This window comes from Dunckerocampus dactyliophorus, chromosome 6, assembly GCF_027744805.1.
Source record: "Dunckerocampus dactyliophorus isolate RoL2022-P2 chromosome 6, RoL_Ddac_1.1, whole genome shotgun sequence".
Lineage (NCBI taxonomy): Eukaryota > Metazoa > Chordata > Actinopteri > Syngnathiformes > Syngnathidae > Dunckerocampus > Dunckerocampus dactyliophorus.
Window position 1 is genome coordinate 15,986,386 of NC_072824.1, and position 72,089 is coordinate 16,058,474.

The 72,089-nt window shown below is 40.6% G+C and overlaps 2 protein-coding genes and 1 long non-coding RNA gene across 3 annotated transcripts in view; 1 reads left to right on the forward strand and 2 right to left on the reverse strand.

Moving 5' to 3' along the window:
- Positions 1-18,087: 18,087 nt before the first annotated feature.
- On the reverse strand, positions 18,088-23,134 carry LOC129182867 (uncharacterized). The gene is made up of 4 exons (XR_008570715.1): positions 23,040-23,134; positions 22,702-22,817; positions 19,920-19,973; positions 18,088-19,663 (listed from the first exon to the last, which is right to left on the reverse strand). It is a non-coding gene; the product is annotated as an uncharacterized LOC129182867 (long non-coding RNA).
- A 6,428-nt stretch (positions 23,135-29,562) lies between these two features.
- Positions 29,563-49,892, reverse strand: ugt8 (UDP glycosyltransferase 8). Its single transcript, XM_054779622.1, has 6 exons — positions 49,709-49,892; positions 43,992-44,824; positions 41,869-42,011; positions 37,541-37,617; positions 36,673-36,892; positions 29,563-34,723 (listed from the first exon to the last, which is right to left on the reverse strand). Exons 2-6 carry the CDS (start codon positions 44,820-44,822, stop codon positions 34,348-34,350), a joined length of 1,647 nt encoding a protein of 548 aa, XP_054635597.1. The 5' UTR covers positions 44,823-44,824; positions 49,709-49,892; the 3' UTR covers positions 29,563-34,347.
- Positions 49,893-66,785: 16,893 nt separating this feature from the next.
- The window catches only part of spock3 (SPARC (osteonectin), cwcv and kazal like domains proteoglycan 3), a 22,756-nt gene continuing 17,452 nt past the window's right edge, over positions 66,786-72,089 (forward strand). The window contains exons 1-2 of the mRNA XM_054778579.1: positions 66,786-66,935; positions 67,070-67,192. Coding sequence (XP_054634554.1) covers positions 67,070-67,192 — 123 coding nt within the window. The 5' untranslated portion in view covers positions 66,786-66,935. The remainder of the gene's footprint in view (positions 66,936-67,069; positions 67,193-72,089) is intronic.

Sequence of the window (72,089 nt, forward strand, 5' to 3'; positions counted from 1 at the left end):
TTATTGGGCTATTTACTGCATCATAGTCAGACACGGAAACCAGGCTGTCTCAAGGGAAAGCCACGTCTTTCTGCTTCATAATTTGTCTCCATTAGGTACAAGTGATAGGTTCTGATTAATGGGCACATTGGCAATAAACACACACACACAAATTTATTGACGGAAACTCTTATCAGCCAATCAAGCTTCTCTTGCAGTCATGATGGTGTATAATTACCGGTTTATACTGTACAATATATTTATACATGTTGTTGCAATTAATGTAATTCATTGACGGCATGGGTTAAATTTGTTTTTGGTTTTACATCTTGTTGGCGTTTTGATGCTGTACAACAGTGCAAAGTACACCCACAATAATAAACTTTGATCATGTTTAAGGCTTTTTAAGTGTCCCGGGCTAATTTTGTTCTGAAATTTGTCATTGACAGAAACGTGTTATCGGTATATGAAGATTTCCAACGCCAATTATTCATCAACATTATCAATTAACAGGTGCCAGGACACATACTGCTAATTTAAGTTAATTGGAATTAATCAAATTCATTTGAATAACAAATAATTAGGGCTGTCAAAGTTAAGGCATTAATAACAGAAATTTCCTTTAGACCCACTATTTTTTTTTTTTTACAACCTAGTAACGTGCACCCACATGAAAGTTTGAGAATACGTAGCGGCACTGCAGCCGATGCTGAGCCACAAGCTGGAACAAACACCGACTAGAAATTGACAAAGAAAAGGCCACTCAAACTGGCAAGCCTAGCCTCAAAGCCCCGGCAGATGGCTCTCCCAACAAGTCCAAAGCCACTTGCCGAGCCATCACACGAGCAAGGCAAGTCCCAAATACCACCTGCTGGACCCAGCCGGAGAAACCGCTGGAGCACTGCAGGTATTTTTTGTTGTCATTATGATTATCACTGCTGTCATTTACACAGTGGTACCTTGGCATACGAGTGTTCCCTCTGCTAAAATTTGGGTTACAAGCTGCTAGTTACCGGCAGGCATATCCGAAGACAGCTATTTGGAGGGCTTGTGTCACCTTAGTATGCAGGGACAAAGGCGGAAGTGAGCGAGCACACATACACAGTGCTCAATGAGATGGCAGTCAAGGCTCGCGGGGGAATTTATTAACGTTATTTATTAGCGTTTGTGATTCAACTGCTGTGTTTGTCAAAGAGGACAGAATCAAACTTCCAAGACCCATGATGTCATACTTCCACACTGCTGAAGTCACCAGACCAAGAAAAGTGTGATAAAGTGTGTGTAAAAAGTCTGTCTGTGGTTCTGCAGACTGCTACACCCCAGTTTTACCTTCGACCTGTGCTAGCTCTCCTGCGATTCTTTCAAAGTAGTATACACTCTATCCTATCTGTCTGCTTCCACCTTCCATCCCCTCCTAGGCCATCAGCAGCAGATCCAGATAAGTCCCTCGCAGTCCCTCTTTTCATTATATCACCAAAAATAGATTGGAGTCAAGAGCATTTTCGCACTGGGAGCCCAGCAGACAAGCTTCTCCACTCTGTGCGACACAACCCCTTGACGCACAGCCATTTCATTTCCGATCGTGTCCAGCTCCCCTTTTCGATCCATAAGCGTTCTCCCCAGTCAACATGAATGTACAATCACGTATGTGGCGTGTGCACACTTGCATACGGTGACACAGATGGACAACTGTGTATCATTTCCCCTGTGACTTTGAGTGGCACAGTTGAGTAGGGACATTGAACCAGATGCTCTTTAATCCTGTAACGAGAAAAGCAGGCAAACACACATGCAGGCACACACACAATAATCTGGTAGACACAATGCTGCTCTTTTAATCCGGATGCCTGGGCCTCATTATGATGACACCAAGATTCCTTCTCCTATTGTGGAACTTATCATCTCACACACACACGCACACACATGCAGACACACAAATTGCTTTTTTGTTCTAACAAGAGGAGGGACAGACAAGCTGGTGAGCAGATGTGCGCACACACAAGTCAGCCAGAGTCGTACTCTGGATTAAGTTTGGCAAAGAAAATAGGGCATGTTTTACACCGTCATGCACCAGCCTGATGAATAGGACAAATATTTGTCCGTGTGTGAGTGGGTATACAGCAAGCACACAAAAAAATCAGGTAACCAGGCAACTGATTTAGATGTAAATATTTTAAGATACTATTGTTTTTGTTCAAAAACAAGTGTTGCACACACAGAAGGCATCGCGTCTGCACACCATTTCTAAGATGCAAAAATACTTTGTTGCGTCTTTTCTCGCATCCACAAATAGACAACGGCTGTTTTTGCGATTGGAACGGCTGAGACGTGGAACTGGTGCGTGTTGCTCAGTGACGGTGCCGGAGAGATAATAACTAGGCGGTGGGCAAAAAAAACAATCAATAGCACTTCTCCTCGCTCGCTCTGTCACCGGAGGCCTGTACGGCAAAGCTAGGTTAAATTAACCATAAATTTAAAAATACTTAAAAAAAATACAAAATCCAAATAAATATTAATAAATAAGTACAACTAAAATGAACCCTTATGTGCTGTTCATATTTTGTACCCTCGCAGTATGGTCAAGACTCTTCTGCCTTGTATTTAGCAAACATCACCTGCTTATACTGTTTTTTGAATTTGCTCATCTCGGTACATTGTTTGAGTTCCTTACTCAATCCATTCCATAATTTAATTCCGCATACTGAAATGCTGTGGGTTTTCAGCGTTGTTTCAAGTTTAATTTTCCCTAAGATCATATTTCTCCTCTCTGATAGAGGTATGGCATTTTTGGGTAGCAAGTTATTGTTAACTTTATGCATTATTTTAGCAGTTTGAAAATGTACTAAATCAGCTCATTTTAAGAGCTGTGATTTTAAAAATAAAGGGTTTGTATGTTCTCTATACGCGGCTTTATGGATTATCCTCACCGATCTTTTTTGCAATACGTTAAGTGAGTGAAGATTACTTTATAATTATTGCCCCATATCTCCACACAATAAGTTAGATATGGTAATACCAAAGAACAGTAAAGAGTGTGGAGTGATTTTTGACCTTTTTAATTAATTCTTGTGTGCTTTCCCCAGAAAAAAATGCAGTGGTATCATCCGCGAATAATACCAACTTTAAGTCCTTTGTCACTTTACAAATGTCGTTGACATACAATCTAAACAGTTTTGGTCCCAATATTGACCCCTGAGGTACGCCACACGTGATATTTAAACTTGCAGATGTATATTTTCCTAGCTTTACAAATTGCTTCCTGTTTGCTAGGTAGCTTTTAACCCAATTCAAAACTAAAACACATGTCTTCTGTGTGTTTTTAAGATATAAAACCAGATACAAGAGACAGCTCATTAGTGCACATAATGGGACACACCTTCACCGCCTACAAAGGCTGCAATGAAAGCGCCTCCAAAAACAAATATACATTCATGATAACATGTAATACTGAAACTATTTTGCCGTATTTTGGTCCTTTTAAGCATTACGATGGGAATCTAAATTACTGAAGTGTACTGTGACGTTCGCATTTTATATCGTCAGTCATGAAACTCTAAACATCGTAGTGAAGCCGTTTTGCTGTGAATTATAACCACCCTAGTAACCAACAATTCCCATGGTGAGATATGTTTATTGTATTCAGCATACAGTATATATGGTCAGGAAGTGAGCTAAATAAAAGATGTAAACAACATGGCCATATGTGGACAGCACACCGGATTATCAAAGTTGATTCAACTTTTGGACTCTAACGTGTCCTATCTATTTTTTTTTTTTTTTACCATCACTCTCTATTTGTTTTCAGCAGACTATTACTATACTACAGTTACAATTTTTATTGTATTTACAATGAGTTAATAGTTGAACCCCAACAATTATACATATGTGTCATTCCTGCAGGAGATGCTGAGCCAATTGAAGCCAGCCCTCCGCTACACCACACAGCACTCCAGGACTATTCAAAAGCTGCATTCCAAAGTCAAATGCAACAAAATGTCATTCTGGGCTTTCTTAAAAAACAATCTGAGAGAGAACGTCAACAACAGGAGGGGGGTGAGGCCAAAATAGGGAGGTTTTTAAACCTTGGAATAATGCTTCATAAAGGTTTATACATCTGTGATGTTCATAAAGTTTGTTATATTTTTATTTCTATTTCAAAGGTATATTTTATAGTATACATTTTTATAAATGTTGTTACGGTGCTGGTGGTAAGCTGTTATTTATTAGAGATGTTTGTTGTTTTGCAATAAATGTCACAGTTTGTAAAAATGTGTTTCTTTTATTCAACAAAAGGTGTTCTAGGGTAGGCTATATAACATTGAAGTAATGTAGAAATGTATGCACCTTACTTTATGGTAGGACACATTTATTATGAACAATTTAATTGTCTCATCTGCCTACCGCACAGCCAGAAAGCGGTGAAGGGCGATGACGTAATGAGAATCAAGTGGTGTCCCATTTCTTAGTGGCTATGGGGTAGAATTGGGATCCAGCCTTAGCCCTTCCCCTTCATCTTACCTCTTCCCCTACCCCTTAAAACCTAGGGCCAAGGGGAAGAAGCCAATAAGAAATGGAACACCACTTGATTCTCATGACATCAATCACAAGCTATAGGGGAACTCACAACAAGCTTGTCAACCCATTGGAAATCTCAGCAGGTCGTTACTCAATATAACAGTCTGACTAACAGTGTCATCATCGATATAATGTTAAAATCATCATACATCATACTCTGAGGTGGTTTTGAGGTAGCCTGGGAATGCTTCGGTGTCCCCTTGATGGAGCTACCAGGGGGACACTGACTCCAGGGGAACACCGAAATGTTCCCTGGCCAGGTGTGAGACATAATCCATCCAGCATGTCCTAGGTCTGTCCCTGTGCCTCCTCCTGGCTGAGAATGGCTGGAACACCTCACCAGGAAAGCATCTTGACTAAATGCCTGAGCCATCTCACCTGGCTCGGGCACTGCGAAGCAGCAATGGCTCTACTCTGAGCTCCTGCCCAGGCGGCCAAGCTCCTCGCCCTATCTCTTAGGATGGGTTCAGCCACCCTACAGAAGAAGCTATCCGCAATCTCGTTCTTTCAGTCACTACCCAAACCTCAGGACCATATCGACCGGTAAATAGAGAGCTTTGCCTTCCGACTCAGCTCTCTCTTCACCACGACAGTGTGATAGCGCAACATTACTGCAAACGCTGCGCTGGTCCGCCTGTCGATCTCACGTTCCAACCTCCCTCACAAGACAAGACCCCGAGGTACTTAAACTCTTCCATCTAGGGCAAGAGCTCACTCTCAACCCGAAAGGTGAAAGCCACCCTTTTCTGGGTGAGAACCATGGCCTCAGATTGAGAGGTGTTGAGTCTCATCCCAGAAGCTTTACACTCAGCTGTAAACTGCCCCAATAAACGCTGAAAGTCACAGCCTGATGAGGCAATCAGGACCACATCATCTGCAAATAGCAGAGATGAGAACATAAGGCCCCCAATCTGGACCCCCTCAACGCCTTGGCTACACCTAGAAATTCTGTCCATATAAATAATGAACAGAATTGGTGACAGGGAGAGGCGTTCACCAGGAATAGCTTCAACTTACCGCTGGCAATGCAGGCCAGGCTCCTGGTCCAGTTGGATCGAATGGCATGTAGTTGGTGGCCACCAACCTCGTACTCCTGGAGCACCCTCCAGGAGACCATGGGGGACACTGTCAAATACCTTTACCAATTCCACAAAGCACATGTGGACTGGTTGGGCAAAGTCCCATGCACCATCCAGTACCCAGTAGAGCTGATCTAGTATTCCGTAACCAGGATTAAAACCGCATTGCACCTCCTGTAGCTGAGGTTCGGCTAATGGGATCTACACACGAGAGGCGATTTCGCCTCTAGTCCATTCATTTTCAATGGAACCTACTTCCTTGCACCGTACACCTTAAAGCAACCAATCACTCTTTTGAGGACAGCTAGGTAAAGATTTTGGCCAAAGAAACTGATGGTTTGAAAGAGGAGTAAAGGAAGCTATTCTTGTCAAACAACAGAACCCATCATTGAATCGGAATGGTGGTTTGAGGTTTAATTTGGACCCTGTGTTCAGCAGGTTACTGAGACCAAAACCCACAGCTCTTAGTCTTACAAATGAGGTGAAGCCAGGGCCGATCCAGAACAATAGATGCTAACGAGCCAGGATCAGAGTCGTTCATACCCAACTCAGGGAGCGACACTTCCCTTTTATCGGAGGTGCTAATAGCAGGAGAGGATTATACCACTACTCCGCCCAGGCTTAGTGTAAGGAACCAATAGAAGGAGGGTGTTGGCACACCAATTCCGCCCACTCTTACTGTATTTAAGGCCTAAGCTACCAGCACTTATTAGTTCACTGACGAAGCTCTTCGGATGAGGAGCGAAACGTCCGACACCTTCTTCGCAGAAGTACAGATGACGTCTCAAGAAGCCTTTCCCTCGATATATTGTGATATGAACAAAAAAGGAGCTGCATAGCAACTTGGCGCCATAGTAAAGATATCAGGTAAGTTTACACAGACGTTTATGCAGGAGTGTGCTGTTGTATGTGTCTTGACTTTTGAATCTAATGGCTTGTTGCTTTTCTCATCAGCCCACCCTTTCCTATTGATTAGCACTCCTTCTCTTTCTTTAGATCTCCACCCAGTTGGCTGCATATGAAAACAGAGGCTAGTCTACATTCACTGGCCATTTTTATTGAGGTATTTGTGATATACTGTGAGATATTGTTAAATGAATACCTCCCTATGGGTGGACATCCATCACTAAACAGGAATTGTACAAATGATGCTCTGTCCTTATAACAAATGTGTCCTTGTGCATCCCAGCAGACTTGTTCCTTCTGACGTCTCCCGGCTGCTTCATTGGGAGACGTATCGCCATATGTCTCCCGAGTCCAAAACAAGGTAGAGTGAGGAGATGCCAATAAATCTATGGAAACTATTAGCTGTCTACCTCATCATTTAGAGACATATTTCTACACACGCAATTTGCGCCACACTCTAAATCCTGCAAGCCTTCCATTGTGCTCCATGTTCTTTGAAGCATCATTCTTCTCGAGCTAGATTTGAGATAATCTGTTTGTACTCTTAACACGTTTTTTTACAATCTACACCCACCATTTAAACCCATCCTTGTGGTGTGCAATCCAACCAAATACCTGACGCTAACACATTACTGTGGGCCTCAAATTTAAGTGTAAACAAATGCAATCAGGTAACCAAGTCCTCACAGTTCTATATGTCGACTAGATTCTCTCCTCTTTGATATAATAATCTCCATCCCTCTAAATCTTAATACCTTTCCCTCTAGCCAGCCCTAACACACACACACATTCACATTCTCCTCTATCACCTCACTTCCTCACTAACTCCCATCTCCATACCTCCATCTTTTCATTTTGCCAGTGTGCTTACCTCTTTATCCCCTCTCTGGATCCCTCCATCCCTTGAGGAGAGAGATGCTATCTGTCGCCTCCCACCTTCCCTTCCATCCCTGTCTGTCCTCCTGACCCATGTGAAGGACAAAGCGGCTCAAACCGGCAACTTGATGCTTAAGCCTAATCTCCCTTTCTTCTATCGAGCTAACCATCTATCAATCTATAACTATTTTTGTGTTAAACCTTAAATGACACGTTATGAATTTTTTTTCCAGAGAATTCAACGGTTCCTAGGCGTCTAAATACTATTTCTCTACCCCAAGAATAAAGAATTACAGCACACTTAAAAAAAAAACTCTCTAAACAGCCCTGTTCAGAGGAGCCTGCAAATAGAGCCCCAGCAATGAGTGACACTGTGCATCCAGCAGAACTGCAACGCTCTTATTTTTTCACTTCGTGTCGTCTCTCGCGAGAAAAGATAATGGCTGATCTCTGCCCCAGCATGACCAACAATATTCTTTGACTCAATACAATACTTTGACTTCTTTGACTCAATACTCTGTGAGTCAAGTCCCTAATCCAATAAAAGATCCCATGGGTACGACTAATCATTTGACATGGTTATAGATCAGTTTGTGGTGTGTTTTATAATATATGCCTTTTTTTTTTTTAAACAAACTCTCTTAGGGCCCATTTTTTTCTGTTTTAATTTTTTAAAATTCATTTTTTATCAGCATAGAGTGTCTGCTATTTGGGTTAGTGAATAAAATGGAAAAATCCTTACATTTATTGATGCAATACATCATTGGCTCATGTTGTCCAGTAATTGAGAAATGGATGTAGCTTAGCTAACTTTTCCAATGGGATGTCAGCCTCAGCACATATTGATACAAAATCTTCAACACACTGTAATGCCCGTGCTCGTGGTTAAGGAAGATGTCGTCTCAGGTGGAATTCCAATCACGTTATTAATGTAAGATATTTTAATGACACCCTTATTTTGTTTACACAATTACACAAATGTGACAAAGAGTGCTCTCATTTTGAAGACCGGCATTTGTTGTGTGTGTTGAGAATGGCAATTGACGCTTGATACGCGGGAGGTGTGAGAATAAACGTGCCTCTTGTCTTTTTTCATTCAGAACCTGCACGTCGTCAATGGGAAATGTAAAAATAATCCTTCCATTGAAGCAGTAAAACACAACACAAATATACTCATCTCATCTCACCTGATTCGCGCGCACGCGCACACACACAGCTGCACTAGCTAAACTAGTCGAACCGCGCTAGCTTCCATTCACGTTCCGTGGAGGGGTTTCCAAGGTTTCTCGCCGCCGTTTCGACATGTTTAGTAGTGTTTGTGCGGCCCCTATTATAAGCCATCAGAGCGGCACTTCCCGTGCGAGCTCCCTACACCGTGACGCTGCAGTCCGGGAACAGTGAAAGGGAACTGCAAAGCACAAGACTTGTGCTCCAGTGCTCAGGTAAAAAAATGCTGACAGCAAACTAGCATCTTGTTGAGTCTTCGTAGTGAAATTGAGAGCCAGTAGTATCCGCTCTTCCGTCTGTCCCATTGCAGTGGCTTGTGAGTGACGCTGAGACTAGCGGCTAGCGAGGCGTCGTGTTACTCCGCCAGAAAAGCATAGTTTTTCGTGTTAGCTGCTACAATAACAATATTGCTGTAGCTTGGTTAATATCCAGGTCAGTTAAGTAAATGGAACACTGTTGCCGTTTTTTTTAGGGTTTTTTGTTAGGGCTTTAGCATCATAACAGGTATACCTCCCATAACGTGCATTGTTAGCTGGCTCATACTACCTTGTTTTCTCTCGTTAGAAGGCACAGAAAACGGAACGAAATATCCATCCATCCATCCATTTTCTGTGCCGCTTATCCTCAAGAAAGAAATATGTGTTCATGTTTCAAATAAGGATTGTGAATGATGTGCAAAATTCCAAAAAAGTGCAGTTTTCCTTTAAAATCCCGAAGCTTTACAAGCCGGATCAGAAGGGTAGTAAAGCCCGTTAATGTTATTAGTAAGATGGTCTGTAATAAGATGCTTTTACAGGACGTTTTTATGCTTTTATAAACCAATATTGTACTGCTTTGTTTTTCCCCATTATGTTTACAAGCACAGTTGTTGGGTGAAAGCCATAGAAGTTGTACTTTTAATGGTTTCATCAATTCATTAGTGCAACTTATTTTTCCTGACTGTACCTAAACCTTTACTAAGGTTGAACTTTTGTGTTTTTGGGACCAGTAGTGTCACTTTTTGCAATCAGCAGTGTGTGCTTTGGCGAAGAAAGAGGGAGTAGATGGCAATGCCGGGTCGTCATTCAGCTGATGTGAAATCTTGTCATCAAAAGACCATAAGTCAACATAAACTACAAGTTTGACTTCGCTGGCTAGCTTCGCAGCACGCCACGAAAGAGAAGGAGTTGATGGAGTTAAGCGTGCGATCCACACGTTTTTTTACGAGCTGCACAGAAATGAGCGGACAGCAGGCGAGTGTAAATATTGAAAAATGAACTGAAGGCTTGTGAATCTTTAAGAGAACGAGGAGACAATGTGATTGCATGAGGCGGCGGGCAGATAATGCATCTGTAAACAAAATAAATCAACCACTACTTCCATTATACACACAAAGCTGCTGCTATCATGTGCAATGTGCTACCCACTCCGTTATAGTCGCAGGACCAAATTACTTGAAAGCAACATTTAAAAGCAAGCAGGTTGTTGTTATTGGAATAGGCTGTTACTTTTGTGCAACAACGTGAGGGCGCTTGTGTGTGTGGCATCTCATACGGGCAAACCTCGAGGAAAAGCAAACACAAAGCTCCCATCGTCTTCCAGAGCAAAACTGTAAGAAGACTGCTCATCACCTCTCACATCACTAGGTCAACAGCATCTTTTCTTACAGAAATCAGCTCCATTCATAATTTACGCACCTTCATCAATATTTCAATCATAACCAGCCTTATTTCTGTCTTGCCTGTAAGACTAAATCATTAATGGCACGGAAGGAAGACTTAAAAACAACAGTAGAGACTTGCGCCTGTGTCTGTGTGTGCGCGCGCATCTGTCCATGCTGACATGTGAGCTGTTGACCAATTTTGTAAGCTACAGTCCTTAAATCACATCAGCAGTGATTTAATACTCAGGGCTATGCTGCTGATTAAAGGGAAATTACTCTTTATTTTTAAACTGGCTCATCAGTTGAGACTTATCTCCAGGCCCTCTTTGGGAAGTGCAGCAATTTCATGCTGAAATGGCTGTTTTTGTGCATTAAAATGAGTTACACAAAGTGTGAAGCTTTGACATTGTGTCTGATTTTGCTGCTGTTTGGAGCCATAAGCCGTCAAAATAAAGAACGATGCATAAAGATTACAATTATTACACGCAAAAACAACAATATGTAATAATTTGTTTTGATATTTTTATTTGAAAACTAATATTTTGACGGTTAGCTCGTTTTATGGTGAATGTGAGCTCCATCATTGCTGCGGCAACACTGCATCACTTACTTTAATGGTCTATATTGTCTGTGGACCAGCCAGGACACCTGTCAAGTTGTGTTAGATACTTTATACTTGTGTTTTTATGTACTTTATAGCTGTGTTATTGTTACTGTGTCCGATAATGTATTACATGAGGCCGGTGCCTCTCAAATAGTGGGGAGGACACCCATTTTTGCGGTGCAAGTATCAGGGGACCATAAATAAACTTCACTTGAAATTGCTGTAACTCTTTTTTTTTGTTTTTTTTTTTACGGATGTTTTATTATTCGAATGCTGGTGCCAGCAACGCATACAGTGGTTTGTACAGATAAATGATCAGGTTCTTCGTACTATTTCTATTCAGGGTCGGTGTAAAAAAAATATTTTTTGCAATCAAGAGGACGGCAACAAAAGAAATCTGAATGACTGCGACGGAGATGTTTTTTAAAAGCTATGTTGCTGTGTCCAAGTTTTATTCCAGAACTTTACAGCAGTCCTTCTAAAACTCGGGTGGTGGACGATGTATTTGGTGCCTACGCAGTTTAATGGAGACTTAACCGGCCAGACTTTTTCTCAGCGGATATTGTGAGGGCTAGTATTGTTTTAAAAAAAAGATAATAGTAATACATATTGCCATATCTTGCCATTGACCCTGACTGGGATTCAACCCCAGTCGCCGAGCGCCGCCGTCGTTACCCACTGCGCTATTCAGCCGCTTACAAAAGAAATTACCTCCAACACGAGCGCTCAGCCAAATGTAGAACTCTCCACGACATCATCATCTGGAGCAGTTAAAAATCAATATTTATCTAAAAGCATGACAAAAACATAAAACCTTTAAATAAAATACATCTACTCGCGGGCCACACGGTGGACTAGTGGTTAGCATGTTGGCCACACAGTCAGAGTCAGGAGATCGGGAAGACAGCCAAGAAACACACTACAAAATTAAATAATGTTGCGCTGTTGGTAATTAATTAATACAGTTTTATGGAACAAATACTAGAATTTAAGTTTTAAATGTAGGTCAATGCTTCTGATAGTGTTTAGGCCTGCAGAGAAGGCTTTGCTGGCCCTGACTGCACACCCTTGCTAAAAGTTGAGTGTAAATGCATCGGCTTTAGTATTCACTGACCAGTGCGTATGAGTAATCGCTGCAAAAATGGTCCACCTGTCACTAGACAAATCGACCCATCGCCATCAAGCTGACATATAAATAGAGGACCAAAAAAAAGAGGCACTTACCCAGACATCATTGACATGTAAATACTAATGGAGGGAGATGACGCATGAAAGGGAGACAGAGAAAAATGGGGGAAAACAAAGAGAGAGAGTCAAAAGTGGCCGAAAAGCTTTTGAGGTTTGAAGTGTTGTGATTGCCTTCATTGTCATTCAGGTCTAATTGAAATGGGTCTGTGTGTATATATTTTTGGAATTTATGTGACAATGCTGTCTTTGTGAGTGAACATGCTAACTTTTAATAACAGGTCCTTTTCCTGTGTAAACACTAAGATGCAACTTTTTATACTTTACTATACTCGTATAATAAAAATTATCTGGTGTGCACACACGGCATAGCCTAAACAGTGTCACGGGGAGATGTGGCGTGGTTCTGGATCCCGTACGCAGAGGCAGGAGGCAGGTAGGACTTTACAGAATTTATTTTGTTCCACAAAACTAAACACAAGGCGATGGTGGCAACAAAAATGTACACCACGGGGAAAAAATACTACAGAGTACCGGCTGAAGGCAGGTGCTGCTGAACGCTCAGGTAAAACTGAAACAACACAGGTCTAGGGGTAGCAACACAGGTGAAGCATGGAGTCGAGAGGAATAATCCGGCGTTCCCCAGCTGTCAGCAGTCAGCCTAAGTAGTCAATCAAGCTCAGGTGCATTCAGCAGCTCCGCCTCCAGCCAGGAACATGGGATCTGGGCAGAAGGCAAACAAAAGGGAGACAGGGGCACGTGGAACGTGACAAACAGAACCTAAACCTAAACAGAAATTGAAAGCAGGCAATAATTGGAAAGAGGCTGCATTACAGTACTTTAAAAAAAATATATTTTTTTATTTTATTTGGAGTGCTTGACAAAGCGTCAAGGAAAACCTGGCACTGTTTTCTTTTTCAGACCAAGCACCCGGCCTGGTTCAGGCATTAACTGGAGAATTTGCAGTAGGCGCGAGGCTTGTGCAAAATTTCTAATTTGATCGATAATGTCTCCTAAATTCCAATTCAGTGCCATGAATTTTAATTCAGGTTGCAAGCAGGAAGTTGAATTGCAATTCAAATTCAAATTGAAGGAAGTACAATAGAAAATCCATGAAATGCCAATTGATAATTTTGGTGTGTTCCAGAATCATGCTTTACAGTATATTCCATACATGACTGTTTTATGTACATAGTTCATAGAAATATTATCACTGATCAATGAACCTTGTGTACATATTGGGATTTTGAGCAATAAACCGATGCGACCGGATATCTGGTTTGACAAGTGAGACATGCGGCTACATTGGTACCAGCCTCCTGGATCGATCAGAATCAGCCATAAATCCTTGGGTTAATTCATTGTAGAGACATGCACAGGGTGTCGAAAGACTAGCAAACGACTGACAGTCCATCTCTGAAACAACACGAAAACCTGGGCTGCCGGGGAAAGGATTGTTGTGCATCCACCGTAGCTTAGTATGACTGAGGTTGAAAATGAATGTAAATAGCATTAGCAGCGCTAGCACTAGCAGCGTGCTAGCTAATCATCTGGAAAGATTTTCAACACATCAGCAAAACATACGTACATTATAGCGATCTAATTTATCTTATTTATGTATTGTGCAAAACTAAGACAGGAACAACATCAAATTAAAAGCACTAAGTGAATAAAGACCCACCATCCACCAGTACAAGCCTGTTTGTTTTTCCGAGAGGTGCACTGCACAAATGTGTACATTAGCACTCAACAAGGTCATCAAATCTTACCTTTATGCATTCCCACATAGTATCAGCATTTGGGACCAAATACAGTATACACTAGGTCCCCACCTTACAAACACAATTGGTTCCAGACGACCGTTCTTATGTCGAATTGTTCTTAAGTCGGGGGAAAAGGTAATATTACCAATGATATAGGTACTACATGTACGTGTATACATATATACATATATGCGTATGTATGTAAATATGAGTTTGGATGCAGTAGTAATATTAAACGAGGATAATTCATGAAACAAACAATAATAAAAGTGATATAATAATACGTAATGATAAATGTTATTTACCTTTGAAAAGGAGTGGCCAAGCATACGTCGTTGTGGTGGAGTTGGAGGAGGAGTTATTGAAAAAAAGGACAAATCGTCGTCGTCGTTGGACTCTTCTAAAAGAGGTAGTGTTCTGTGGGTGATGTAGAATTAAGCAGGCCTATTAACTCTTCATAAACTTTAATCACACGCTCTGTCCGGGTTGTATAATTTAGCTTTTCATTTAGCTTTATCTCCCCAGCGTCTAACTCTTCCTCTGTGGGTTCCATTAGCTCTAACGCTTCCTCTGTTGGTCCCATTAGCAGTGTCACAGTGCCCTCTACTGGTCAAGCATGTACAGTAGCAGGATAAATACTGATTGAGCGACTACAAGGCAAAATAAAATAAAATATAGACCAGTCGGCTTGTGTTCGTATCCGCGAATGTTCGCTAGTCGGGTGTTCATAAGTTGGGGACCTAGTGTAGTAGTCCATCTCTTGAAATTTAGATGGTGCGTTCAAGGACCATCCAACAAAGAGGGACAAGTCGCTGCTCGCATTAAACATGCAAAAACTGTGGGATCCCTAACTGTATATTGTTTTTTGAATAAAATAATGGCCCATATATCCAAAATGTATATCCCTTTTACTTAAAATTTGATGTAGTTGTTTACAAATCAGGTCACACTTCACAATAAGGTACACAAAAATACAGAAGTTACTGAGGAACTAAGGAAGAACTAATGAATAGTGGATTAGGTAGGTTCGTTCCTCGTTACTTACTGTAATCTTGTGTACCTTATGATTGCGCCTGAATGTTTCCCATGGCCCGGTGGTTGGGGACCCCTGCCTTCGAGCATGCGTGAGGATATGATGTGTAGTAATGCCACTTTTATAGAATTGGCGTCTTTATTTTATAATGTAAGATTAATGTACATCAACAAACCGTATCGAATCAAATCATATCATTTGTACACTGTATCGAATCGTTCCGTTTTTAAAAATATATCGTTTTTAAATGTTATCTTAACCCGTGTATCTAGATGCGTATCTAATCGTCTACCACAAAGAGATTTATGTCTCTAATACATACAGCAAATTGACAAGAATAAAAGCATCTTTTACAAATGTCACAACTGAGAAGCTGTTGATTGCTTGACCCCCGGTACGCAGAGACAAGAAGCAGAAGTGTGCACATCAAAAAATATTTAATGAAACAAACAACACTACTCACTATAGTACAGGAAAACAGAGCAAAAGCTCTGTGACGACCGGCAACTGGAACACTAACAGGTACGTGAAATGCTCAGGTGATAGCACAGGCGAAGAGACAATGTAAACAATGTAAACCCCACTAATTGCAATTGCTGCCAGCTGCGCAACAAACCGCTGGGGTGAAGTGGCTGCAGCTTCCTCCCAGCAGGAGGTGCAGCACACCAAAATAAGAGTGAAGGACAGGAAGTGCTCGCTCCTGTCCTGGGGAACATGACAATAAAAACAGATGATTTAACTTGATGTAATATAACGTTAAAATGATGGAAAATGGTAGAAGAATACTTAATTTTCTAGAATGCTTTATCAAGTTATTCAAAATACAGGGAATTTGTGGTCATTTTTAGTATTTAAGCTAAAAGCCCTTGTTAAATAAGACAAAGTCTTCCTGTTACTTGGCTTTAAGGATTTTCACTGAATCATTTTAATTCCACTTCCTGTAATTCCAATTCAGCATCCTGTGGGGTGAAGCAATTAAATTCAACTTCCGATTTTTCAAATGAATTAAATTGAAATTCCCAAATATCAGAATTAGGTAACATAGGTGTGCATACATGATGTGTCTTCAGGCATTTCTGTGTCTTTGTGTGAACGGGGATAGTTTTACAAATGTTATTTCATGTACACAGACTTCAAGCCGAGGCCCTCAGATTGACAGAATCTTAGACGCTTGCTCAGACTCATTCAGAATAATCTCCACCCAGGTGAGAGAAAGATGTACACCAAAAATGGCCTCTTCGGCGAATCACTCTCTAGCACTCCAGTGGCGGCCTATGCTGCGTGTCGGGCCCGCGCCCTATGAGCGATGACAGCCAGCAACTGGCTTCCGTTGGGATCTAATCAAATGTGGAGGGCCCACGTGTCTGCAGCCCGATAGAGAGGCGTGCTAACAGAGCTGCTCAAGGGAGACTCATCCATCAAGCACAGAACGCCAGGCTGCCGCTGGCAATGATGGAAAGCTTGCTGACGGGCTCCCGGGAGTGTGTGTTTGCCTTAGCACACGTGCACGCACACGCAACATATCCGGTGTTTAAGATAACCACGTTTGATATCTGACAAGAGCGTTTACGCAGCTTTTTGAAGGCAGATGATGTCTTCATGCAGGTAACAGCCACTGACATACAGGAGCAGACTACATAAATACAGCAATCAGGTCAAACAGATCTTTTGTGATTCATTATAAGACTTCACAAAACAAATATCATTTTAAGTCTCCGCTGAATCCTTACAATACAATCATGAAAGGAAGTCAAGGACGGAAATTATGAAATTGACTTGAACATACTGTATGACAGCATTTTGAATTTATCATGATCTTATTATATATGGCCTTTTCTTCCTGTAACTCACACAGCAATACATTCCGCAGTATGAATTAACATCCACAACAAATTGTCCTGATTATCACAGCAACACTAGCTGCAAAACACAACACACAGAGAATGTTGATGATTGTATTCATGCTCAGAGTTCCACTGTTTGTGAATGCACCTCGCTCACCGTGACTGTGAGTGATGGATAATGAGGAAGCGTTGTGGACAGCGATGGAGATATATGTGTGCGCCGTTGGAACTGAGCACTGCTGTTGGTGTGTTAAGGTCATCGGTAAAGTGTAAAAAGCGCATCAGACTTTGTGTGCCTTTGCCGCAACACGCCATTACATTAGGTTGCCTAAGTGTGGTCAGATGTGTTATTGTGTGCTTATTGTTGTTGATGATTTTTAAGTGTGCAAGGGTAGGGGGTACATGGCTTGAGGTCAAATGTCTGAAGGGGTGCGAACTGTGAAAAGTTTGGGAACCGCTGACTTACAAGACGTTACTTGCGCAATATCACCTCTAGCACTTGTTCCAAGTGGCTGAGTCTGCATTCATTTAGCATAGGAATGAGGCATCAATAGCTACTTTTTTTCCCGTCGGGTTACTATCTTTCCCGTCGGCACCAGTGATGTTATGATACAGAGTTTCGGTATGCATCCCTCAATAAAAGTGGAGGTTTTTTTTGTTAGTTGTCGTCAATTTGTCTTGTCGGAACAGATCTGAAATAAACGTTAGTCAGTAGTTTAGACACACTTTCCACTCTATTGAATGTCTCCAAGCTTTTGCTAAACTCTGGACTTTTGATAATCATCATCACTTGTTCTCAAAGTATTTCTTTAATTTTGTTATGTTTTGCTGTTAACCATGGTTAACACTTGAACAAATCTCTTTAAAAATGTGAGGGTTTTGGCAGTTCAATATGAACAGTGGTAACTTGTTTTTACACTTGTATAACAGGTAAAAGGTTAGTATGCACAGGGTTTATGATGGGGACGGTTTTACTCTGGAAAGGATTATTTGCTTTTTCGGGTGTTTCCAAAAGGAAATAATTGTAAAAGTATTGTTGAGGGTTCCTGTTTCATTTATCAGAAAACTGTATGAAACCCCAAAGGTGATAAAAGGCAGAAAAATGAGCATGTGATAGCAATCAAATGGTTACTGAGTTCAAATTAAGGCGGTGCAAGTGTGTGTTTATGTGTGCGTACACAACAGCACCTATGAGGTCGCTACCTAATCACGATAGAGGTTAGATTTTTATCGTTCTATTTTCTGAGCCTGCACGTCTACACTGACCTCTTTGTTATTGCTGCTGTCTGAGATGTGTCAGGGCCTCGCTTTCTCATCATCGCTCCCAAATGTTGCCAGGAATAAATCTGGTCAATTCAATGTGTACACCTGTGCGCAGCCAGTAACACAGCTCTAACGCAGTAGTAATTAAGCCTGTTCACTTGTTCAAAGTTGTAATCAATTTAATCCGTTTTCAAATTAATTAATCATGATTAATCACCATTGCATGTGCGAAATATGCCCATGCCCATTTTTACTGTATCTTATGAACTAAAAGGTAAATGATAGGGCAAGAAATGTATGTATTAACAGCTCCAAATGAACTGAAAATGTAAAGCAAGCTAAAAGATAGCACACATGTCTGGGAATCTATTTGCACTATTCTCTTTAACGAACGTTTGAATCGCACTTTAATCGTGTCATGTGTCATGAGCAACGAGAGGTCGTGTTAAAAAACAACACGTAATTTCAGTTGAATTCACGTTTTGAGTGTATTTCCTGGGATTTCCGAGCATAGTTAAATGCAGTAAATTGAACTTCCGCAGTAAGAGTTACGTTTGTGACTGACAAGAATATCGACTTGCAGTTTTTCTGTGTATTTCCGTTTATTTAGACCACACATACTGTACCATATACTACAATATATCAGTAAGACGTCAATGTCAAACATCTTCAGTTTCCATTTAATATGTTAGAATTGTAGTTTGTAGAGGTGTAAAACTAAACTGCATCATACTGAGAACTGTTGAGTACGAATCTGTGATGTTTATTTTGTACTACTAGTTTTGTATCCATCATGTAATTAATCATCTGTTTCCAAAGTCAGCATTCGCTCCAATCCATTTTACCATTCATCACAGATATGAGCCTGAGTCTGCACACTCCGCTCTGGATGACATTTGGAACAAAAGTGACAATATAGGGAGCGATGGGTGGAAAACTTCGGGAAGGAATTAAAGGGAAGGAGAGGAGATGGTTGCAGGCGGGGGGGATTCAGAGCGGAGAGGAGCGCAAAGTAAATTAGAAAGAGGCTGAATGATTTTTTTCTGTGCCAGAGAGAGAACATTTGGCCAGCTCTCTCCTTGTGGGCGACACACACACGGGGCATCTGTCTGTTTGAAAGTCACTGTGGTCAGTGGAGTTAAGAGATTACAGTGAGAGGTGAGCCAAACTGACAAGTGTTGACATCCCAACGACATGATTTATTTCTGATTCCAGCCTAATACCCTTTCCTAACACACACAAGCAGAGTTTGCATGCAGCTGATTGATATAAAAAGCTGTCAGTCTCTCCATGCTCACTGTCAAGCTGCTTCCATCTCCATGGTGACACAATGACAGGCCTTCATCCATCCATAAGCACTGACATACAGGCAACAGAAAAGCATGGCACAATGGGACCGATGTTACCAAACAAACCACCACAGATACACATACATATGTATATAAGGTGTTTGGTACAGTAGAGCTCTTGATTAGTTTATTTTTGAGCACATGCAATGATCACGCATCACATAGTTTGGGCCCTGGGGTTTTGAATTTGGAGTTCAGCAACTAGGGATACACAGTAGGCCAGAATTTCATCATCATCAGCAGCAGAAGCAGCAATCTTCCCCTTATTGTGTCACATGTCGTCAGGTCTTTGCATCACATCTTCGCTCATATGGAACTTTTGGCAACAGGTCTTTCAACTGTTGGTGGAAACAGAAACCAGAGCAGAGAGGAATACCACAGTTTGATTATGGAATAATACTGCCCTCTACTGGATGCACAACTGAACTGATGGATAAATGCCTGTCTCTTTCATGCCAAGGACTGTATTACGGTACTACAAGTAGTATTGTATCTTAAAAGCCATGGTTTTAAAACTGTGACACAGTGAGCCTCCCCTCTGAGAATAATACGGTTGGAGCCGTACACTCTTCCCGTACAAATAAAAGAAATTACCTGATTTTCTGGAGCATATTTTCTGTTTTTCTGCTCACCTATTTACTCTTCCACCTAAAAAAGATGTAAAAAGACAGTGATGCTTAATTTAAATTTGCACCGCTGAATTCCAGGAATTTAAAGGAAATATAATATATATATATATATATATATATATATATATATATATATGCATATATATATATATATATATATATATATATATATATATATATATATATATATGCATATATATATATATATATATGCATATATATATATATATATATATATACATATATATAATATATGACAAAACAAAACATTTGTGTTTTTTTTAGTTATGTAAATACAGTCAAACCTCAATTTTTGTACACCCCAGTTTTCATATTTTGCTCAAATTTAGCCTTGGTTTTGGTTCACTGTCTCGGTTTTTGTACTTACTGTCTGTGCAGTTTTTATAGAGTGTGACTGCTCAATAAACCGCCATGGGGCCAAAGTAAGTTGCAAAGGTGAGAAACACTACTGAATTTGATCTTGCTGGATTGTACAAGAAGTTTGCATCCACAATAGGTTCCATGCATTCGTCCCGTATAATTTTGCATTGTTTTCTGCATATAAAACTCTAATTATTCTGTATTAAATTTATTGTTTTAAAGGAAAAAATGTTTTCATAATATTTTTGGGTATGTGGAACGATGTGGCGTCCCTTGCCACATCGCAGTTTAAATTCCGTGGCTTCACTCTATCACGGTGTTTCAAACATAAATGAATAAATCGGACTGTTTTGTTGTTCCATATGGCCTGTTTGTGAAAAAAAAAACACACACAAAAAAAACCGCACATTTTAAACTAAATTTACATATTTTTTTGCCTGATTTTAAGCATAAAAATGGCTAAATGAACTAAAATACACTTACAAAAGTTTTCTTCATCGGTCACTAGGTGTTAGTAACTGTTTGCTGAGACAAGAATCAGACTTGACTGCTGGAACAACAGGCATTTATTTCAGGTTTAAATTATCTCACAACTGGCTCAAAAATTATAACTCGGAACTACTGTTGCAGCCATAACCCATGAAATGCTACAACTCAACTATGAATGCCTGACGTCACTTCCTGTTCTCCACAAATCTGTCTTCCCACTAGAAGACTCCTCTAGGGAACACATTTTCTGTAACACACATGCAGAAAATACTGTATATATAGCTGTGCCTTTTTATTTATGCAGTTGACAATTACCAAATATTTTCTTTCTGGTATGTTTGGAGTGGCTTCCTCGTTACTTGTGTCTCCATATTTTTCATGTGTCTATCAATGCTAAATATTGTACTTTAAGGAGTGTTTCCTATTCTAGAGGTTGCCCTCCTTTGGCTACGCCACCCTTAACATGGCTGGTGTTTTGTCAGGCTAAGGGGGGGAACTTGTTGTTACATTTATTTTTTCTATATTTATATGTATTATATATTGTATGTACTTCCGTCAATATAGCTTGTATTTCCTGTGCGAGACTAGAAAAATGTTGCGTGTGGATGGAACAAGGACCTATTGCACAAAACTAGAATTTAGAAATCCAGGAGAAACGACTCAACTGAGCTCAACCAACCCAAAACAAGGGCGTATAGGGGAAAAGGCTTCTTGAGACGTCATCTGTACTTCTGTGAAGAAGGTGTCGGACGTTTCGCTCCTCATCTGAAGAGCTTCATCAGCGAACTAATAAGTGCTGGTAGCTTAGGCCTTAAATACAGTAAGAGTGGGCGGAATTGGTGTGCCAACATCCTCCTCCTATTGGTTCCTTACACTAAGCCTGGGCGGAGTAGTGGTCTAATCCTCTCCTGCTATTAGCACCTCCGATAAAAGGGAAGTGTCGCTCCCTGAGTTGGGTATGAACGACTCTGATCCTGGCTCGTTAGCATCTATTGTTCTGGATCGGCCCTGGCTTCACCTCATTTGCAAGACTAAGAGCTGTGGGTTTTGTTTTCAGTAACCTGCTGAACACAGGGTCCAAATTAAACCTCAAACCACCATTCCGATTCAATGATGGGTTCTGTTGTTTGACAAAAATAGCTTCCTTTACTCCTCTTTCAAACCATCTGTTTTCTTTGCCAAAATCTTTACCTCGCTGTCCTCAAAAGAGTGATTGGTTGCTTTAAGGTGTAGATGTACTGCTGATTGAGGACCACTAGAATTGTCCCTGCGATGTTGATAAAGCCTTTTTTGGAGCATTTGCTTAGTTTCCCCAATGTAGTGCTCTTTGCATTCCTCATCTTTACAGTGGATGAAATAGACCACATTGCTTTGTTTCTGGTTTGGGCGTAAAGGGTGTAAGGGCGTATAGGCTTAAATGTTTGCACAAAACCCAAGCGAGGATCAGTAGACACTGATTAATCAAGCCAGGTAAACCAGTCCCGGATCAGTACGCTAACGCGGCTCCCTTAAATAGACCCCGTGTCAGGAACTGAGGAGCTGTCGAGTGTTTGACCCCAGGTATGCAAAGACTGAGGTGGGTGGTGGAAAATAAAAATACTTTAATAAATCAGGCGCCAGAAAAACACCAGAAAGCGACAGAGGAAAACTGCTCTGTGAAAAACATACACGGAAGACTAGACAGTAGCAACAGGTCGAGGGACCGTCTAGGTGACAGCACAGGCGAAGTACACAAAGGTAATGAACCACGCCGTACATGCGAAGACGGCTTTTAAACTCAACTAATTGAGATCGAGAATATCTCTGCATAACACCACTGGGGTAAAGCGACTGCAGCATCCCCCACCAGCAAGTGAAGCACTCCAAAATAAGAGTACCTTGACAGGAAGCGATCACTCCTGTCCTGCAGAACATGACACCCCGAGTCACCGATTCACCATAACAACGAGAGCGGCGTAGTTTTCCCCGACGGAAGTGGAAATCCTTATAGAGGCTGACAAGGAGGCAAAACAGCAAATAAAAAGGAAAGGCAACACCACCACAGTCATAAAACAAAGAGCGAAAATGTGGGAAAGCATTGCAGAGACGATCTCCAATACGTAAGTAGTACACAAACACACACTCAATGCACCGCTGAAACCATCATAATTACAATCCAAATAATTTTTTAATGTTAATGTTGTTTAACAAATCAAGAACAGCGGTGTACACTAACCTCTATAAACTCTTATTACGCGTTATTAGCATACCACCATTACTCGATCGTTGCTTCAACAGCGTGTAAACTTCCGGTTTCCCTTCGAGCGCTACGGCTTCTGGGTATTGTAGTACACATTCACAACCAACGCAATTAAAGTAGTCCCACTGTGATTATGAGTCCGTTTAAATTGTAGGTGAAAATGACTGCAGATGTGAGTGAAATTGTGTAAATATAACTCCATCAGACTGTATAATTACTTTATCTTTTAGATGTGTATTTGTGTGTATTTTATATATAGTACCTGTAAATTATCTAATAAATGATTTCATGATTGCAACATCATCTAAAACCCTTATTGTACAATGATTGAAATGAATGATGACAAATGTGGAAAAAATGACGGTGGGTATAATTGAATATGATAATATGTAATGGGCAGTGGATTAATTATTGGTTTCCATTTATGGCGACTACTGACTGAGATAAGGGATGAGATGAAATCGGTCCTGGACCTTAGCCTGGTCTGGGGCAGGTTAACGCCACAGAGTAAATCTCCATGGTAACTTATGTCAGAACATATCCCACTTTCCACTATCTCCACTTTTGTGCAACCGGATCACGCATAAATTGAGCCAGGATAACCAGGATATCCCGGCTTAATCCCTTACCCTAGTTTTGTGCAAAAGGACCCTGATCTCTGTGTTTCCTGTCTTGTTTTTGTTGGGCCCCTTGCAGTGTTCCCACCTGCACAGACTTTTAGTGATTACTACTATAATTAACCCTAGTTGTCTTTGTGTGTCACTGCACCCTGAAGAAGGGTACATTTATTAATGTTTTGTAGCCCATTAGATTAATGGCCTTTTATATTTTTCAAACCTCTTTGGGTGCCTGGACCTGGACCTGGATTTTTTATGTACCTTTTCTATGCTTACACCATGAGCACCGGCGGTTTTAGGGACACCAGCAGTGCTTCATGTGCTTTTGTCTTTAAATGGCTTATTTTATCTGATTATATCTACTATATTGGGTAAGGCTCTATTAAAGTTAAAAAAAAAAAACTTATTTAGAAGCTCGTAAACAGTTTTTTTTATGCCATATCTACAAAAACATTCCATGTATAAAGAAGGAATCTCACTTTGCAGAAATTCACTTATCACGGTCAGTAATGATCAAGGGATTACTGTACTGAATAAATGTTAATGACAAATGGTGTCCCTTTTGTCATTTGTTCATGACTGTTAGTGTATATCAGGGGTGTCCAAAGTGCGGCCGAGGGGCCATTGATAGCTTGCAGCTTGATTTTTTTTTAATGGCCTGTGGTATTTTGTGAAAATAATATTCAAAATGACCCGCATCAGAACATTACAAAGGAAGATTTGGGGCAAACTTAAAAGAAAGAAAAGGTTGGCTAATACTGAATTATTTTCAAGGCCCGCAAATCTTTCAGTTTTTCTGTGTGCAGCCTTCAGTGGAAAACGTTTGGACACCAGTGGAGTACAGGCAGCAAGATAGAAGCTAGGATTTTATTTCATGGAGTAGAAGAAAATGTTGCAAAGCACTCTTGAATTAATTAAGAAAATTGAGAGGTGAGGTGAGGTGATAAAGCCTGTTGCACACATTCCCACCCTAATGTTTTTGGAACACACTCTTGTTTTTGTGTGCCAAAGGTGGTTGCACACCCAGTTGGTAAACATTGTAATCATCAAACATCAATGGGATTCAGCCTCAGAAGGACAGCCCACGTGGATCCTCCTCGAGATGGTGGGGGGCTGGCCGGCGGTCCCCGCTGTTTGCTGGTGTCTGGCTAGTTTAATCCGTTTCCGGGCTGGTGGTGGTCTGCCTTCGGGGTGTCTTCCTCGGCATGTTGGTGGACGGGGGGATGGGATTGTCACCGGTCTGCTTCTCTGTCCCTCCTTGGCAATTTTGACTTGCATGCCTCATGGGCGTGGCCATGCTCCGCTCCCCTGGAATGCCTCTGCCTCGGTTGCCCCTCAGTTTTTTTTTAACCGCACAACAGACTTACGGTTTGTGGGGGCTGGGCAGGTGAGGGGCCCCCAATTTTTAATTGTCTTGTTAGCTGTCACTCACATACACACACACACACCCCTCAGGCCTTCACTCTTTTATTTATTTATTTTTAAACTGGCAACCAGGGAGCGGTGGCTCACTCGGGGTGGCTTGGCTTGTAGGGTGTTTTTGTCTGGTCTGCCACCCCTTCCCGGGGCGGCCCGTTGGGGCCGGTTGATGCCAGGGTTTGTGCGAGGGATGCGGTTTGCGGTGCTACCCTTGGGCTGACCGGGGCCATGTTTGTTATTTTAAACTTGTATTGGTAGTTGTCTTGCATATTTCCAAGCTACCTTTTGAGTGTTAAGTTGTTGTGTGATGATTTTAGCGTTCTTTGTATGATGACACCGTGAGTCAGACTGTTATACTGTGTAATGACCTCCTACGATTTCCAATGGGTTGCCAAGCTTGTTGTGGGTTTTCTCATAGCTCATGATTGGTTCCTGTCAAAGAGCTGCCTGGTCCTCACAGATTTGTGTGCGCCACAGTCATTTTATGACGTTTTTCTCTCTAAATTTAGTGGGTGCGGCTTAAACACTGGGACGCTTATACACCGGAAATTACGGTAATTACAAATAAATTGCTCGCAGACAGCCCACATGGATACAGAGCTAACATTTCAACTTCCATGGCACTGATAGAAATTACAGAGGGAATTACCAACACTATAGACTGCAGAAAGTGTGCAGCTGCAGTATTTATGGATTTGGCAAAAGCTTCGATTCAGTTAATCACAATATCCTAATTATAAAATTAGAACGGTACGGAATCAGAGGGTTAGTTTTACACTGGGTTAATAGTTACCTAGCAAACAGGAAGCAATGTGTGAAGATAAGAGAATATACATCTGCTAGTTTAAATATAGCCTATGGCGTACCCCAGGGGTCAAGAGACCAAAACTGTTCAACCTATGCATTAATGATATTGTAAAGTCACAATGACCTAAAGCTAGTATTATTTGCAGACGATACTATTGCATTTTATTCTGAAGAAAGCACACAAGATCTAATAAATAAAGTCACAGATGAATTAACACGAAAAAGATGGTTTAATCAAAAGAGATTATCCCTGAACCCTAAGTAAAATTAAAATAATGCTATTTGGTAAGTGCAGAAAGGATGCTTATGTGCAAATAGAAATTGATGGTGTAGACATTGACAGGGCGAATGAAAATTCATTTCTGATAGATGATAATATGAACTGGAAATCTCACATTAAAAATTTACAAGATAAAGTGGCAAGAAATACCTCTATAATGAATAAAGCTAAATTTGTTCTGGACCAAAAATCACTCCATACGATCTGTGGTTCCCTGGTATACATCCTCTACCCAGGCCTGTTGCCTTGACCTCTCACCTGATGAAGACCATGGAGAGGATTATCCTGCAGCACCTGCGGCACCTGGTGGGCACTCAGCTGGACCCCCTGCAGTTTGCTTACCGGCCTGGGATCGTAGTGGACGACGCAGTGATCTACCTGCTGCACAGATCACTGCTACACCTGGAGGACAGCGGGAGCGCCCTGAGGGTCATGTTTTTTTCCAGAGGAAAACATCCCATTTCACACCGGTGAACATCCAGGGAGCGGACATAGAGTTGGTAGACAGCTACAAATTCCTGGGTGTTCACCTTAACAACAAACTGGACTGGTCCGTCAACACCCATGCCCTCTACAAGAAGGGCCAGAGTCGCCTCCACCTGCTGAGGAGACTGAGGTCCTTTGGTGTGTGCAGGACTCTTTTACGGACCTTTTATGACTCTGTGGTGGCCTCAGCCATCTTCTATGCTGTGGGCTGCTGGAGAGGGGGCAGCACGGACAGGGACAGGAGCAGGATCAATAGACTGATCAGGAGAGCGAGCTCTGTCATGGACGGTCCTCTGGACTCCGTGGAGGAAGTGGGGGAGAGAAGGATGTTGGCTAAGCTGACGTCCATCATGGACAACACCTCTCACCCGCTACATGACACTGTGGGTTCCCTAAGCAGCTCCTTCAGCAGCAGACTGTTACACCCACGGTGTAAGAAGGAGAGGTTCCGCAGGTCCTTCATACCGACCGCTGTCAGGCTCTATAACACCTGCACCACCTGAACCATGTGTCACTATGTATTCTTTACTTGCGTATCTTGCTTGCTGCTGTAACAAGTGAATTTCCCCGCTGTGGGATAAATAAAGTACAATACATACATACATACATACATATTACTGAACCATATCTAACTTACTGTCTGGCGATATGGGGAAATAACTATACAAGTACACTTCACTCGCTAAATGTGCTACAAAAAAAAATCAGTTAGGATAATCCATAATGCCGCTTATAGAGAACATACAAACCCTTCATTCCTAAAATCACAATTATTAAAATTTGTTGATCTGGTAAACTTTCAAACGGTTAAAATTATGCATAAAGCCAACAATAACCTACTACCCCAAACCTAATACAATTCTCCTCAACAATAGAGGAGAAATATGACGTGAGGGAAAAATGTAACTTAAAACACCTACATGCGACGGCAACGCTAAAAACCCTTAGCATATCAGTGAGTGGAATCAAGTTATGGAACGGATTGAGTAAGGAACTCAAACAATGCACTAAAATGAGCGATTTCAAGAAACAGTACAAGCAGTTGATGTTATAAAATACAAGGAAGAAGACACCTGAACCACTGTGTGCATACAATGCTATGTCTAACCACTCTTGCACATACTACTAAGTCTTCATTTCTGGTGAGTACATTGTCTGTACTCACTCATCAACCAACTATGTTTCTGTCAACTATTAACCATCAGTTATTATTATTATTTATGACTATTTTATTTACAGTGACTACAAACCTCGACTCCTATTTTACCACATTGTTATACTGCCTTAGCATTTTAGAAACACTACTGAATTCAAGAAATAACTCATGGCAAAAACAGGAAGGTAGTGTCCATGTTGAGCTCACTGCCATATTGTGCCTTTATAAACAATGTTCAATGAAGGTAAAAGTAGCCTTAAATGTTCATTTATCCCTTTCATTGGCAATTTATATGCATTTATAATTGTAAAATTACAATTGTAAAATTATAAAAACATGTTTTGTGTTAACATTTTTAGCTTTCCTGAACAGCTGAATTGGATTTACATTATTTCTTAGGAAAAAAAAATCAATTCGGTTACAGTACGTTTTGGTTAAAGTCCGACCTTCCGGAACAGATTAATGACACTAACCAAAGTTTTACTGTACTTACAAATAAATAATACTGACGCTTCTCCCCACTTTACACCCCAATGTTGACCTTTTTTTCAAGGCTGGACAGAAGAGCGCAAAGAATGTTGGGACATGGATAGTCTGAATGCACACCCCCATCCAATGGAGAAGGAGGACACATCTGTCGTCCGCTTTTGGACAGCCTTGGTGCAGCCCACAAATGAGCACTGCGAAGGTGTCATGAAGGATGGCCGCTGTGCTTTCCGGGATATCTGATTCCTCCTCATTCGTCAACCCAGGCCTTCCCCACCCGCTTCCTGTCTCAGCCAAAGCATTGCTCCAGCAGTGTCCACAAAGGAAAACAGTTTGAAGAGTGTAAATTAAACATACCTGCAGATGCTTGCGAGTTTGAGAGAAAGAAGGCTGCAGGCCCCTCCAACAGGCAGCGTGAATAATTAACACAGGCTCAGTGAGAGAAGGCCGGGTACCACGGCGGGTGTTACGTTACCCCAGCTTCACTCAGCGTAGGCATTCAACATTAGATAACTCTATCTGTGCGCTGCTGGCTACTTTGAATGATTATACCATCTGATACCTAAATAGCCTCTTGAAGTGTGGTAACAATTCCAGACGGAAAGCTTACTCTTCCATCAAAACTGAGACATCACTGTCAAGCCTGGTCGGGATTGTGCGCTTGTTTAACACACATTGGCTACAAGTGTGCAAGTAAAATTGGTGAAAAATAGTGCTTCATTCACTGATAACTACTGTACCCGCAGTGTGTCCTGATTTTTTTCATGACTGCATTTGTCTGTGTAAGGTAATTCTTCTACTCCTGAACCGCTGCACACAAAAGGATGAAAATCGGTCAAAGCATGCAACCTTACTGTGTTGCCTGTGCAAATGATAGTGCCGCTATTAAACCTCGAAGTTTGACACCCTTAACTTGGATTGAGTGACGAACATTGCTCACTGTGCTCTACAAAACACCTGCTATAACTTCAACATGAAATTTGGTACACACTTTTAGGGTACTGACAAGCACATTTGTGTAAAATTTGAGCAAAACTGGCTGAAAAACTTAGCGGCCATCAAGAAAATTGTCTTTGCAGGAGCCTGGGCGGGACTTGGCAACTAATTGTCCATAGATCATTGATAGTTTGTCTAATGAGTATAAAACTTTGAGGATATCTGTATTACATGCATGCAAGCAAGCAGGTCTTCCAAAGTATTTTGAGCACAACCCCATAGTGGGCGCCATGACTTTATGAATAAAGCAAGCTTCTGTGATTTATGCAAAGAAGAGATTTATTTAACATTAGTATTTTGTTTACATTTTGTATTTACAACATATGACGGGAGGGACAACAAGTTGAAATCTAGGTAAAACATTTAAAAATCTAAAATATAGCATGAAATGTTGAGAAGAGACTACACTGTGGAATTCACACATTATAGAGTAGATCTCCACTTTTCGCCGGGGTTACTTTCCAGTACCATCAATGAATGGCAAAAATCCTAAAGTCACTGAGACCACCATAAAAATCTCTATTTTTGTCACAGGATTCGCTCCTCCTTCCCGTCCAAACCATCCTGATAGCTTGACGTTGACGTTTGACGATATTATTGCAATAAAACAGACTAATTACATTAGTTTCAGCTCTGGAACCCTCCCCTGTCTCTTTTCCATATGCCTCACACACTTATTAAGCACAATTTAAATGTATACTCACCACTTATGAATAATAATGTAAGATGATCAACGAACATATGGTGAGTGTGTAGAAGTTACATATAACTTTCACTTCCGCGTCTCACAGCGACTATGGTGCGTTCAAAGACAGGTGAACAAAGTGTGAAATCTCAACACTGGATGAAAAAACATCATTTTTACTGTATTTTATTGAAAGAAAGATAAATGTCTCCGAAATGGCTCCAAATCAACTGAAAATTTCAGTCAAGCTAAAAGATGTCTGAAAGTCTATTTGCCTAACACTAGTTTCTTTAATAGTACCAGAAGATTTGAATCACACTTTAACTGTGTTATTATGAGTAGGGTTGGGCATCGAGTCTCGAGCATCTATGGGAACTGGGACTAATATTTCAATTCTCCTGGGATCGTTCAAATGTTTGGAAAAAAATAGCCACGAACAGCAACGAAGAAGAAGTCGGTGAGCACCAGTGAAGAAGCGGATGACATGTTTGGCTTAACTCGACGTGTTTAATGTTCACACCTTCATGGTGTAGAAATAACAAGAGTACCTGGTCATTAATGTGCTACGTCGGACTTCCTCTAAACAGTCAGAATCAGCGAAGTCAAACAATAAAATATGTTTGTCTGATGCCAATGTAACCGAGGGTTTCAGGATGCTAGTTGATGTGGAAGTTGCGTGTAAATAAAGGACGGGAGCTACAGCTACGGCTAGGCAAGTGAGTGTTAAAAAAATAGCTGACTCCAACATTAAGGTAGCAAGCAAAGTATACTACTTTTCAAAAGTAAACATCTTTTCTGAAAGTGTACTCCTGTAAAAAGAAACCTCATAACATTTATATTCAAGTTGAATAGTTTTATATTTATTTATTTATATTGGTTGGAAATATAGCACTGTCAGAAATTCATAGTAAAATTGATCAAAAAAAGTTCATATCATTGAACAATTCATGGACAAGTTCAGACATTTAATCCAAAAGGAACTCTGGTTAGCACCCTCATTTAAACCACCATGCAAACCTTTAAGATCCTAGCTCTTAAAAGCATCGGAATCAAGAATCATTAGGAACCAACCATTAAGAACGGAAATCGAAACGAGAAATCGGAACCAGAATCGTTCAAATTGAAACAATGCCCAAGCCTAATTATGAGGGGTTGCGTTCAAAGACACCACGTCATTTAAGTTGACTTCACATGTTTTGAGTGTATTTTCTGAGATTTCCGAGCACACCTAAATGCAGCAAATTGTACTTCCGCATTAAGATTTACAAGTGAATAATGAGAATATCCACTTTTCTTTGTACGTATTTTGATTTATTTAGACCACACATACACGCATAATAAAGTTGATGTCCGGCGTGTCAATGAATGCATCTCGCGGTCTATTAGAGACAATGAAGACACGTTGTTCCGATGACAAGGGACCAGAGGCGTGTTTATGAGTTGGAGATACATAAACGGTGTTGGAATTGCACTGCTGTTGATGTGTTCAGGTCAGAATAAAGTTATGAAAAGAGAGACAGACTCTGTGTGACAGAGGCGTGGCTTGCCGTGATGCGTATGCTTCATAACGTTAAAAAAATGTAACATAATCAGTGAAATAAGTTACCGCTGTTACAGCCCTACTACATGTTACACATATATTATTCATATATTTTCATTATATATTATATAACACATTTTAAAAATAAATACGTGTGTGTATATATATATATATATATATATATCCACTGATCTATATATAGATTTATATATAGATCCACTGTACTCTTAAACCTAAAAAGTGATGTAGCAAATGCTAGCCTACGGAAACATCAGAATTTAAACAGGAGCTAGTTGGCCTATTACAACAATACTAAAATAATGAGCAAATAACTATAAATATACACCTTTATAAATACACTTTTTTGTCTCTCCACACCCTGTTCATAGCTTGTCAAGCACCTGAGGCCCCCCAAGCCTGACCAATGAATGCGTGACTGGTAATATGATGAGTAAGTATCAGGCTTGGTCCAACTATTCAAGTGTCATTGCAGCTCACGGGGGAAAGGATGACAAGAAAGCTTTTTTCATTAATATACAGTACTGCACAATAGTTTCTTGGATGGATTATAATGATTTACTGATGTTTTGCAGCTTTTGACTATGAAATAAAAAAAAATATAATGTAAAAAAATATATAATGTACTGCGATTAGTAGAAAGTTCTTAATGTTATGAAAAATTATTTTAGAGACATGTTTTGGGATCATATGCTCGTGCAGGACCTGCAGGGAATGTGAGTACACCCCTCACATTTCAGCAACTATTTTTTTTTTTTTTTACAGTATATCTTATCAAGGGACAGTACTATAGTACTTAAATGTGGGCATAGAATAAAATAGTCAGCGTACAGCTTGTATGGCAGTATCTTCTTACTAAAATCACGTGTAGCCATTATTGTCTAAATTATTGTCTAAATAGCTGGCAACATGAGTAGCAGGATAATTGTGTCTTGTGTCAAACATGGTGTTGGTAGTCATGGTTTGGACATGCATGTGTGCGGCTGGCAATGGAGAGTTGCGGTTCATTGAGAGAAACATCTCTACATTACACAGAAGTTCTTCCAACATGATAATGACCCCAAACATGATGTCATCGAAAAAGGATTCCAGTAACAATCTATGCAGCTTTGGTGAATTCCAAGCCCAAGAGGATTAAGGCAGTGCTAGATTACAATGGTGCTCACACTAAATGTTGACACATTGGACATAATGTGGACATGTTCACTGTGAGGTGTAGTGACAGCTATTTACACATTAATGGCTGTGCGTTCAGTCATTGTCAGAGGATAGTATAGTATTGTGAGGAGATACTATAATAAAACTTGTTGCGGAAATGCGCGCCGTGTACTCACATTGGTGGGTTCCTGTGTATGATGATTCTGTACAATTTCCTCGGTAATTCTCTTTGGGTGATGTGTTTTATGTGCAACATTTGCAAAATAGATATCTTACTAAAGTGCAAAAACAATGAATGAAAATGCTGAAATTTCAATTTACTGCTAGTGAAATGTCCAGTGACAAACTGCTTTTAAGATACTCCACCCACTTGCCCTGTATGTTGTAATCGTCGCGGTAAGATCTAGGAATGAGGACTTTTTTACTACTAGTACGACACGTATCAGTGAACTGGTAGTTTATAAGTATTCTCTCTGAATGTGCTGAACTCCTGCTTCGATGCGAGTGATTTACTGATGTATGGCTGCGGCTCAACTTACAGTAGTCTTCAAACAGAATACTAGCAAGGAGTGAATCAACTGTTGCCTCTGCTCATAGCAGCCAAGTACTGGGCTCAATTTTGCGTCATTGCTACATAAGGCTTAACCATCAACTATCGACTCCATATGACGGAATTTTAATAATCAATGATTAGGCCCATCCCTAGTCAGAACCACAGTAGGCGTCTTGTAAGCCCCTCGTGCATCTGCGTATAGAATGAATAGCAGTTTGATAAAAATATAAACACCATGGAATGGCTTGACACAAGATGAAAAACACACTATTTTTTTTAACATGGAAAACAACAAGCCCACATGAACAAACTGAAGCATACTTCATAAATATGATTATGCAGGCGGCATGAAGGGTATGATTCACTCACTACATTTGCTCATCATAATAAATTAAGTCTACACTAACTTAAATAGAATTCAATGCAATTGAACCATGACAGTATATCAGTATATGAGGCACATGACAAAGCAAGTGGTCATACATCTATATAGCTCTTCATAACATTGTGGGTCATGGAGGGACTGTATACCCTCCATCATGCTGAGTCCATTAAATAAATTAAAATAAGATAAAAAAAAAGTTCATTATATTGTGCTTGTACAGTAATAAATAGATTTAGAGTTTAGAAGATGCTTGGGAAGCCTTGCAGTTAACTATAAGAAAAACAAAATAGTTAAAATAGTTCAAAAAGTTCATGTGCCACTTCTTCATCGTCATTCCACCGTTAGGAGGTCAGGAAGACATGCAGGGGAGAAGTGTTTCATCCTCACGGTTCCAATTTGGTGATGTGCTGCCGCAATCGCTGTTATTAGATTTACAATTCACATCAGTGGACACACACACGCACACACACGCACGCACGCAGGCGCACACACACACACACACACACACCTGGAGCGCCCAACACCTTGTTCCATACCCATATTTGTATCCTCTGTTAACCTCACTGTGAGTGGCAGTTGCCTCATGATGCAGACCTAACAACGAACTTTCCTCTACACTTTTATAAACGCACAAAGCCGACCGGAGGGCTGCACCCTTGAGCAACTGCCTCCTCGTCCACCTTGGCCATTTGCGAACATTAATTCACCTTCTTCTCATTTTTTAAGGAGTCATTGCGTTTGTGTTTACCGTTGGCCATGGAGTGGCAGTGCCCGTTTACCATGTTGCCCTCCTGCCTGGAAATGCCATTTACTTGGCTCCGGTCACCAGACTTTGCACGCAGCAATCGTCCTAAACGCCTCACGGCAAAGTTAGCGATGACCAAGGCAGCCCCTACGACAAAGATCACATCCAGCAAGAAGTACTGGTAGAGCGAAATGTCATACACAGCAGCGCGCAGGTGTTCAGTGCCGTTGTGACGGAGGATGTAATTGATCCAGTAGACCACTCTTGACACAGGGTGTTCGGGCTGGTCCTTGTGGATGGTGGAGAGAAGCTCTGCTCGCTGGCGGTACCTGCAGAAGCCACAAATAAATATTACACACTTTTACACGTTTTTACAAATACAGTCATCCCTCGCCACTTTGCGGGTCGAATTCCGCGGCTTGATTCAAGCCTGAATTTATTTTGATGTTGTTGGCATGTTTTGTAGTAATATGAATACATGGGAACTGAATTGTAATTTCTAATTATTTTTTTTTTTAATAAAATAATACAAATAAATATCCTTATTAAATTGAAATCTGTCCTGCTTAACTTAAAAGAGAATAAATGGAGTGTCCATGTTGCAGGGGTGTCCAGCTTTCATCACTAGTAGAGCTGTCACCTATTTGTGTTTTATTTATGACTGGTAACACTTAAATTGTAGTTTATTTACCAAGCTGATCTCCACTCAAACAGTTTGACCATCATCTTTATGCTATTTTGTGGTCATTTGTCATTATATAAAGGGCATAAGAGTCTGAATTCAGCAGTTATAATAAAAATCTATTAAGAGTTGAAGCAAATACTGTTTGACCCTTTGGTGAGCTACTCAAAATCAGCTGGCAAGATAGAAGACCCCATCACCATAAGGCTGGAGACACTATGTGTTTATGTGTTTATGAGGACAAGAAGTAATTAGTATAATGAGCAAAATTGTTCAGTTACACTTGAAAAAGTTAGTACGGACCCCATGAGCGTGATATCCACTTGTGGCTTCCTCGTAGGCCAAAAACAAGCTTTGAATTAACCGCATTGCTTGTTTTTTTTAAAAAACAAAATGTCACTGTGGTAAAAAGTCACATTTGGAGTTCCAAGACCAGAAGCTAGGCGGATAACAGCTAGGCAAAGCGTGCAAACAGAGATGCGAGAAAAGTCGAATGGCAATCAGTTTGATAAGGGAGTGATCAAACACGCTGGCATCGATTGGCGTGGCCTGTGGCAAGCTGAAGCCATTGAGGTTTTACAGACGAGTTTTGATTCTCGCAGCAGGACAAAGCGCGTCCCTTGTCGGTCATATGTTTTTTACGTAAATCGGACGATATTGACCGGTGGCCGATCGATCGGACCATCCCTAAATAGAAATAACGTGTCCTCTCAGGCTGTGAGAAAATAATAGCTCTCTTTTCAAGTCTTACTGGACAAATAAATAACAACAAAATATTAGCTATATTAGCAAATCCAGCTTTATTAGAAATAGCTCTCACAAACTTATCAATGTAATGATGTAGCATGCATCACATGCAGAGTGCCCTAATGCAGGTCAATTTAATGGCCCAATGAAAACCATGGCATTTCATCACTTTCTAAAAAAAAACCCAAGAAAAACAGGACGGACAAGATGTGACAGGATGTGAAAACAGGACATGTCCTGGGAAACAGCCGCCCTGTGCAATTGGCGATGAGTGTCAAGTGTTAGGTTTTGTTCTCTGCATGTAATGCGGCGCCACCTACAGCGCTGACTACCAATGAAAAACAGGTACCGCTTTCCAGCGACCGCAAAGCAGCAGCACATCGCCGCAAACGGGGGACAGAAAACCAAAGTAAGAGCACAAAACAGGAACCAACATGAAAACTGAAGAAAAACAAAAATAAAGTCCAACCTGTCACGCGGAATGTGACATAAAGCGCTGGTTATGCGAGGGGGGAGTAATGCATCTCTCCTTCAATTCTTCTATTCAAATATCACACCTCGGGAAAAATCACGCAGAGTCACATGCACTTTTTCTGTAACTTGTATTGCATATTGCAGTATTTGTCTTATTTTACAAAAAAATGTTTATTTATGAAGTGCATCCAGTAGAGGAAGCATGAAGTGTTTGAGGGAAGAGCTGCTGCCGAAATTGTTACCGGTTTATATCGGGATTGGTAAGAAAGCCAATCGAGCGTCTCGAGCCAGCATCCGACGTGAAACAACCTACAGTGACGACACTAATTACTATTATTTGTGCTTGCGCCTTAAAATGCTGGAAATTCCTCTCACCTTGTGTCCTTTATGACGGTGGCCAGGGCGTTGTAAAGATCATCTTCGCTCATGCTCTTCCAGTGCAACATGATGCCCATACCTTTAGCGGTCACACGGATCATGGTGTCATAGTGGTCTCCAAATAGGGGCACACCCACCACCGGCACTCCATGATACAGGGCCTCAAAGATACTGTTTAGCCCCCCGTGGCTCAAGAAAGCCCTTATGTTGGCATGCCCTTAAAAAAAACAAGAAACATGAGTTGATTTGTTTATTGGAATTAATGTTTCCCTCAATAAACTGCAGCTCCCCATTGCAGGCAGCACTCATGCAGCCTCAGACCATGACACTACCACCACCATGTCTGACTGTAGGCGCAACACATTTATCTTGGTTAGACAATAATAGATGTGTTAAGTCACTTTCATTGAATAGTAATTCTATACTGCTATACAAGCTGTACGCTGACTACTCTCAAGTATATGCAGGTTTCATTGCTATAATGATCTGACATAATTGTGGGAGTTGAGTAAAGGCAGACGGACGGACACTGTGATAAATGACTACCCTGCACAAACAAATACATACTATACAAAACTGTAGTCTAGCACAGCATCAGAAAGATCGACTGTGTGGTAAAATTGCATCTAATCATCATCAACATGATGACTGTTGATGAAACATGTAAATATACACAACTTGAACTTTACTCGAAGCCAAAAGAATTTGCAATGACATGATTCTTCATGAAGCTGGGATAGGCTCCGGCATACCCCCGCAACCCTAATGAGGATAACCGGCATAGAAAATGGATGGCTGGATGATTCTTCATGAGTGGAGGGTCCAATAAAATGCACGCAAAACACAAAAGTGGAGTTGGTCTCACCTAATAGGTCATTCTGAGGCATCCATTCGACAAGCCTGGTGTTGTTGCCAAGGTTACTGGGCGGCACACCTGAAAACCTTAAAAAAAAAAAAAAAAGGAGGGTAACAATTAAAGTAAGCAAACACAATGACATTTTACATATAATACATGTGGGTAAAATCTGTGTGTGACTGGTTGAACTGAGCGTTACTTTATTACTTTTTTCCATTTCAAGCAAATTTAACCAATCCCCACAAATGATGCGCAACTTTGTCCCAACCCTGTGACTTCCCGAAACATTTTGGGCAAACGTCGTCATTTTCGCCAATAAAATTTGTCCCCGAGCAGCGCTCTAACGTGCGCGTCAACTGTCTAACCAATCAAGTGTGTCTCTGCATGGCCCACCCTCGTCGTCACTTCCTTGTTTGCGCTGACAGAGATATCGCTGTGTGACCATTATCTCTCATCCTCTCTCATCAGGCACAATCACAAAAAAAAATTGTTGTTTTGTCCAAAGCACCAAATACAAGTAACATGCAAGTAGAAAACACTGAAATCCTGAACCCTATTTCCAATGCATAACACACTTATGTGATATATTTCCTGAGGGCTTTAAAACAGAGAGCAACTATGACGAAGTTGTTCAACATTTCCCTATGCAAAAGTGTTAAGGCTTCTACAACAACTTACAGATGGCCTTGTATGTGTACTGTTTCATGTTGTAACAAAAGCAGCAAGCAGTGCAATAATCACATCCCTCCCTCAACTCTTTCATCTCACTTTCTGCAACAAAACACTAAGTCACTGTGCTGCCAATCAAAGCCGACATTGATGTGGGCCAATTATCAATGACACGATTCATTTGGCTTGATCCCCGCCCGTTGCCCTCTCCACCCATCGCCCTTCCTTTTCAGTTTCTTGGTTTGGGAATGCTGCATACAGATTATGGAGCTTCTGATAACTAAGTACGTGCCAACAAAATAGCGGCAGTATTTTAAACATATATAAAATGTTCACGGCTGGAATTCAGGATGCACAGCTCAACTCTGCGAAATCATTATTTTAGCATGATGACGAGATCCACTACATACAGTATATTGTACATGAATAACAGGCAGTTAGTTGCATGTTGACTTATTTGGCAATACTGGTGAGAGTCTGCGTGTGTGTGCGTGTGTGTGGGTGTGTGGGTGTTCTTTTGACCTGTTCAACAAGATTGGGTTTCTGGCTAATAACAAACTTTATGGGAAGCATTAACGGAATGACATGACTGACACATCAACATAGTCAACTTGACCCACCTGTACTGTAATAGCGTTTTGGTTGTATTGAACATCTTTGTATTCATTCATTGACTTGTACTTCTTGCACTTCTTTCCCATTGGATGTACTCCATAAAAAGAAAGGTATTCTTCATACTAAAAAAAAAAGCTACCATTTAGCTAGAAGTGCACAGGGAGCAAACTGTCACCAATGACAAGCAAAAAACAAAGCAATTTTCAACGTTTTCATTAAATCTGGTTCAAAGTGTAATGTGCAATCCCACCATCAAAACTGGGAATACAAATAACAGCGGGTGGGGTGGGTGAAAAATCATATGTCTATCAAACAAATATAAAAAAAATAGAAATAAAATATATAAACTTAAATAATCATGTTGAGTGCAAACATGACCAAGCACGTCACCACCTGAGGCACACACACACACACACACGCATGCACACACATACTAATTAAATAATGATTTTGCAACAAGTCATACCTTTGATTAAACAAAGCTTCCCTTCCCTCACAACTTTTTCAATTTAAAATCAACATTGGATGACACTTGGTGTCCACAGGGTTGCTGTCAGTTTGTTCACATTCATAAAGCAATTTTCTCATTCCAACGCAGCCAAAAAGCTATTGGATCGACATCTGGTGACTGAAAACACCTAAAAGCAGCCAAAGATTGATAAATGTGTTCCGGACGTGTGGAGGATAGGAAATAGGGGGGTTCAGAGTTGGTTTTAGCTTGAAGTGGATTACGGCCGCAACAATAGCCCATGTTATGATTATTAATTATTATTATTATGATGATTATTGTGTGCCCCGCGATTGGCTGGCAACCAGTACAGGGTGTGCCCCGCTTCTCGCACGAAGTCAGCTGGGATAGGCTGCAGTATACCTCCGCAACTCTAGTGAGGACAAGCGGCATGGAAAATGGATGGACTGATTAGGTTATCATTATGTGAGATGATTCAATAAAAGCCTGTTGTTCCGAGGATCAAGTCTGATTCTTGTGTGCCTTATATTTGTATTTTATGTCATTTTGACATTTTTATGCTTGAAAAAGCTTAATTTAGTTTAAAAAAAGACAAAATTTGCTTAACCATGCATATTTATTGACTAACAATAGGCTGTATTCAACCACGAAACAGCATGATTTATTGATTAATATATTCTTGAAAAATGTTCGGAGAAATTCGAAACTGCGATGTGGCCAGGGATGACTGTAAATCCCTCACATTTCAGCAAGCATTTGATTATTTATAGGGTTTTTTTTTTTTTTTTACAACATGTTCAGCAGTATAGATTTTTAGAAATTGAGAACACACTGCCACACAACTAAGCAGCAAGATTATTGTCTCCAGTCAAGCATGGTGGTGGTACTGCTTTGGTCTGGGGCTGCATGAGTGCTATCGGCACCGGGGAACTGTGGTTCACTGAGGAAAACATGAATTCCATTTGCTGCCCCTTTATTATTATTTACTACTTAACTTTATTGGTTAGTCTGTCCAATCCCCAAGGACGTTTTTACCATCCGTGTCTCGTTTGTGTCATTGTGAATGGGTCAGTGTGATGGGTAAATGATTACATGAAAATGAATGTGAATTCCACCTTTTCTCTGCTTGCCGACCATGCACAAACATTTACTCAAAGTTGAACCCTTTGTTACTAATTCATTTGCAGAGCACAAACCTGTATACACTCTGTGACTGAGGCTCATGCAAGCCTGACTGTCACACACGCACGCACACACGCACACACACAGAGCCCGATGATTTCCGCATAAACGGAATCGCGTAGTTGGCCAATAAAAACGGAATTTACTGTTAAACGGGGAATCTCGGAGAAATTAACACAATGTGAATGAAATGGTATCACCGTGATGAGAAAAGAACGTTCATGTGGGGAAGTATTTACTCGGTGGACCGTCAAATCGTGGTGGAATCTCATGACAAACACTAAACTGCCTCCTCCTGAACTAAACATGTTGAAATGGCGATAAACACCGGTGAAAGTTGGCGGAACCTCCTCCTACGGAGCATGGACAGAAGCTAGCGGGGCTACCTTAGTTTAGCATACTAGTGTCGTTGTGTGTGTGAGACTCAGGCTGGATGAGTATATTTGCACCGTGTTGTGTTTTACCGCTTTAATGTAAGGAGCATTTTACAATGCTCGATGATGACAGGCAGGTTCTGAGTGAAAAAAGACCAGAAGCCTTGAAAATAAGAGCACCGTTTGCCCCATGTCGTCTAACTGTGTAAGCAAAATAAGCGTGTCATAAAAAATATCTTACATATGCAGTTGGAATTGTATCGGTGACTACAACTTCCTTAATCACAAGCACGAGCATTACAGTTTGTTGAAGAATTTGTAGCAATGTGTGCAGAGGCTGACATCCCATTAGAAAAGTTATCAAGGCTACATCCATTTCTCAATTACTGGGCAAAATTGTCCATTATTGTATTACATCAATAAATGTAAGGATTTTTGCATTTAATTAACAGACATTTTATTCACTAACCCATAAAACACACACTCTATGCTGGTAAAACAAAATTCAAAAAAATTAAAACAGAAAAAAATGGAAAAATAAAAAAACGGAAAAATAAAACGGAATTTGGGAAAAAAGAAAACGGACTTCATAGGGCCCTACACATACATACACACACACTGATTTTTCTGAACCATGGAGACCAAAAATAAATAAAACATGGTTTAATCAGTGAATGTAACACCAGATGCAAAGTAAATACTGTACATGCACAGCTTTGTGTTAGTAAGGCAATGATTAACTAAGCAAATTTTCCAGCATTTTTTGCTGTGATAAATGGGGTCATTTGGTCTGTTATGTCTGAGTTCAGCTGGTTCGAGTAGTTTTTGGCTGGATCTAAGTAAGACTAGGCAGACACATTTTGCTTTGATCAGGGGTCATTGGGCAAAACTGTTGTATTGTACAATATGGACAAGGAGATGAGTGTTTTAAACCCAAGAAATGGGAAATCGGGAAAATTTAAGCTTTGAATATTCATTATTGTGAAAGTGATGTGAGTGATGGGTGAGAAAGTGACAAGGTACTTTACCTCCAAATGACTTGCTGGGGTAATCTGGCAAGGGCTCCTGCCAGTTTGTGTGCAATGTCATGGGAGAGGTACTTGACTCCAGCGCCAAAGGACACGACAACAAAGCCGTGGTCTGCTGTATCATTAACCCACGTCTCAAACTCCTGCGGGAATAGGTAAAGGGTTAGGAAAGGTGTACAACTTCCGTATAATACTATTTTACATAACTTTGTCTACTGTTTATTGAAATAAATCAATTGTAGCCAATACTTCAGTTTTCAGTCGAAGTGGAGAATCAAACCTTCACTCAAAAAAAAAAAAAAAAAAAGGTTTGCAGTTTCTATCTTTATGACTTGCACTTTCTATCTTTATGACTTTATGGAGTGTCAACATCATAGTTTATGGTGTTGTTTTAGTGAGAATTTACCTGACATTTTGATTTAATGAGGTGCAAAGTCATACAAATAATTCAACTTTAAAGTGTCATAAATGTAAGATGTCAGCTACTGGTATGTAGACTCCCGCAGCATGACCTTTTGGCCTTTTAATAATCAGGTACAAACGCAAACACTGGATTGACGGCCAGGCTAATGCCACTGTTTTTCTACCCAATATATTTTTTATATTCAATACATAGCAGTGATTCACCTGCAGGATTAATGTGTCTCATAACCGTTATAGTGCTGCAGTGTTGGAGAAATTTTCTTAGTTTGTGTCTGTCAATAGGGCACAATATTCTGCCTTGCAGCAAGTGGCTGAGCAAAAGAGAACCTTAGCAATTCCATAGATGTATGTTGCTGCATTTGCTAAAGGTGACACAGTTTTTAGTTTGGAAATTTTATAATAAATTACAATGATTTGCAATGGTATCTTTTACACTGCCACTGGAATACAGCATGAAAAAAAGCTATTCAAACAATACCACCACCACTATTCTACTACATAGTGCATAGCTTGACTTGACGTATTGACAACTTTTATATTATACAGTATGTTATAAATGACAGTGACTCAGCAATGATAGGTGTGCACAAACACTGAGCAACCAGCACTGGATTACGTCACCATATGGCCTCAGCAGGGCACGCTTGAATATAAAATAGTTCGTTGATTATCACACTGAATAGTGTAGGTCAGACGTTGTTCAAGGCAGTCTCATAATACTGTATGCGATAAAGAATGAATTTAAATTGGCAGATGAGGGATGAGGAAGGAGCCATATTTGAGTGGTCCACATCCAACAGAGAGAGGTAAATGGTCCAGCTGTGAAAGCGGCCCTGGCACGGAGTAACTGCTGGGGCACACTGGACTCTGTGTCCCAGCAGTGCAGCCCTACTGTCCCTACAAGGCAGCCACAGTGACCCCATGAACAAGTCTCAGTGTCCGCTGGCTTCTGCCAAGAACAATGGCCTCGTTCTCCCTTCGCTTACATTCTAACTCCCTCACACATCAGGGGCACAATACTCCCTGTTGGCTGGAGAGGCATTCCAAAAACCTCCGCACAGGAGATACCAACGACCCGAACGATAGACTATTACCCATCACCCTCAGTTCTCAGCGAGGGCCCTCCCTGTCAGGGCAGTATCTAGTACGTTAAATCAACCCATCTTCACGGCTGCATTGTGTAGAATAACTTCCCTGTTGCGAGTAATGATAAGGTTTGAAGTGGAATTACTTATGCGAGTTATTATCGAGTATAGGACAACAAAATATCAGGAGAATGTCGACTGGGGTGAGTCACATCCGTCAAAATATTCTGATATTATGTTGGCTTGTCGTCAAAGCTCACTTCTGGTCACGTGACAGCGACGGGTTGGTGACGTCATAGTTTCTGGAAAATCAGCGGTTCGGCTGTCTACACAAAAACGACAAGTCGACGATTTCAGATGTTCCCACTCTGGAAGCGGTTTTCAAAAAATACCGTTTCAAGGCACCCAGAACGCCGTTTCTGTGTGGATGAGAGGCTGAAACGATAAAATGCTTTCCGTGTGGGCAGCCACTAAAAAGAGAAGAAGTACGAGGAGCATAACACAAATAACACAACAAAATATTTCTAATCTTTTTCACCGAGTGTAGCAAAGAAAATGGATTGCAGCAGTAGAGACTCTGGAGCTTTTGATCTGTGTGGATCTCACAGCACTAACCTTTGGCAGTGGGTTGGCTGGTCGATTAAGGATGCCTCCAACGTACACCACATGCGGCAAGGTGGGCCTGGGGAACTCCAGCGCCACGTCTGTGCACAGCATCCACATCTGGCTCCCTCGCACCAGCTCAGTCATGGGCACTTGCGGCGTTATTCCATGCTTTTTCATGATTCGGTCGTACTTGGGTATCACAATAAAATTGACTCCAAAGTTCTCCAAGAGATAGACAGCTGTGTTGGAGATCCTCTGGAGCAGGGACATGCGGTCGGTTAGCAAGGAGTTGAACACGGGCACGTATGAGAGCGGGGCCGGGGCGCACACTTCCGTAGGGTACCACAAACCCGTGCTGACCACTGCATATTTCAGGCCCAGCATGTGCGCAAGCACAAAACCACACATTTCATTGGGGTCCACCAGCAACAGATCGAAATTGGCCTGCTTGAGGCGTGCCATCACCTCAGTATTGCCTACAATATAGTCACAATTCTGACTGTAGTGTTCAAGAATGTCAAAAAGCTCCAGAAATGTAAGGCGCCCTGCGAAGATGTTGGTGACTTTGGCCTGCATAAAACCTTCTGCTGTGCTGCTGTTGAAGATCCCTGGGTACCGCTGTAATTTATAGTGAAAAGAAGGGACGACCTCACGACCCTCAGAGACAAGGAAATGGATCTCATGGCCGTCCTGGTGCAGAGCGACAGCCAATGTATTGAAGATGTACATGTGTGATTCAAACAGGGTGGGTGGGACCACAATGATTTTAGCAGCCCGTGATGTACTTGGATGCCAGGTAAGGAGGCCAAGGAGAAGGAGTAGTGATGAGGACAGGAGCATGGCTAAAATGACAAAGAAGACATAGAATTAAAAGGACAGCTGCATCATACATTTAAGTTTTGTAAAAATATTTTTTTTAAAAAGCAGGCTTCACTGGACATCTTAAAATAAAGCCTGGAGCTCCGCTAACAATCTGGCAGTCAGCTACAGACTTGGGTGCCGTATGTTTGATGTGTCTGACCTAGCATGACGTTGCTGTTAAAATGTGACTGCAATGGTAGCACTGTAGCTCACATGCTGTCCCACTCTTTAATGTCACGTTGTTACATGCAATATATGGCATTTATTACATTGGAGAAGTGCAGCATTACAGTGTATATGCAAAAAGTGGATAAAGTGCACAATAATGCTTCTTGGAGCCAGACACACTGTCTGAGACAGGCGTGGACAAACACAGCTCGTAAGCTACAGACACACACAATGACGTGTTCCCAGTAGGGCTTACTAAGAGCACATTTAAACTGCCTAAATTACAGCATCAAACCAAGTCTACAGCACTCCCAATACCCTATTGTGGGACAGGAATAGGTGATATGGCCTTAAATCCATATTATGATATACATTGAAGACTCTTGCGATACCGATATACAGCATATCAGGATATATTCTTTGGCATATAAATGACACAGGCTGCACAGGCCCTAATGAAGGCCAGACAGATATTTTTTAAGAAAAAAATATATAGTTTTGAGAACATTTACTGTGCAAAACTATAATTATACAACATAAGGTTGCAGATAACTTTAAATACAAGAAAACTCATGTATTAGTCGCAGTATTGGGTTTCTTTCCTTTAGTGCAAACCATCACAAGAGACACAACAACCAGCTAGTTTTAGACCTTGATTCAAAAACGGCACCCAAGTTACAAAGAAGTGGAAAAACTGGTGTCTAATTACAAATACTGTGAATTACGTAAACACCAACTAATAGGCATAGTTACTTTAAATAAAGATCATTCTTCAAGTGCAATGTACAGATGCCTCAAATAAAAACATACTGCCTATGGCATTTGGTGCTGTAGAATTTTTTTTCTCCAATTAGAGCAATGATTCTTTAATAAAATCAAATATTTCCAGTACAAGGCATATATACAGTACATCTACAGTACTAAAGAAAAGATTTCAAGTTTAAAAGTTTCTTTCCAATAGCGCCATGCCATAGACATGAAAAATACAAAACGCAAAAGGCAGTAAATTTAGTTTGTTATTTTAAATAAAATTACCCTAAAGACGCAAGACAACACAAAAACTGGTGTCCTCTCAGTCGGCGCTGCTCATATTCAATTGTGTGTTTTGTTTGGAGGTAGGAAAACAAATGAATCTATTACTGCTCTTTGCCGAACCAAATCCAAATGACGGCGGCAAGATTCCATAATTAACATGCATTATTGTGATTGGGCAATATAATTGAAAAGTCTATCGTAGGCCAAATTTATATTGTTTTGACTGCATTGGGACTTATTTGAAATTGCTGAAAAAATTGTATGATGAGGGAAAATGGGCAAAACATTTGAAAATTGTTCTTCAATTTCAACCAGGTTTGGATTCCCTTGTGGGTATATCATAGCTGGTGTAGCCAGCAGCAGAATCTGAGAGCCCTGACCTCAACCCTATTACTTTATGAATGAACTATTAGAACAAAACCATTAAACCTTCAGATCCCACATAGCTGACTGACTTTAAGATGTGTAGCAAAGCTTCACAAAGCTGCCCTCGTGTAGTGGTAGGCAAATACACGGGACGGGCTCATCTAGCCAATGGCGGACATGAGGAAGGGTTTTTTTTCCTTCATGATGCCATCAAAACCTGGAAGTTCAAAAGCGAGGTTTGAGCGCCTCTTCTCTGAAAAGCAGAGCAAACCAGTGAGGGAGATGATACATTTTTTTGATGTTTGATGGTCATAAACAGGCACTGGGGACACATTTTACTGTCATAACATGAAGAAAAAGTCAACTTTGCATAATGGGAACCTTTAATGATTATTTTCCTGATTCAATACAGCAGCCTTAATGCTGCTCCAAGCAGGGGTTCATTAACTCAGTGCTCTCTGTTGAGAGGTCTGATGAAACCTCCAAGTCATTCCAGACTCTTTCATGAATGAATGAATGAGTGTGGCATGGATGTTTCAGTGTGTGACCAGTGAAACTCAATGATAAGAAAGCCCAATGTGTGCTCCTTGCTGTGGGCGCGGTGTTTCAGTTAAAATATTTGGGTGTGTGAAGGCATGAATAAGTAAATACTTGAATTCAAAGGAATACTGAAAGTATTTCTGTGGCATTGTGAAACATGCAAAGCTCATGATAATTAATAAAGTGAAGGGTGAAAGCAACACTTTCCTTTGCTGAGTCACATGCATATCTTGTTTATAGAATCAACACGTTGTTTTCAACACACCCTCATCCCTTCAAGCGTCATCAGACACATCCTAACCAATGGCAGAACTATTTTCTTGGTAGTAAGCGTATTGAACAAATCAACAAGTGATCTGCACGTGAAGTTGTCGTTTCAACGTTACGAGAGCCTTCATTTTCTCTCTCTCAGCTATACTATCTCAAACATCAACACACACATGAACTGGTCCAACGAGATCCATTTTGCTCCAATGGTAAATACCAAGCACACTAAGTAAACCGCTGTCGGCTACCAACAGCACTAATCAAACCGATGCAGAGAGCAGCTGGGGACAGTAAAGTAAAATAAAGCTCAGCATCACTCGGTATCAGCTGATGCTGCATTCAAGGCAAGTGGGGTTATAAGTGGGTCTCATCAAGGGAGATTACATTTGGGGTTTTCTGCCTCAGACCAGAAAGGAAATTTACCATAAAATATTTAATAAAAGTGTATGCATGTGATGTATTTTAATAGAACAGTATCAGTAACTGACTCAGAATTGCATTTTTGTCCTTTGTAAAAAAACAACAACCGTTTCACAGCCTTTATTACAAATTGCAAAACCGTCAACAAGAATAAAACCTGTTGCTATAGTTTGAGGTGGTTTTGGTAATATGCAGTCATTTTTAATATACAGTATACAAGACAACACATTTTGCCCTCTGCGGTGAATCTGAGGACTTACTACTTTTTCATGTAAAATGATGAAGATGGTTTATGCAACAAATGTATCAAAATACAGAAATGCATGTGTGTAGACAAGAAGAAAAGCTGCTTCTTGGAGTATCGTTCATGTTAAGACTGAAAAAGTGTGGCATGAAATTGACAAAAAACAAGAAAGGTTCAAGCGTTTTCATTGTTTTTTCATGTCCAATTCAAAAAACAATACCAGCAGTTGATGTTTGCTAAATACAAGGCAGAAGAGTCCTGATTGTTCTGTCAGGTTTGTTATTTTATTTTATTTCTTTTTTCTTTTTTTTCTTTTTTTAATTATTTTTCTTTGTTTTGTTTAAAAAAAAAAGAAAAAAGCTTTGTTCTTTTTTATTTATTTATTTAGTATTGTCATCATTATTATTATTATTAATGTGTATATATATATATATATATATATATATATATATAATATATTATTATAATTTTTTTTCTTTTTCTTTTTTTGGGGGGAGGGCTATCTTACCGTTATCTATTATGTATTATCCTGACTATCACTGAAAACATGACATGGAATGCAGGAAGTAAACTACATGTACTGTACTAGATGTAGAATGGATGGGGGGTAGGATTAAATAAGCTTTGCTTCTTCCTACTCCTTTTGGACATGTGGAACTGTGAAAGAATGATTCATGAGATGTATTCTATTGTAACCTTCATCTTCAAATAAACTAAACCAAACCAAACCAAACCAATGTTAATATAACTGTATAGGGAAGCATAGTTATCAACTGTTTTACATTGTAAATAATAAAAGATTGTTTTATGTAAAATGTCATTATCTCATCCAAACAGTAGAAATGATGGATGAAATAATAACTCAGATGGCACTAGACGCTGTTGTCCACTACATTAAAAAAAATAAACATATGAAACAGTAGTAATGTGTTTTCGTCATGTATCGAAGTGCTTCTTGCTCGTTTGTGTTGTATATTTTGGATGTGACACATAAAAAAATTGTTTTTTGGCACACCATAAATGTCTACAGTACACCATCTATTTGAAGAAAATAACATTATTTTACTTATGTTTAAGTTCAATAACAATCTGATTTCAAACCACATTTGTAATTTCTCCATTTCCATTGTGATTGTTATCATTTGCTCCCCTGAATAAATGCAGTAATGTCATCTGCAAATAACAATACATTTAGCTTCTAGTGGCCTTACGGAGGTAATTTATAAAAAAAATTATAAAATCAACTATTTTAGTCCCAGTATTGAAAATAAGTTAAGTCACGTTTTCTGACAAAAAATGTGGTATTTCACCCAAGCAGATTATTCAAGGCAAATATATAGGCCTATATTTTTTTCAGGGTTTCAGCAGCATAGTGACTGTACAATTGGATTCTGAGAGCGGTGTTAAATGAAGCAATATTCAAAACTGGGAAGAACTACACTTGCGCATAACATGGCAACATGGCTGTTTCACAACCGGATTTAAACCCAAAACACTCCATTTAGCACGAACACTACGGAACAAAAGTCTGCATAAAGACGATAACATTAAAGGTTATTTGAGAGAGGTAGAGCGAGTTCTGTTGGGATTTGACGCACCATATAAATGTACCATGTTGGACAGGACCCTGAAAGCAACACGGTCACCAAGTTACACCTGTGTGTCAAGGGAGTTTCGACTGACGCTACTATGTCGTAGCAGCTGAACGACGATGGGAATATAAAAGGCTTTACTCCGATAAATAGTATTTTACTCTTAGTAGAAAGAAAACGAAGCGAAAAAAAAAGTTGTTGAACCAGTTACAGCGTAACACCTGGGGCCCTACCTTGAATGTTGTTCCGGGGCAGAGGAAGAAGCCTCTAAGGGTTGTCTTTTGTTCAGGACAAGTTAATGAACGTGGAGTTTATCGTCGAGAGGCATGTATGGTCACAAACAGTTCCCCGGCTATGGAAGACGACGACCAGAGAGAGGGAATATTCGCCTCCGTGAAGGGGTTGGAGGAAGGCGGGACTACCAGCGGGCCCCAAGCAAGATGGAAAGACGGGGAGTGGCTGAACACTGCCCGCGGTGCTCGGTGGAGGAAAAAAGAACAATGAGGTGAGTGTGGTTTGTGTTACAGGTGACTCCATCGCTGTTGATGCTGTCAGCATTTGGGATGAAAGAGAGGGTCCTACCTACACCTGTTTATGTCTGACATCCCATAATAACTTACCAATAGTAGAACCATAGCCAACAGCCATTATTGCTACGATTATGACCACAGCTTTAAATACTTCTGTACAGTGTAATATCCAATACAAGAGCTGTCTTTACAAATAATTATGCGCAGCTTTACTGATTTCAGAGAGTTATTTATTTCATATTTTGCGAATACACTGTTCTTTTTGTTCTTGCAACCCAGTGTTGTCAGATGGAGAAACACAAATTATCATATTTTGAGGAAAGTTATTGTACATATAAACTTATTTACTACAGGACAGCTTTGCTACAGTAAACTATATGTACAGTATATACTTTGGTGTGAAAAAGTGTTTGGCCCCTTCCTGATTTCTTTTTTTTTTTGCACGTTTGTCCCACTTAATGTTTCAGATAATCAAACAAATTAAAACATTTGTCAATGACAACACAACTGAACAAAAAAATGCAGTTTTTAAATGAAACTTTTTTTTTTATTATTAAGGGAGAAAAAAAATCCAAGCCTACATGGCCCTGCACGGAAAAAGTGATTGCCCCCTAAACCTAATAAATGTTTGGGCCACCCTTAGCAGCAACAGCTGGAGTCAAGCGTTTGCGATAACTTGCAAAGAGTCTCTTACAGCGCTTGGAGGAATTTTGGCCCACTCATCTTTGCAGAAATGTTGAAATTCAGCCACACTGGAGGGTTTTCGAGCATGAGCTGCCTTTTTTAAGGTCATGTCACAGCTTTTACTGTTGGTATGTTCTTTTTCTAAAATGCGGCATTATGTTTACGCCAGATGTAATGGGACACGCACTTTTCAAAAAGTTCAACCTTTGTCTCGTCAAACCACAGAGTATTTTCCCAAAGGTCTTGGGGCTCATCAAGATGTTTTCTGGCAAAATTGAGACGGGCCTTAATGTTCTTTTTGTTCAGCAGTGGTTTTCGTCTTGAAACTCTGCCATGCAGGCCATTTTTGCCCAGTATCTTTCTTATGGTAGATTAATGAACACTGCAAGTGAGGCCTGCAGTTCTTTGGATCTTGTTGTGGGGTCTTTTGTGACCTCTTAGATGAGTTGTCCCTGCGTTCTTGGTGTAATTTTGTTTGGCCAGCCACTCCTGGGAAGGTTCACCTATGTTCCATGTTTTCGCAATTTGCGGATAATCTCTCACTGTGGTTAACTGGAGTCTTTTACAGACTGATATATCTCAATTAATTTATTTCTCTTGTGTTCCTGAATTATTTTAGATCTTGGCATGATGTTTAGCTTTTGAGGATCTTTTGGTCTACATCACTTTGTGAGGCAGGTCCTATTTAAGTGATTTTTTTTTATTGAGAACAGGTGTGGCAGCAATTAGGCCTTTGTGTGGCTAGAGAAATAGCGCTCAGTTGTGATAAACCACAGTTGTGTTTTACTGGGGGGCAATCACTTTTTCACACAGGGCCATACAGGTTTTAAATTTTTTTTTCCCCTTAATGATAAAAGGTTTCATTTAAAAACTGCATTTTGTGCTCAGTTGTGTTGTCATTGACTAATATTTAAATTTGTTTGATGATCTGAAACATTTAAGTGTAACAAACATGCACAGAAATCAGGAAGGGGCAAACACACTTTCCCACCACTGGTCATTGGAAATCCCACATATGCACTGGCGATTAGCAATAGCAATTTACATGGTAACCTCCAAATATTTTCCACGGCTCAGCAAGAGACAGACCTGGCTCATTACATGTCTCGATGGCAATGGTAATGGTTTGATTTATTTCAAACATGCATACAAGGTTACATTAGTGTACATGACGTACAGTATTCACAGTGTTAACAATTCAACCTGAAAAGGAGTCAGAAGGAGCAGAATTCAATCCTACTCCTTCTCTGTTTCACATCAATCATGAATACATTTATTTACTTCTCTTCCTGTATTCAACATATCACATTTACCACTTTTTGTAATGATGAAAATATATATATATTTTGGCAACTATTACAGTAATATGACAAAGCATATGGACATTAGTGCATAGATAACTCAAGTAAATGAGTTATTAGGGAGTTACAGTTGACATAATGCGTGCAGAATATATTATCTTTAGCAATAAGGTTTAGGGTCATGATCTCAGAGACTGTGGTTCAGTATTCTTTTTTGTACTTTGTAAATATCATAAACTTACACGTGTTGCTTTTGGCAGTTATATATTTTTAAAATTCTCATAACGAAAAATAACACACTTGCTCCTCTTGTGTAAAATACACCGGCCGAGGTCGCTCCATTTTTCCATTTTAACTCTGTTAGAGGAATTTTGTTTTTTTGAGCTGCATGATGAGCACAAGGCGGGGTATGTTGAGCCACTTTCACAATACAGGCCTCTGCTGGGGAGCAAGGCAGATCCCCATGGCCCCAACAGATATTAGTCTATTGTTGCTTGTTTTTATGCTGACACTGGGACTTGAGAGCCACAACACACAAAGTGTGTTTACATGGTAAACACACAAAAAAAGGACAGGATTGGCAATGCCAAGTAGTTTGGGGGGAATGGGGCTGTTGTTAACACAAATGGATGTTATGTCTATAACGGTCATCTACTTATTTGTTCTTGCCCTGCCCCACAACTGCTTTTCCTCCCATACATCCACCAATGCAGGTGCCCGACTCATCCCCAAAAGCTACCAACAAAGGTTTAGCAAAGTCCAATCAGTCTCTGAGGCGAAACCCTGACCTCTTGCTTATGACTTCTGTGAGAGAGTTGATACAATGAGTGTAAACCTTCATTTTTTGTTCTTAAGAAGTTAGGCACCAGCCCGTCTAAGTTGGACAGCTAGTCGCTCCTCAGACAGAAATTAAAATGGTGGCATAGCTACAAATCCTGTGTGTATGCGTGTGTGCGCGTAGAAAAACAACAGGGTGCATCTTTTCCAAGTGAAAGGTCTTTGGAGTGTGTTATGTCTCTGTGGTAGATAAGCACCTTGCTGTACTTTGTCTAAAACAGAGTGGAAAATATTCCATTCCTAACACCATTCATGGATCCGGAAATTCCAGTATAGAGTTTGATGGGACTCTTGTGTTAACAGTCACTCTCACCTGTCATTTCCAACTTTCCATTCTTTAGCTCTTTCACTCGCTCTTTACATCCCCACCAATCCATGGTATTTTCTTTCTCGCCGACCCCTCCCCTTCCATTTCACCCCCACCTCTGTCTCACTCCCTCCTTTCTCCTGTCCCCTCACATTTCAGGTGTGTCACCTGAGCTTCACATCAATAGTTCATCACCCGAGTACACCCAATCTACACAGAGAGACGAGGACGGAACTCTCCCACGAAGAGTTAATCTTATGTGTTTATGTTAAAAGAAGGGGATGCTTCGATGCTCAAATGTGAGCCAAAAGCTACAAAAGGAGAAAATGGAGGTGTGGGGGATGATGTAGGGGTGGGATTGTTGACTGCAAATTCAAACAGGGATTGAGGAGCATGAAACACTTGCAGCAATGATTTCATGTATACAATTTCATGGACACGTTGCATTAGCTGCACAGGACTAGGTGGTGAATTCAGGTGAGATCCTGTATTAAAGGGATAGTTTGGATTTTTTGACATGAAGTTTTATGACATCCCCATCCGCAGTGTAGTGCATCAATAGTCACTGACCCCCCACTTCATCCCGTGAGCAGAGTTCTGGTCGGATTTCGGCGATGCGTAGCTCCGGTTAGTTAGTGGGGCCATAAAGTAAAGAGTTTGGCTTTTCAAAACAATGTGCGTTCAAAAGAGTATTCAATCGTGCAGCACACAACACACACAGCTAGCAAGTGCACACTTGCTAGCGCCATACCTCTCCCCACTGGGACAAAGACAATGAATGACTGCACTCACTCCCTTCATTCCACTATAGAACAATGCGCCCAGGTGTTGAGACAGATGCACAGAGTGAAACCTCTTGTCAACCAGCCTGTTTGGTAGAGAAAGAGGAGGAAAACAAACGCACATGGACATGTGAATATATCGAGGCCAGCAAAATTATCGACTTCATTTTTATTTATCATGCGATTAATTGATTATTGATTATCGTGACAGGCTTAGTTTTCACAAATATCTGAAAAACACTTTCTTCTACATATGCATGAGCTGAGAAGTAATAATATTTACAAGAAGTATGAGTCCTCATTTGGATGTTTCATCAGCAATGTTTATGAATTATGATGATTATCCAGTGTTTCCCACAGGACTGCAATCTGTTTGAGATGGTGGGTTGCGGGTGGGGTGGGAAAGATGATAGATGATGCCATCATGTATTTTGCAGACTTGGCCATGGAGCATGCGCATATAATTGTAAGAGACGCTTGTAGAGAGGAATAACATTGTATATAATGCAGGTAGGGTTGGGCATCGAGCATCCATGGGAACCAGGACTACCGTTCCGATTCTCCCAGAATCGTTAATTTTAAAAAATTTCGATGCCTACGTTCGGTGATCGAACAGCGTGCCGACCGGCAAAAATGAACACCAGCGAAGACGAAGCGCAGTGTCTTGTCTTTGACACGCTATGTTGAGTGTCACCGAGTGGACTAAAACGTGTATCTTTTTCCCTTGCTTATTTTTAAGGCTGTTATTGTAATTGAATGTTGCTACAAATGCTTGAAACCTTGTCCATTTGCCAATATATTTAACTCATGTCCTATAATGGGACAGTTTGATTCTGGAACTGATCACTTCAAGTTTTATCATTTCTTATGAGAAAAACTGTTTCCAAATTTGACCAGCATCATGTAACCGGATGTGTTTTACCTCGAAGGTTCCATGTGTATAAGGCAAGTAATTTGCTTTTCATTCAAATGACTTTCTACAGTATAACTTGTACACATGTCCTCCCATTCTGCACTTAAGCTCGTGTAGGTGTCGCCTTATCTTTCGAGAATGACAGAAGTGGGCATTTTTACACGATAAGAGCTGCTGTGTGTACTTATCTTATCTTTGCTATCGTTTACAGGGACGCAGCATAGTGTACGGTGCCGCTTACAGCTAATTTAACATGATTATCTAATCAAGATTGGGCATTGTAAACACTACAAAGGCAATTTTACTTTTATTACTTCCATCTTTCATAAAGGTGACGTTCCTTTATTTATAATGGTTTCACAGTTTGCTGAAGCATGAAAAGTTACCCTGAAGAGAAACTAGCAAAACTGCCCTAAACAGTGACATAATTGTCTCACTGGCCACAACATTGGGTACACCCACCCAATCTAATACCTTTTACAAAGGTAATCGTCAGAGAGTTATTCATTTAATACAGGTGGTCTGCAGTTTATACAGCTCTCCGTGTTACGACATTTTGTGGTCATGAACGCGCTCTCATAAATTCATTAAAAACATAACTGTGGTCCATAAACACAAGACTTACTGGAGGACTAGTTACAGCGCGTTGTGCTGGATAATATCAATCGCTCGTCTGTCTTGACCAGCATTAAAGATAAACATCGTTTTGTAACGTCTACCCGAAAGTTGTAAGGATGGCGAGGAGCTGGTCGATCAAATCTCTTTATTGCAAAAACAAAACGGGCTACTGTTGGCCGCAACCACATCAAAAAAACATCAGAAAAACTGTCCTTTCCGCACGCGGCCCCCATCCTTGGCCCTCACACACACACACACACACACACACACACACACACACACACACACACACACTCAGGACTCAGGACTTCAGAAGGTGGAAACCACAAAACACTACACATAACAGCCAGGTTGCTACAGTATCCTTGAGCATGTTAAAGGATCTGCTCCTATGAACGCAGCAGTAATAACTAAGCAGTGTTTTTTTGTTTTCTCTTTTATTAAATTACAGTTTCATTTCATTTTGTGTTCAGTGTTTTTATGACTCTATTTTAATGTGGGCTGGGTACAGTTTGAGTGACTTGCGCGTTAATTTAGGTATGTTTTCGGACTTGTTCTAAAATTTGGCTTACAGCGCATCGTAGGAATGGAACTTGTTGGTGACCCGAGAATCACCTGCATGGTTGTTGTGGTTGTAGATTGCAGTGGTGTACAGCTGTTTCATATTTTGGCTACATAGGTTAAGTATGTGACCAGTGCAAAATATTATTATAAATATTATACCTTTCGGTATGACGCAGTGCAGTTCTATTTAATAAACATAGTGTCTTTACAACACGTAGTACTGCAATCTGCATTTTTTTTTATTTAAGTCATGATTATTTTTGTCATGTTTATACTGTATGTGAATTGTATACTGCAACTGTTAAGTTTCGGCAATGTGGAATAAATATCTTACTTTTTCTTATATAATTATTATGCAAAGATACAGTATACAGTAAGGTGCATTTATGAATGAATGAATGGATGAGCAGTTATCTAACAGATGCATCTAAAAATAACGAAATGACAAAATAAATATTCCATCCGTCCATTCAATGCCGCTTATCCTCGAACAAAATATTGACAAGCTTTAATGAAAGAATTCTCAGTAAGATCATTATTTTCTTAGTGTAATGTTGACTCATAGCCCCTAGAGGGCGCACAAACACCATTGCCAAAAAGCTACACTTGTTGAACCGTTAACGACCATTATCAACATGCACGATTATTTCCTTTATATGTTTAATTCTTTTCTCTGAGCCACAGTACAACTAAGCTTCTTTCTCATGTCATTCACTTGGTTTATCTGTCAAATACTTATTGGCTGGACAGTTGAGACTCTATCATTTGGTACATATCAGGTTATTCACACACACTTTGAGAATCAGAAGAAAACCTTGAAATGATTCTGGAGGTCAAAACATTTATACATCCATTCCCTACATGAGTTATACTGTCTGTCCGCATCACTTTGGCATCTTTTTCCTCACTCGCTGGCTCTGTAATAAGGAGTCTCAGCACTGGCCATTTTCTTTCTTTCTGCCTGCCTGCCTTATCACCTCTCTGCAGTTTCCTTCTATGTCATTACTCTGCTATTAGCGTTGCATCCTGGGGCTAAAACACTGACCTTATAGTCACAGCCGTGCTCAAAACATCTGCCTGCGTAAGATAACACCTTGCTACCTCTCGCTTTTATATTCTACACGCTTGAAACAATGTCCCAGAACATGTATATCGAGAGATTTGTTTCTTTTAGCTCAAAAGACATGAATTCATAGCTAGAAAATGGGAAAAAACTGTATCCACCATCCTTGGCAAACTGCACAAAAGACAGCTTCTAAAGGTGAGGTGATGCTGACCGAAGACATTTTTGCAGTTACAAATATTTCATGAAATCTGATTAAAAATGTAGGGACATCTCAGTGTTTCTCTTAAGTTTGCTTTTTTTTTTTTTAAATCACATCCCTTCACCTTCAATCATGAAAAGAAAAGACAGGTGAAGGACACCCTTATCACTGAATTTTCCATTATGGCTTGGTTACTGTTTTGTCGTCACTAAATGGAGCCAGTGCACATTGTTTTTAACTGGAAAAACAGTGAATTCGAGGTATATTTTAGCTGATAAATTTTGATGAAAACCCATTTGTTGTATAATGTATAATCATGTCATTCTCTCTATAGGTGCAATAAGCACAATACGTTTTTTTTTTTTTTTAATTTAATTTTTTCAAACACATCACCGGTATACTGTAAGCGTTCAAATACAAAAGCAGATACATTATTTGATTTTTTTTTTTTTTTTAAATAACATGTCCTGACTTGTGTCCAGGACATGGGGGGCCTCAGGAGGCAGGCTACGCTTCCTCATTCTCCACCCCCTTTTCACAGATACTCGAAAAACCATCCGCTGTACTCACTACATCCTACCTGTCATCTGGAACTTGATTGAGAGGAGACTCTCCCCCCCCCCCCCCCCCCCCCCCCCCCATTTAATTCAACATGGCGCAGCAGAAGTCTTCAGGTAAGACGGGCAAATTCGTAAGACTACTGGTAAATAACAGATGCATTACCCATAGCAAAACATACTTTCTCACCAATACAGTTAATGTTGTTAATTATTTTTTCTAATGTCATTATTTTGTTTATAATCGCACAGGAATCATCAAGAATCCACACAATTAGAAGGCTGATATACTGTATATATATATATACAGTGTATATATATATATACTGCTCAAAAAAGCAGTGTATATATATGCAGTGTAAAAGCAGTGTATATATATACACTGCTCAAAAAAATTAAAGGAACACTTTGAAAACACATCAGATCTAAACTGGGGGGAAAATGATCTTGAATATCTTTCCTGATAATAAGTGGGTGATGTATTAGTAACAAAATGATGCCACATAATTTGATAGAAATGAAAATGATCACCCTATAGAGGGGGGGAAATCAAAGACACCCCAAAAATGAAAGTGAAAAAATGATGCAGCACACTGGTCCATTTTGCTAAAATGTCATTGTAGCAACTCAAAATCATTCTCAGTAGTTTGTGTGGCCCCCACGTGCTTGTACGCATGACTGACAACGTCGGGGCATGCTCCTAATGAGACTACGGATGGTGTCCTGGGGGATCACCAAAACAAAACAGACGGCAATGGACACGAGTTGCGAACAAGACACTGTTGGAATGCTACTACTCTAGTAACCCTAAAGAGCTGGGCTACATAAAGAGAATGTGGGACATATGGATGCTTTGATACCCACAGTCTACATTAACACCAAAACAGCTAGTAGCTCAGTGTTCCAACATATCCAACGGCAACTGCTATCATAGCTACAGATTGAGGAGGTACAACACGTTAATACTACGGCAAAGGGGAGCCAGGACGATAGGTCAAAAGGGGGAGTTAACGTCAACGCCCCCCCCCTCCCAGAGATCATGGCTAAGATAGGAGCCTGTCAACCCCGACACCGACTAGCGAGAATGAGTGAAGTACAACCAGATAGTCCAATAAGAATAATCCCTACTGCGACAATCACTGAAACCAATAAGCTGATATACATACAGTACAGCTTGGCAAACATAGCGATAACATGAAGGTCAAGAAGGCGGCACCATGGCGGAGAAGGTTGGAAGCCAAAATCAAGGCAACGCGGATGGAAGTAAGCCAATTGTCAGAACTCCAGAAAGGTGCAACCAGAAAAGGGGTACCCAAGAGGTACAGTCAGATGCCCATACCTGAGGCTCTGGAAACTGCCAAACAACGACTCCAAGGCTTGGCTGCAAGACTGAGGAGATCCACAACAGAAATAGAAGCCAGGAAAATAAACAGGCTGTTCTCCACTAACCCAGCTAAAGTGTACTCCCAGTGGCAGGGTAATACCACGAGAACTAACCCACCAAGGCTGGAGACTGAACAATACTGGAAAGGCATATGGGAGAGGGAAGCATCACATAACAGTGAAGCACAGTGGTTAAAAGATCTAAGAGCAGACAACAGCACCCTCCCTGACCAAGGTCCAGTAACCATCACAGTGGTAGACATCCAACAAACAATCTCAGGTATGAAGAACTGGACAGCACCTGGCCCAGACATGATTCACACCTACTGGTTAAAGAAGCTAACTTCACTCCATGACCACCTAGCAGCAAAAATGAACCAACTGCTGAGTGACTGACTGATTCTGAAAGACCCCCAGAAGTGACCAGTCCCATCCAGCTATTGGCCGATAACCTGTCTCTCCACAACATGGAAGCTCCTGTCGGGCATCGTAGCAGCTAAGATAAGTGGGCACATGAATCAATACATGACAGAAACGCAGAAAGGCATTGGTAAAAACACCAGAGGAGCCAAACACCAACTACTGGTTGACAGAACTTTCGCCCGAAACTGCAAAACCAGATAAACCTGTGCACTGACTGGATTGATTACTAGAAAGCCTATGACTCAATGCTGCATACATAGATCCTGGAATGCCTGAAGCTGTACAAGGTCAACACCGCTCTAAGAGCCTTCGTAGCTAAGTCAATGAGGCTGTGGCAGACCACCCTTGAGGCCAACTTTGAGCCAATTGCGCAAGCCTCCATCAAATGTGGCATATACCAAGGAGATGCTCTGTCCCCGCTGCTGTTCTGCATAGGCCTGAACCCCTCAGCCAATTAATCAACAAGACTGGCTATGGATACTGACTTAAGAACGGGGCCACCATCAGTCACCTCCTCTACATGGATGACCTCAAGCTGTACGCTAAGAGCAAGCGAGACATTGACTCACTGATCCACACCACCAGGATCTACGGCGGGGACATCAGAATGTCATTTGGACTGGAGAAATGTGGCCGAATGGTAACAAAGAGGGAAGGTAGTCCATACAGAGGGCGTTGCACTCCCAGAGGGCAGAATAATAGATGTTGCAGAGAGCTACAAGTACCTTGGAATACAAATGGTAACCATGAAGAGGCCACATGTGTGTGTGTGTGTGTGTGTATACAGTATATAAATGTGTATATATGTGTAGATACCGTATATGTGTATATATGTGTATATACTGTATATGTATATATGTGTGTGTATATATATATATGTGAATACAGTATACAGTATATGTGTATATACAGGGTCAGGCAAAATGATCTGACACATTTGTAGGTTAAATAAAAGGCAAATAAAGTAAAGAAAAAAAAAGTGTTTTTATTTTCGAAAAGTACCTATAATGCCCCTTTTTTTTCATATAATGCCATTTTGCTTTGTTTCTTTACAATGACAATAATGGATCCCATTTGACTGATTTTACTTTTTAAAACATAATGAAACAGAATGGCATTATATGTACTTTTCGAAAATAAAAACACTTTTTTGTTTCTTTACTTTATTTGCCTTTTATTTAACCTACAAATGTGTCAGATCATTTTGCCTGACCCTGTATATACAGTACAGCTATGTATATATATGTATATATATATATATATATATATATATATATATATATATATATATATATATATATATATATATATATATATATATATAAATGGTTCCAAGTTGTTAGTCTACCTCCCTTTAGTCACTAGACTAGAGTACTGATTAAAAGATAAGACACTGCAGGGCTAACATGACTGTGTGAGGAAAGCTCTACAAGTAGAATACATCAAAGACTAGATTAGGGGGGACAAAGGCGGAGGGGGAGAGACCCTCTTTAGCTCAGCAACCGCTTCTGTTGTCAAGAGTGTCTCCATTCTTGAGGATGTTATTTGTCTTTTGTTTCTGTCACTCACATTGTTAGAATAAATCTAGGATGGTGAATCTGAAATTTACTACTGCTTGGTAAGTCTTAATTTAGAAAATAAACTAACACGCTGGGGAGAGTATAGTACATTCTTGTATTTGAGCACTTGCAGTATACTTGTACTGCGTTTGGAAATAAATGAATAGAATATAGTACATTCTTCAAATAAAATTCTAATAATTAAAATAAAACATTATCCTCACTGAGTGGAATGTGCAGTGGGATTCTTTGGGATTCTTTTTCCTGCAAGACTTGATCAACATTAAAGCAGACATGGTGGGGGACGTGGACATCCTTTCAACATCCGAGGTCATTTCCGTTATCCATTTTTCTTATATGGTATGCACTTATATAATAAGCTGAATAAGTATTAAATGCTGAAAATTACATTAATGTACATACACAAATGTATGCTTCCATTGCCTTTTAATAAATAGAACAGTCATAAAAGGTACAAAACATTAAAAAAGCAAATGATAGTTTGATGAAATGACAGCTCCTTCACATCGTGAGGAGCTAGTTGAGGTGGCTCAGGCATCTAGTCCGGATGCTTCCTGGACGCCTCCCTGGTGAGGTGTTCCGGGCATGCCCAGCCGAGAGAAGGCCCCGGGACAGACCTAGGACACGTTGGAGGGATTATGTCTCACAGCTGGCCTGAGAACAACTTGGTGTCCTCCCGGTGGAGATGGAGGAGGTGGCCGGGGAAGTCTGGGCTTCCCTACTGAGACTGCTGCCCTCACGACCCGGACCTGGATAAGCGGAGGAAAATGGATGGATAGTTTTTGTAAGTATCACATTATCACACACAGGGTGAAAGTATGTCTGTCCACGATAATTGATCAGTTTTATGAAATGGGCCGTCTGTCATACTGTATGTTCAAAGAGTCTGCAGGCTAGAGTATTGTCTTGATCCGCAATTTACAGCTTTATCTAGTTGTTTTAAAAAACATATAAGATCAAACAGTCTGCGGACCCCGCTGGGTTAGGATAACTATTGTATTGATCCACAATTGATAAGTTTTATGACTTTGTCATGGGCTGATAAGACAATTGATGTTTTATGGTTTCCTGGCTCTGTAGTTTATCACCTTTTATTTGCTTTCATCTATAACGTCTGTTTTTTCAACAATAATGGTATCGGCTGGTTGGGGGTGTGGTCTAGATTGCCATTCCTACTTTGCTCTCTGAGAAACGAAGCTAACAGGTAATCATGATATTGCATGTATCTCTATCAAAATAGCTGTAGTAGAAAGGTGGTAGCTAAGGATGTAATGTTTTTTGTAAAAGCACATCATAAATTAGGTCAAAAAAATAAGCACAGATTATAGTTGTAAAAGTATTATAACAAATCGGGTGGACTAAAATACAAGAAAGTGGTAAAAAAGAGTTTGCAACTGACTGTTTTGTATTGTTTAAATGGGAAAACTGCATTTTTGAGATACTCCCAGAAACAGAAAGGCCAGAGGTGGGCGCTAGGTGAGGTGGGGCTGGGACCCCAGTCACACACGCTGAGACACACCCAGAAAGGGGTGTGTGGGATTGGGGGCTTTCCCCCACCTGGCAGCCGGAAGAGAAAACAGTCACGTGGGCATGATTCTGATTTTACTATTGTTTGATATTTTACAGCTTCCAGATATCCGTTTGATGTTTTATGGCTTCCAGATGTCCGTTTATGACTTCCTGACGCTTTGACTCCTGTCACGCAGGTGTGATTTAATTGTTTTATTATTTTACTGTTTTATGACGTCACTTCAAACAGATGGCCGTTTATAACTTCCTAAACCTTTGATCTTATGGTTTTATAACACTATGAAATGTGGCCTTTGACCTTTAGAATAACAAACAAGGAGTGGGGGGGTCGGGCTGCATGTCATAAATCAATCGAGGCAGGCGCCATAAATAATTTTTGATACAAAGTAGACTATTCTTTCTCTGAGGCTGTTTCAGAAATTTGCAAACTTATTATTTTTTTTTTACTTCACTTTTTTTTTTTACTTCACTAAATAATTTGAAGTGCATAGGAAAATGCAGGTCTTCTTGACCATTTGATCATTTATTAAGAAATATATTGCACAACACTGTAGAAACAGAACCGATGTAATAGTGGTAAGGAGCAAACTGCTCAGCATTACCACTGATTTGTTCATTGTAAACAACAGTACGGCAAGTGTAACATGCATGGGTTTCACACCAACAGCCGAGTCGGACAACCAACCTTTAAAGCGCATGCAGAGTTAGATAAAGGTGCTGGATGCTGCCCTCTAATGATTCTTCAAATGCCACTCCCTCCTTGCCTCATGGATAAATACTACATTAGGAGTGTGCCGACAGCCACACCTGTCGATGCCAATGTTTTTTTGACACAGTACTAATTGGAGACCCTGGCAGTTATTTGCTTTTGTAGACCACGCACCTGGCGACAGCAGGGGACTCTGTGGTTAAATGAATAGAGGCATTAATTGTATCATTTATGGTAATTAATCGCAAAGAAATCCGTTGATTGTGTGACTTGCATCTGTGAAGTAACTGACATGGAGTGCACTGCTTGGCTGCAAACAGCATAGGTGCTTTTCATGCAGTCTCATCAAAACTATTTGTGCTAGTTCTCACATATCCTACCCCGTTCTGTGCGCTCACTGGCCTGACCTTTGCCGTCAGGGTTAAGACATCCTATAAACCTATAGAATTGTTGCCCAATACGATCCAATCAATAAAAAATCAGCTGACTGCAGCATGCAGTGATTTTCTAGCCATGTAGCATTCTCAAAGCACAAACCTTCAGTGTGGTATGAACTCTACTGAGTGTACCACAGCAGTAAGCTCCTCCTAATTCCCTCGTGATGGATTTTTGACTACTTTTTAGCCCAAATCCCCTCACTTCACCTCCCTCGTTGCTCTCATTTTCCTCTTCCGCCCCCCGCCCTCTCAGTGAGCAGGTGCAACGGAGAAGAGCCACTGAGCTGTGAAATCTCCACTCCTTGAGACACATTTCATGCTTCTCCCGCTAAAATGCACACACACACACACACACACACACACACACTTCATGTCGTCCTACTTTTTTCCCCCCTCTCAACTCTTTCCCTGTCTTTCTCATCTTTTACTTCCTCTGTGTAGGTGTGAGTGGTTAAGTTAGTTTGAAGATGTTAGATAATTATCAGGTGAAAATTGAGTCAATGCATGTGTGTGTGTGTGTGTGTGTGTGTGTGTGTGTGTGTGTGTGTGTGTGTGTGTGTCCTGCTGTATGACTCTTGCATACTGTGTGTCTGACCACATCTACATCTTTAATGTCTAACAATAAATAATAGATGAGGACCCTTAGGAGACACACACACACTCACACAGACTTATTTTACTGTTTCCAGTAAGACAAATATCACATCTTCCTCTAACCATTGTGTCATCCTCTTCACAAAAATTGTTTTTATATGAAGATGTAGTTTCCTGTATACATACTGCAGGTTTCCTGTCAGAAACCACATAGGCCATGCCACATTTTTGTTGTTTTTTTTACACATCCTGACCTGTGTGTACTTTTACTGCTGACATCTTTCATCAGTGTAGTGGCACACCCAACATGAGCTGCTCTCATGTGTCTCTGAAGCAGTCATGCATGCTGCATAGTTCTAATTTGCATTTCATACCTGCACCCTGTCATTGTTCCAACACTGCCTACACAATACACACACACTCATCCAGATCACAATATCGCCTACGCTTTTGAAGTCGACTAGTTCAGTCATGAACGGTCAATGCAGTTGTGTATACTGTACCGTTCTGACCCTGTTCTAGTACAGCCCGGATAGAAATATGTCCTCCCTTGCAAGGCTTTTGCTCATCTACTGTCTTCCATTGCATTCCTTTATCTGGTTTGACTGCATTTGAAATGAAAGGAAAATTTGGGAAAAATAGCAAATACATGGTACTTAAGTCAGTGGCTTGGTAAGAAGATGAGGTCAGGGCTCTCAAGTTCTCCTGCACCATATTCATGCAACCACGCCTTTAGGGAACACAAAGAATAACATAAACATTACAGGTATATCTAAGACTGTAGTATAGTTGGAGGAAAGCACTTATTTTTATGTATTTATTTTTTAATTTGAGGTTGCAGAAGGGGCTGAGCGGAATTGAAATTCTGTGTAAAAGGTTGTGACAGAGTGCTCAGATGCTTGTCATACAGGATATACTTAGAACAAGGTGAAACAGATTAAACAGCATCAGCACTCAACAGCAGAGTTCGTATCTCATCCTATCTGCTTGTGCTATGACGAAGGTAACAAATACCGTCTAACACCTTGTGGTTCACTTGGGTGCATCATCTTGACGCATCAGTTTACCATCCAGCCAACTATTGCCCTATGAGTCACCACAACCAAGCAGGTAGTGTTAATGGGTCTGAGTAGAGCCAAGGGATATATAAGGACCATCTGTTGTGTATAAGGCCTTTTTCATTTTGACAAGCAAACACACTGTTAGCTAGTGTTTGTTGGATATACAGCATGAAATGTGTTTTTTAGATATAAATTGATCTAATGAGATCCAACTCAAGAAATGTGTCATGCATTTTTGCCTTTATCAAACTACAATATCTCTCAAAGGTCAGTTAAAAAAAAAAGGTGAGTACACCCCTTGCAACCATTTTTTATTACAGTATCTTCTCAAGGGACAATACCATAGAAATGAAAGTTAAGTATACTTTCCGGTGTACACCTTGTATAGTAGTATAGATTTACTGTCCTCTGGAAACGGCTCAACACACAGCCATTATTTATTCTAAATAGCTTGCAACACAAGTGAGTACCAAGATAATTGTACCTTGCATACAGTCATGATCTGTGGCTGCATGAGTGCTGCCATCACTGGGGATCTGTGATTAACTGAGGGGAACATTTATACTATGCAATAGCTGGCAACACAAGTCGGCACACCTCACAGTGAACATGTCCAAATTCTGTCCTAAGTATCAATATTTACTTAATCATCTTCGGTTCAGCAGCGCTTCACAGGTTGGTACCGGAATCTTCTCTTACTCCACCCTGATGACATCAGTCAGCTGGTGGATGTTGGACAATTTGCGCTCCTCCACCTTCTGCTTGTAGATACCCCATAAGGTGCTGAGACATACCTGGCCACTCCATCACCCTCAGTTTCCTCAGTAAGGCACTGTGTCATCTTGGAGGCGTGTTTGGGCTCCTTATCATGTTGAAACACTACCATGTGGCCCAGTTTCTTTGCTTCACAACCTCACAGTATATGTCAGAATTCGTGTTTAAACTCAATGAAGCACAGCTCCCCAGTGCTTGCAGCACTCATACAACCATGACACTGCAAGACTGTATAGACAAGATGCAATTACTGTATCTTTGCAGTCCCTTGCGTTGCCAGCTATTTAGACAATAAAAGCTGCCTGTCATTTTCAGCGCAGAGTAAAGCTGTACACTGACCACTCAAATATATTAATTTCTATAGTATGGTCCTTCGCTATACTCTAATACAAACGGGGCACTCATTTTTGCGAGATACTCAAACCTACCATCATTGCTAGTGTATTCCTCCTTGAGGAGGAAGGAGATTGTCAGAGCGTGTGCACAGTGTCCTGCGCGCTCACGACACGATGCGCACAGACTGCCGGTGAGAGAGGAGAGAGAGAGCTGGTATTAGTGTTGACAGAGAGCAGCTGAGAGCACATACAGTGTAGACGAGCGGATGCGACAAGGTAGGCATGGATGGAACTATTGAACAACCCACATGGATACATGACGTCGACGTGATGTCTCCGTATTATTATTGAGCGGCGGTTTCTCCTGGATCTACGTGACGGTGTTGTGTTTTCAATGTGTGTGTTCGCAGATGCAGAGCGTCGCCTTGCTGTGCTTGTGCGCGGTTGCTTTCGGACGCGTCTTGGCTCGCTCCGACAGTGGCAATTTTTTGGACGATAAGTGGCTCACCGGCAGATGGGATAAATTCAGAGATGTAAGACTCCCATTTTTCCTTATGAGTGGATTGTGATCATGCTCTGCTCTTTGTGCGTCACGGTCGTGGGTTTGTGTGCGCGTGTGTGTGTGTGTGTGTGTCACAAGCTCTCCGCTGTAGACTGTACATACATTGTGTGTGTGTGTGTGTCCTTGCTTGACAAAAACAGGCCTCTTCAATACACTCACACATACATATAGTCCTTAATTACATGCACGTATGCAGAAGTGTGCATGAATGAGGCCTGTATGATATGTGCTAGGGCATACATTTGCCCTTTACCTCACAAAATGTCTAATATACACACTGCTAAGTCTATATCAGCTGGCTGTGAGTGTGCGTGAGCTGCTCTTTGTCGAAATAACAGCTTTCAGTAAGGTGCTGTCAGCCACCATTACCCCGACATGCCTAAGGCCACTTAGAGCTGCTGCTCATTGTCATGGTATATAGCATTCAGCCTCTCATCATCTCTATCATCATTGAGCTCAGCTGCAAAGTGGACCGCAAGCAAATACTGTTGGATTCACGCTTTTTCTTAGAATCCTGATTACCAAAGGGTTCATTTGAAATGCTGACCAAAAGAGGAACCTGTATACAGTATATATATTTACTGCATGTAAAATAATGCTTGTATCTTTCAGTAAAATACAGTCACTGGCTACATAATTAGGAACACTTGCATAATCTAATGAGATAATGTAAAAAAAAATAAATAAATAAGTGGTTTTGATTGCAGCTGCAGTAAAGGTTCAGTTGAAAGCCAAACACGGCATAAGGAGTAAGAAGAACTTGTGAGCAGCTTGAGAAAAATAAGGAAAAACTTTTTCTTTTTTTAACAAAACTAACTTGAGTTAGAGGCAAAATGATTTTTTTTCATTCCTACAATGAGTGAGTAAACATAGTTTGCGATGTGCCACAAAATGTGCTGCAGAAAATCAGTCAAAAATATTTTTTGGGGGGGGGCCCCCAGCCAGATTATGTTCCTTGAAGGGAGGCTAACTGTGCTACATTAGAAAAGCTTAGTCTTAAAGTTTGTACGTCATCTGTGACGTCAGCATATCACCCAAAGCATCACCCATATCAAAGAATTAACTCTCATGTATGTTTTGCATTTTTATTTGGCTTTATGCAACACTTTTTCTGTAGGAGCCACAGTGGTAAGACACTAACTTGATAAAAGAAGAAAAATGTCCACCGGAAGTTACCATAAAGCAAGAATACTCAAATTCTGGCAGTGTCCAAGTACTTTTGTCCGGTGTCACTGAGTGTTTTAACGTCATGCCAGACTGGGAAGTGTTGCTTCTCTTAAGCGAAGTTTCTACTTCCTGTTTTGTCCCCATTCCTATTTGCTTGACAGGACTCTCAGCCACAGCCGGTATTGAGCAGCCTTTTGTGAACCAAGGACTTTAATTTGGATTTTCTGTGACTGTGCATTTCAGTCTAATCTTTTTGTGCTGTTTGATGAAAAGGAGCGCCGACTGAGTGAACATGTTGACTGCTACATAAGCTCATCACGAGTGTTTCATCCCTGAACATTTGACATTACATTACTAGTTGATTTGGTGTTGTGCGAGAGTTGGAATAATATTAGACTCTGTAACTTCTTTTTACACTTTTATGACAGTTAAAAAAATTAAAGTGTTACTTGAAACATTGCCTGTACGGTTAATGATTCCGGCAGTTTGGAATTTTCCTAAATATAAGTGATTGAAATGGCAAATTTAGTTTTGAACATCCTCTGGTATGGTAGGTAATCTTGTGGCCACTGAGTGCAGTATGCTGTGGATTGTAGGCAGAGTGTGTGCCTCTTGCCTCCGGACAATTAGCAATGACTTGAACTTGCTCCTACTTGCACACCACCGTACTTTGAAAACATTTCCCCACGATAACATACCTTTCACATCCATGAGTTTTAATGAAAACCTTCACCCTTCATGCTGCACACATAAAGTGGGATGGTTCTCCTTCTGTAACATGTATTTCCCGCCTTAAAAACCCAATCGGGCACAAACAAAAAGCTGAGGCCAACATTCCATGTAATTTTTGTGCTTAAAAGCCCACTGCTGCCTTTTTGAAGAGACACTAAGTAGTTTTTTCGTGCAACATGCTGGATCGGCTTTTTGTCTCTCACACATAAAACAGTTGAAAGCCTGGAGCTGTAGAGGAAGTGTGTCGGTAGATACTCGACGACTTCATAACCACAAGAATATTACTTCTGGTTGCATTTCAGTGTTTCTTGACAGCATTCTTAGTTGTCACATGGCAGCTTGTGATGCTACAGGAGCTTCCTGTTTACATGAATCACAGCACAGAACCACAGATGTTTCCTAGCAACTGATTCACACATTCGTGGAGTGCTAACAAGCCAAAACATTACTCATATTTTCTGGACATAACATTGTTTGTTTATTAAGTCATCGACTCGAAAAATCATACACTACAGACCAAACCTCTGAAAATGCAATCTATATCAGCCTTGACTTCAATGTGATTTAAATGTTATATCTCAAGCATATACTGTCTGACTTTCATCTTTCCAGCCGTAAGTGGGCCTCCTGCTAAGTGCACTAGATAGGATCTTGGCCACTGATTTAATGGAAGTCCTGTTAGGAGAGCGCCTGAGGCTCTCTGTGCTGCATCTCAATTTAAAAAAAAAAATTTTTTTAGACATTGCTGCAGTACAGTGATTTTCTGTTGGGGAAGGTTGTACTTGCCATGTGAGCATGTTTTGTGTTTTTAAGACTCATTGGAACACATTAGCTTCCTCTCTGCTCGCCGTTTTAGCGTACTTATTAGATAACAGGCTGCTCATATCTGATCTGAATTTTTTCCACATGACTGTAAATGACATTTATGGCTCCCCATATGAAGTCCTAAAGTTTCATAATCATGAGACAAATGGTCAATGACTTATGGCCAGTTACTTGACATGTCCCGACCGTGCCCTTGCAAACACATTTTGTTTGTGGCGGCCATATTTTATCACCAATCTTGCTCAAATTTTACACACTTGTGCCTGTCAGTCCCCTAAAGGCGTGTAACGAAACACTCTAAATTTACAGTGGGTGTTTTAGAGAGCGCATTGAAGTTAACCTGGCTCACCGTATGGGGGTCACTCTGAGGTTCAATTACAGCACAACCTTTGGGTGACGGTGTCAGAACAATAATAGCACGGCCAACACAGTAGGGGTGCATGTTTTGCCAAATGTTCAGCCTTTCTGTGTGCAATGTTTCGAGAGTAGAAGAGTTATCTTACACAAATACATGAGGATACCCTTTGTATATACAAATATATGATAGAAAATGTGCAACATGAATAAGCATCTGGCTTACAAGGTGGCGTATTGTTCATAAGACATTAGATTGAAATTTGATAAACGTAATAAAAAGAAAATGACAAAAAATAACAATTCAGTGGTTGCTGCAGTTTAATCTGTCCACATTTTTAACAAAGATTTGGTCAGTGAGTGCACAACTAGGGATGTGTCAATACGCAAACCTTCATACTTACACAGCATTTTGAGTGAATAAGTGTGTTCACACTGAGAAGTATGGCAAAAGGCAGCGCGCTGTCAGTATCCGGCTGTTTCGCTCGACTTGGCTCATATTGTGTGTGTGCAGCTTACCTAGGGTTGGATATGGTTTACATATTATTCGGTACCGGTGCCAAATCGGTACTTTTGAAACAATGCTGGTGCTTAAACGGTGCCCAAACCGGTACTTTTGTCAATTTTGTCCAAAAACAATGCCATTTTGTTTTTACAGATTTTTCTGACATGCAAGGTGAACAGAATAATTACTTCAATAATATTAATAAAATCATAACCAAGTAGTAAATTCATCAATATGCATGCAAGTAGCATGCATCAAGTGTAATACCGTAAAACAGTTGGCTTGACAGTAATGAACCTTATTTTTATTTTAATTTAGCACCGAAAATGAGACACTGATATCTACTTAGTTTTTCAATCTGGCTTCTACCATTTACGTCGGCACCAGTGCCATGATGGGACGCATCTCTACCCTCAATACTCGCCATCTTGGCTATATAGCAGAAGGGGAGGGACTAACTCAAGTACCGGTAGTTGCAATTCAAAATTAAAAAGGAGAGAAGAGGAAGGAAGGAAAGCAGACAAATATTGCAATCATAATGTCGGTGGCCGAGTGGTTAGCATGTTGGCCACACAGTCAGGAAATCTGGAAGACCTGGGTTTGAATCTGGAATCTCCGAATCTCCACTTGGGCATCTCTGTGTGGAGTTTGCATGTTCTCCCCGTGCATGTGTGGGTTTTCTCCGGGTACTCCGGTTTCCTCCCACATTCCAAAAACATGCATGTTAGGTTAATTGGGGACTCTAAATTGTCCATAGGTGTGTATGGGAGTGTGAATGGTTGTTTGCGATTGGCTGCCAACCGGTCCAGGGTGTACCCCGCCCAAAGTCAGCTGGGATAGGCTCCAGCATACCCCCGCAACCCGAGTAAGGATAAGCTGCATAGAAAATGGATGGATGGATGTCCGGTATGTGTGCAATGACAGATTTCGGACAGCACTACCCGGTCAAAATCCCCAACCTCTAAAAGTAAGTGCACAGTGTACATATTCTAGTGCCTTGCCTTTGCCTCACTTCCACATTGACCAACCTGAAATACGGTGGCTCAAAGTAGTCAAAACAGTGTAATACTGTACTGGACCATACTTATGGTCTTACTAATTGACCATTTCTACCCTACTGTCTCCTGTCATCCATGCATTTCCTTTCCTCTTCTAAATTATTTGGAATTGATTCATATGTTCATGACAGGCTGACCTGATCATTTGCATGGTAAAGGTCAAAGACCCGCCTCTCCTCCCCTTTTCCCCTTTTCCTATGTGCTGTTTGCCTTTTGGAGGGTGAATG

What these genes read in the sequence shown, in the direction of transcription:
- ugt8 (XM_054779622.1), bottom strand. Translation starts at nt 44,822, where the DNA reads ATGCTCCTGTCCTCATCACTACTCCTTCTCCTTGGCCTCCTTACCTGG. An exon ending in CAGCCAACCCACTGCCAAAG is followed by an intron (nt 42,012 to 43,991) that starts GTTAGTGCTGTG and finishes CTATTCCCGCAG; the next exon opens with GAGTTTGAGACGTGGGTTAA. An exon ending in CCCCAGCAAGTCATTTGGAG is followed by an intron (nt 37,618 to 41,868) that starts GTAAAGTACCTT and finishes TTTTTTTTTAAG; the next exon opens with GTTTTCAGGTGTGCCGCCCA.